Source organism: Agelaius phoeniceus, chromosome 7 (genome assembly GCF_051311805.1).
Source record: "Agelaius phoeniceus isolate bAgePho1 chromosome 7, bAgePho1.hap1, whole genome shotgun sequence".
NCBI classification, from domain to species: Eukaryota; Metazoa; Chordata; class Aves; order Passeriformes; family Icteridae; genus Agelaius; species Agelaius phoeniceus.
The window spans coordinates 15,384,518-15,454,846 of record NC_135271.1 but is presented as its reverse complement, the minus strand read 5'-3'; the positions used below and the strand labels follow the sequence as shown (position 1 = coordinate 15,454,846).

The 70,329-nt window shown below is 46.3% G+C and overlaps 2 protein-coding genes across 7 annotated transcripts in view; one reads left to right on the top strand and one right to left on the bottom strand.

Annotated features, from left to right (window-relative positions):
- The window catches only part of ATIC (5-aminoimidazole-4-carboxamide ribonucleotide formyltransferase/IMP cyclohydrolase), a 20,578-nt gene extending 13,085 nt beyond the window's left edge, over nt 1-7,493 (top strand). Inside the window, exons 13-16 of the mRNA XM_054636393.2 lie at nt 300-392; nt 4,922-5,104; nt 6,541-6,696; nt 7,205-7,493. Coding sequence (XP_054492368.1) covers nt 300-392; nt 4,922-5,104; nt 6,541-6,696; nt 7,205-7,324 — 552 coding nt within the window. The 3' untranslated portion in view covers nt 7,325-7,493. The remainder of the gene's footprint in view (nt 1-299; nt 393-4,921; nt 5,105-6,540; nt 6,697-7,204) is intronic.
- Nucleotides 7,494-10,323: 2,830 nt separating this feature from the next.
- On the bottom strand, nt 10,324-62,928 carry FN1 (fibronectin 1). 6 transcript variants are annotated; one of them, XM_077181040.1, is made up of 47 exons: nt 62,724-62,928; nt 62,371-62,499; nt 60,774-60,911; nt 58,797-58,928; nt 58,541-58,678; nt 56,003-56,161; nt 54,384-54,584; nt 53,576-53,755; nt 51,953-52,129; nt 50,977-51,129; nt 49,043-49,171; nt 47,374-47,517; nt 45,463-45,584; nt 44,075-44,252; nt 43,772-43,948; nt 42,074-42,202; nt 41,868-41,957; nt 41,148-41,342; nt 39,550-39,822; nt 36,430-36,696; nt 34,765-34,859; nt 34,275-34,443; nt 33,925-34,011; nt 32,966-33,157; nt 30,407-30,679; nt 29,177-29,359; nt 27,824-27,913; nt 27,422-27,691; nt 26,933-27,049; nt 26,415-26,579; nt 25,620-25,775; nt 24,768-24,881; nt 22,841-23,110; nt 20,895-21,082; nt 19,747-19,834; nt 19,404-19,580; nt 19,088-19,177; nt 18,713-18,892; nt 18,084-18,173; nt 17,240-17,339; nt 16,891-17,104; nt 15,625-15,763; nt 14,749-14,913; nt 13,568-13,693; nt 12,889-12,995; nt 12,278-12,388; nt 11,072-11,952 (listed from the first exon to the last, which is right to left on the bottom strand). In XM_077181040.1, exons 1-47 carry the CDS (start codon nt 62,878-62,880, stop codon nt 11,878-11,880), a joined length of 7,299 nt encoding a protein of 2,432 aa, XP_077037155.1. In that variant the 5' UTR covers nt 62,881-62,928; the 3' UTR covers nt 11,072-11,877. The 6 variants fall into 6 exon arrangements, with proteins under 6 accessions (XP_077037154.1, XP_077037155.1, XP_077037153.1 ...); XM_077181039.1 differs by lacking the exon at nt 11,072-11,952 and adding an exon at nt 10,324-11,034 and having other exon boundaries at nt 16,891-17,339; XM_077181038.1 differs by having other exon boundaries at nt 16,891-17,339.
- Nucleotides 62,929-70,329: the final 7,401 nt, after the last annotated feature.

Below are 70,329 nucleotides of genomic sequence, written 5' to 3'. Positions count from 1 at the left end.
CAGTTCTCTAAATCACATTCCAAAGCAGCAAAACATGGAGAAGCTGAAGCTTCTCAGCTTCTCAAGAGAAAAGATCTTAATGAAAAGATTTTTCATAAAATATGTCCGTGAAAGTGATGGAACCCACTGAGATTGAGTCTTGCCCTGAGAATTGGAAGACCAATCACTGATGGGTTTTAATCCAAACAAAATTAGCTGGTAATTGACCAAATCAGGGTGTTCCTAGCTGCCTTGTTTTCCCTGGGTGTGGTTCAGTGGCTGTGCTGTCAGGGCTTGCTGACAGGGGTGCTCTGTTCCAGCTGCCCGAGGCCGCTGTGCGGGATCTGATCGTGGCCAGCATCGCTGTCAAGTACACCCAGTCCAACTCGGTCTGCTACGCCAAGGATGGCCAGGTAGGAGCTGCAGCAGGGCTTCCCCACCCCCTGCCCACAGGAAAACCCTCCTGCACCTGGGGAGCTGCTGAGCAGGGCCAGAGCAGCTGCCCTGTGCAGAACAGTTGCTTCTCAAGAAGCTGCTTCAAAACCTTGCTGCTGTTTTTTCATGGTCATGGCAGGGCTGGCTCTTCTGTTGGTGGGGTTGGAAAAGCTCTTAAGGGCTTCTACACTATGGCCTTGAGTGATTTCTTTCTGGCTACTCTGTTCTTTCACATCATTTTTCTCAGGGAGTGTTGTAGTCTATGTAGGTTTCTCAGTAGGTTTCTCAGCTGGGTTCTGACTGCCCAAATGCTTCTTTCTTTTCACTATTTCCTTAGAAAGATGGTATGTGCTTTCTTGTTTTCACCCCTCTGGTGTAATAAAAGTCTTCTGTTCTCCCTGATTGTATTTTTTTAAAAAGCTGATGATGGATGTTGGAATTAATAGGGGCATTATCAAATGTGTAATTGAGATTATGAATCATATGGTCACACAGTGGTTTTGGGCTAGAAAGGACCTTAAAGCTCATACCATTCCACCCCCTGCCACAGCATGGACACCTTCCACTGTCCCAGGTTGCTCCAAGCCCCATCCAGCCTGGCCTGGAACAATTCCAGGGATGGGGCAGCCACAGCTTCTCTGGTCAGCCTGTGCCAGAGCCTCCCCACCCTCACAGTGAAGAATTTCTTTCTAATACCTAACCTAAACTTCTCCTCTTTCAGTTTGAATCTTGAATTTTAAAAAAAGTCAGTTCTTTCCAAGTCATCACCAGGTGTTCAGCCTAAATAATTTCTCTAAAAATTGGTGTAAAGGTATTGAAAGTTGTATTGTTACCCAGCAGATCATTCTTGTAATGGTGCTGTTTAGCTGCCTCTTTGCTCTCCATGGAAGTTTTTCAGTAGGCCTGGATTAGTATAGAAGAAAAATACACAGAATCTTTTTGAGCTTTGGTACATCATAAATCAGCAAAATGGATCAGAGTGAAGCCTACAGGTAGAGACTGAGACTGAGCTGCAGTGCTCTCCCTGCACTGGCACTGATGTGTGTTTGTCAGGCTGTTGGTACAGCCTGAAAAGGCTGCAGTGCTGGTTCACAGGACTTCCTGGGGTCCTGTGCTCTGCGATTCCTCAGAAGATGTCTCTGGAGATCCAGCATTTGTCTTTTATTCTGCTTTATGCTGGGTTTCTTCTTTTTCACTTTCAAATGATTCTCTGCACTCAGCAGTGTTAGATCTCATAGCCCCAGAACAAAGGTGTCCCTGTCTTTGCTCATTTCCCCTCATCACAGCAGCAATTTCCAATTTCCCCAGTGCTTTTGCAAGTCTGGTGCTGCAGCTGTTTGCAGAGGATGTGTGGTAATGGATGTACCATATGGAAGGGAGCAGGGACAGGGAACCCCTGGGCAGGCAGGTTCAGCTGGCTGGGCTGCAGAGGGGGCTTGCAGATTTTGATGTGGAAAGCACCTTCCACATTGCTGCTCTTCATCTGCTCCTCCAGGGCCTGGTTTGGGCTACATGAGCCAAGCCTGGCAGGTCCAGCTTGCTTTCAGTCCCATTGCTTTTGGTTTTCCAGGAGTTATTTCAGCCTCACAGCATCCCTAAGAAATGGGGATGCCTTGGAAAACTCTGGTCTATGAGACATCAGCCCCTCCAGCAAGGTAGCTGTGTTAGTACATTGCAGCCACGTGTGGAGTGGGAAGCATTTCTGGACATGAGTGTCACTTCATTTGCAGGAAGCCAGCTGCCACTAATTGCAATAAACACTTGCACTTGTTCTGGCTGCCCTTCAGCTTGTACCACGTTGATTTACACTTGCTTTGATGACACCATCATGTTTTAAATTAGCAATTTAAAGTTATTCTTCCTTTATTCTCTGTACACTAGCATTAAACAAACCTGGTAATTTACCTTATGCTTTCCCAATGACTTCCCTGTTTTGTTCGTCTTCCCAATGGTCAAGTCCTTTATTAGATTTTTATATTTCCAAGTGTCTTTAGGGTTTTTGTTTTCATTCATTATCCAGGGTAAGTCTGAGTAAACCCAGACCAGCCTGGATCATTTTGCAAGAATCCTTTGGGCATTATCCATCTCATCCACTCTGTGCTGTTGCACAGCATTCCAGCTATGGAGTGTGTTTGACTCTCCTGTGAACCAAAGTGTTTCTAGTCAAGTAATTCTTAATTTTCACCCAATCTTTTTTCTATTAAGTGATAGATTTATTTTTTTTTCTACTCATCCTGTGCTGCTGTCTCCTTTCACTGCTCACACTTAATAGGCTCTGCTTAAGCACTTTTGGATTCCCAGGAGATTAGGCTCTGAAAGAAACATAATTAATTTTTGTGTAGGAAAAGGGGGGAATGGCTCCTTAGTGGAGGGTTTTGAGGTTTTGGCTGTGCTTTTGTGAGGGGGAAGGGCACCATGTGGGGCAGGGAGTGATGAGGTGTAGGAAGAAGGATTTTATAAAGTGAAAAAGGCAGGGAATAGGTACAGGCCAGTGTGAGGGGAGATGCAGGTACAAGTATAGAGGTTGTGTTATTAAGCAGAAAAGCTAAAACCTACTGATTTCTCTTCTTTAGACCAGAAATTCCTGGCTGGAATTGAGGAAATCTTCCCCAGCAGTTTTCCATCAAAACCTGTGCTTTTAAAAAAGGCAAAACAATGGCTTGAACCAGTGTTACAGATAAACCTCTGCAGATGTGGGGATGCTTGTGAGGAATTTACAGGCTGCATCCCTTTGATCAACTGAAGTACAAAGTCCCTGCCATTTTGGAGTTGTTGAATACAAGCCAAAATTTAGTTACTGATCTCTTGATAAAATTTAGGTCACAAAAAAAGTGAAATGCTTTGAGTGGTTCACAGAGGAAAGGAAAATGCTCTTTTAGAAAGGTTCTGGGATGCTGACAGGTAGCAGGAGTTATTCCTGCTCATTCTATCACAGGAGTGCCAGGCACAGCTCACAAGGACCTGCTGAAGACTGAGACACAATTCTGGCTGGGAAAGGACACAGGACATCCCAAGCATTAGAAACCTGGGGATGTTTCATGGTATTTTGGCCCCTGCTAGCAGCAGTCAGTCTGGGCTACTCTCCAGCATCTGCAGCCCCAACTAAAAACACCTGCCTTAGGCTGGCCTTGCTGGTCCCACTCTGCAGGGCTGAGGAGCAGTTCCTGGTGGGCTGTGGGACAGGGCCAGCTCTCTCCTTGGGGCAGGGAGGGAGGATGAACCTCTGTGGAAGTGATAACACACCCGTGTGCAGCTGCTCTCGAGCTCCTTTGGCTCCTGGGTCCCTTGGAAGTGGAAGTGGGTGGGTTGAGAGCAGAGGTTGGACATCAGCAGCGTTTGTCAGGGGCAAGGTGCCACTGAACTGTAAGAAACTTTGTGTCTGTTCAGTGTTTGTGGTACCACCAATGTCCCTGTGGGTTTATTACACACTGGTGACTTCAGTTATGGCTGAGCAGATATATCTGATAGCAGCCCAAGCCTCCCAAGCCTTTCATTTGCTCCTTGGGGGAACAGGATCCAGCAGAATGTTTTATGGTTCTGGTAAGAGGTGAAGTCACTGTGTCTTGATGAATGGGAAGACAAATGAGTCATTCCTTTGAGGGCAGCCTGCAGCTTATGGCTTTACCATCTGTCCCAGGCTGAGCTGGGAACTCTGAGGCACTGGCCAGCACCTCAAGCCTCAGCACTGTCCCTGGAGAACAGTCTGGGGAACAGCTCAGCTGTGGCTGAGCAGGAAATGATGGGAGAGACTTGTTTCCTGTCAGATCTCCAGAGTGGAATGGCAGGAGTTCTCCATAGGAAGCAGGACCCACAGGATGGACAGAAGGTCTGACGTCCCTGGTGGGGATGTCTGGCTGCAGGAGTTGAGCCAGTGCTGTATTTTCATAGCAGCTTCCTTGAGATAAAACCACTGTGTAGATTTTGCTTATCTGTCAGAGATCAAGCACATGTGCTGTTAAATAGGGTTAGCAGCAGCCATTTCAAAAAGCCTGGATTCTGGCAGATGGCAGCACAGGAGATGTGTGGTACCTCCAGGGCCTTGAGAATCCGTGGATGTAACAGTGCCACTGACCAGCATTCCTGAGTGAGCAGTGGGTTTACTTCCTTAGCAGCCTTGCCACACAAACTGCACCTCTCAGCTGATGTGGTTAAGCTGTGTGTGCCTAACTCAGCAGAGAGATGATGGTGTTTGTGTGACCTGGGCTCAGGCATTAACACTGACCAGAAGAGGCAGGAAGCCATAATTGTGTCACTCTCCTGAGGTTAAAGCTTTGACTCTGATGGCTGGGGCTGTGTTATTTAGAAGGGTGAAAGCACATCAGTGTTTGTGATGAACGTGAGTGTGACTGTCAGCTCCAAAGAGCTGGAGAAGTTAGCGGTGCCGACAGCTGGCCCTGTAACCAGTTCACAGGATCAGAAATGCAGGCATTCCCCCACTCATCACCTACACCTTCCCTGCTCGGGGCAGCTGCAGCTGTGGCTCTGACCTGTGCGTGCTGTGCTGCAGGTGATCGGGATCGGCGCGGGGCAGCAGTCCCGCATCCACTGCACGCGCCTGGCCGGGGACAAGGCCAACAACTGGTGGCTGCGGCACCACCCGCGCGTGCTGGCCATGAGGTTCAAGGCCGGCGTCAAGAGGGCCGAGATCTCCAACGCCATCGACCAGTACGTCACCGACACCATCGGAGAGGTGAGGGCAGCACAGCTCCTGCCACGCCAGCCCCTTGTGCGGGTTGTACCTGCTGTGGGTTGGAATGGGTGACTCCAGGGCTGGGGCATCCTGGGCCCAGGGTGGTGATCCATCCTCCAAGGTCAGTTACTGCATCCTGGGCCCAGGGTGGTGATCCATCCCCCAAGATCAGTTACTGCATCCTGGATCCAGGATGGTGATCCATCCCCCAAGATCAGTTACTGCATCCTGGATCCAGGGTTGTGATCCATCCCCCAAGGTCATTTACTGCATCCTGGGCCCAGTGTGGTGATCTATACCCCAAGGTCATTTACTGCATCCCAGGCACAGGGTGGTGATCCATCCCCCAAGGTCATTTACTGCATCCTGGGCCCAGGGTGGTGATCTATACCCCAAGGTCATTTAATGCATCCTGGGCCCAGGGTGGTGATCCATGCCCCAAGGTCATTTACTGCATCCTGGGCCCAGTGTGGTGATCTATACCCCAAGGTCATTTACTGCATCCTGGGCCCAGGGTGGTGATCCATCCCCCAAGGTCAGTTACTGCATCCTGGGCCCAGAGTGGTGATCCATCCCCCAAGGTCAGTTACTGCATCCTGGGCCCAGTGTGGTGATCTATACCCCAAGGTCATTTACTGCATCCTGGGCCCAGGGTGGTGATCCATCCCCCAAGGTCATTAACTGCATCCTGGGCCCAGGGTGGTGATCCATCCCCCAAGGTCATTTACTGCATCCTGGGCCCAGGGTGGTGATCCATCCCCCAAGGTCAGTTACTGCACCCACAGCCTGCCCTGTGCCTCACTGAGCACCTTGGCTTCACCTCCTGCTTCTTCCCAGCAGTGAGGATGGGTTATAGCTCCAGCTGATGTTCCAGTTCTCCCTGGCCTGTCAGTGGCTCCTCCTCACACAGAGCTGTTTGTTTGTGTGGCACTTTGGATTCTCAGAATCCAGATTCTGACCTTCCCGTTACGGGCCATAGTGATACAACAAAATAGTATGTCCTTTTTAAGTATCAAAAGCCAAGAGCTGGATTAGGGACCTTGTGAATCACCTTGTGAGCAGTTGCTTGTTTAAAGGGGTAAGAACTGGATCAGTTGCTGTTTCAGAAGGTGAATCATAAACTGAGCTGCTGTTAAGTCATCTACCAGATGCCTGCTGGCATTCATGGAGCAGCACACTGCAGGCAGAGCATCTTGGAATTCAGGTGGGAAAGAAGGAATCCCTCAGGTCCTGTGGTGAGGAGAGGGAAGGAGTTAAAAGGATGCAGAAATAACTGATGGTGGTGATGTGTTTAAACCCTCTGGTATGAAGTTCCCAGCAGCAGAGTCATGGAGCAGAAATCCTGGGATCAGAGGGAGGCCATCACTCATCCCCCTGGCAGGGAACAGGGGGGGAGCTGTGTGCTCTGGGGCTGAGCTGGCTTCTCGTGCCTGCAGGATGAGGACCTGGTGAAGTGGCAGGCCCTGTTTGAAGAGGTGCCCAAGCAGCTGACAGAAGCAGAGAAGAAGCAGTGGATTGCCAAGCTCTCTGCTGTGTCCCTCAGCTCTGATGCCTTCTTCCCTTTTAGGGATAACGTCGACAGAGCCAAGCGGGTAAGGCTGTACCAGGGCCAGGGGGCTGGGGTTGGCTCCAGGGGGCTGGGGTTGGCTCCAGGAGGCTGGGGTTGGCTCCAGGAGGCTGTGGTTGGCTCCAGGGGAATGGCTGTGCAGCCTGAGCTTGTCCTTTTCATTCTGTGTGCACTGCTGAGCAAAATCCCTGCACTAGGATAGCAGATCCTGGGAAGGATGTTCCTGGTGGTCACAGCTGTCACATGGACAGTAATTATCCAGTCATTCCTCAGTTTGTTGATTGGGATGAATAGAGGATTAAAGTTTATTAAACTGTTTAGGAATATCAAGCCAAGGCCTGTTGCTTCCAGAGGAACCATTTTAGGTTCTCTCGGAGCAGCAGAGAGAACTTCCTGCTCCCTTTAGGAGCATCTTTGGGACTGGAAGGCTTTGTGCAGTGGGATGTGGATGAAGGATTGGGACTGCCAGCTCCTCCTGAGGGGGATTTTGTGTTTCCACCCTCTGATCTTTGCCCTGCTCCCTGTGTGTGCAGAGTGGAGTGCAGTTCATCGCCGCCCCGTCGGGCTCGGCTGCCGACGACGTTGTGATCGAGGCCTGCAACGAGCTGGGGATCACCCTCATCCACACCAACCTCCGTCTGTTCCACCACTGAGCCCTCTGGGCACAGCCTCACCAGCAGCCATGTGGCACTGCTGTCACTGGAGGCTCCTGCAGCCTGGGAAGAAGCCTTTCCCCGTGTTCAGGGACAAGGAAGAGGTACAAGTTGGCTTCCAGTGTAGAAAATCAGTGTCTTTTGCAAATAAACATACAGTTGTTAGCTACCTGCTGTCTGTGTGGTCCCTGTCACCCAAGTTCTGTGTCCTCAGGAAAAAGGTTTATTTTTGAGGTAGGTTTTATGGTCCAGACTCTACAAATTCAACAGATGGCCTGGGGAATGGTGTGAAAGCCTGGCTTCTGCTCAGCTTCTCATGGAACTGATCAAGATCTACATTGTCCTGACCTAAGTTGGGTTGGTGGGGTTTTTTTGGGTCAGCAGGTACTTCTAATCCATTATCCTCTTCCCTGGGAGGAGAGGGAGCAGCTCCTTTGCACGAGGCACTCTGGGATTTGGTGCTCTGAATCCTGCCCTGCACTCTGTGCTGTGGCAGTGCTTTCTCCAAGGCAGACCCATTGACAGGCCTGTCCCCATACTGGAAGCAGAGTTCACAGGCTGGAAGCAGTGAAGTGTCTGGAGCCACTTCCTTTCTCTGCTGCCTGCAGTTTGCATTAAGCAGATTTGAACTTAACTCTGGGAAAAAGCAGAGTGAAAATGTGGAGCACAGTGAGAGAAATGCAGGATGAGCCCAGACACATTTTTGCTGGCAATCACTGCACCTGTTCCAAAGGGATTTTCTCTTTTTGGTTCCATTCCATAAAATCTGTTCAGTTTTCCCCAGGAGCAGCCCAGAGATTTTCAATGAACACTTCTGTGGGCTCAGCTCTCAGCTGGTGCAGAGCAGGGAGTGTGCACGTGTGCCCTTGGCTCAAGCAGGGCTGTCCAAGTGGGAGATGGACCTGGGAGAGGGGAAATCTGGGGATGTGCTGCTCACTGGCTGTGACTGTGATCATGGCTTTTGTTTTACCTGATTGTCTGAACCAGACTGGTTCAAATGGAGCAAAGCAGAGACACTTCCCAGGTGAGTTATTTAAGGTACCATAATCTACACACTGTTTAACACTGTTACTCCATCTGCCCTTGTTCCAGCCTGAAAGGGAGCAGAGTCCTCTCTTTTCTGATCTCTGCAATGGATCATTTTGTCATTTCTGATCTCTACAATGGATCATTGCCAAGTGACTGGATGAGACAGGACAGGGTAGAGAGCATTCTATTTTTTTGGCACGGATTAAGACTGCAATCCAAATTAAAAAATGTCCATTTCTTCCTGGCTGGCCCTTTTGCTGTGCTAACCCCAACCCTAGCCTCTGACTGTTTTCTGTGCTGTTGCTTCCTGTAAATTATCATTGCTTGGAGTTTTACTATAAAAGTTGGGGTTGGGGACTCTTCCACAGAGGTGAGTCCACAATGTTCCTTACATGTCTTCTGTGTCCTGCTGTTGTGGCTGCAGCTGGCACAGACCCTGCTGTGAGGTTCTCCAGGGAATCCCTCTATCCACTCTTTACCTGCATCTTCTGCAGCATTGGCTGAAACAGAGGCTGGCAGTGAGAACCTGGCAGCTCCTGTTCTGTGGATTCCCCTGATCCTTGTTTGCTGTCCTTGGGGCACTGTTTGTTTTACTGAGGGCAGTTAATAGGTACTGATCTTCAGCTGAGATCTGCAGGAGATAGGAAATGTCTGCCTCAGCTGATAGCTGTGTAGGACCTGCCTGCTGCCTTACTTGTGCTGCATGACTTGTACACAACATCTCAGCACCTGCAGAGGGATGGTTTGGCTCCTGCTGCGCCTGTGGTAAGGTTAAAGGACAGGCAGGAGTTGTCAGAGGGGGGAAACTGGATTGTTTAATGTCCCAAACCAGAGCTCTTGATGATCCTGCCTCAGGTGAGTGGATACAGGTAGATAAAAATCTCTGGTCTGGTTCCAGGTGTGAGGTGACTTCACAGGAATGTTTCTGGGGATGGCTGGTCCCCTGGGCTGCAGTGACAGCTCCAACCAGCCTGGCACCTTCCCCCTGAAGGAAGCTTCCCCTGAAGCTGTGGGAGTGGTTGTAGGAAAGGGCTGTGGTGGTCTCAAGGTGTCCCTCCTGAAGCCTCCTGATCTGCTTCTGCCTTGGATGTTGGCAGGGATTAACAGCACACTGTGAGCTCTGCTTGGTGTCATTTCCCAGAGGGAAGGGAATGTAGGGAATGTCCCTTCAGCTGCTGTGTCCTGAGGAGCAGCTGCTGCCAGGCTGGGATTTGCACTGTCACCTGTGGCACATTGCCCCTGGCAGGACAAGGTGCCACAGGTGACAGTGGCTCCCAAAATGTGGATGTGAGCAGAGAGGAATCATTCTGGGCCTTGGCAGCCAGTAACAGGGGTTTTATTTTCTTCTGCAGCCACCAAGGCACTTTGCCCTGGAGTAGAGAGCCCTGACTCTGGTTGTTCCTGGGCTCTACCTACCCAAAGCTGAGCAGACAAGCCCTGTGGAGATGTGCCTCCTGTTTTGGAAATGAACTGCCAAGAGCTTAAATTCTGCAGGGCCTGGCATAGCTGTGAGCACCATGTGCTTTAAGGCACAGACAAACCTCTACAGGGAGCTTGGGGGAAAGTGCTGTTTAAATGATTTTATCTTGAAATGCTCCCTGTGGGCAGGGGAGGTGTTTGCTGCTGCTACAAGAGATGTGGCAGAGGAGAGGAGGTGGGCTCTGACTCCCTTCAGTGTGTTGGTGAATTATTTGGTGACAAAGTGAAAGGATCATTGCAGAGTTGTTCTCTGGTCCAAAAGCTGTAGCCCTCCCTTGGGAAAACCGATCTGGTTTAATAGGAAATGACTCCTCTGTGTCTCTGTCTAGGCCAGTTTTAGTTCTCAGGATTTTTAGGGACGTGTTTGGCTTTGGAGCACTGGTGGGGTAGAACTGACTGCTGCTGCAATCATCCTGCTCTTTACAGAGGTTTGGGGAGCTCTGTAGGTAGCAATCGCTGCTGGCAGCTGCCACATGCCAAGAAGCCAAATGGAGTTTTCATGTGATGCTTTATTGGGTGCAGAGAATGCCAGTGCCTGGAGCAGTACAGTGCGTGTGCAGCCCAGGGGAGGGGGCTCAGCAATCCTGACAGGACCTGGCCTGGCATTTGCAAAGGCTGGACAGGTCCTGGCAGAGCAAGCAAAGGGACTCACTGCTGGCTTGGCTCACTCTCATCCAAAGGGTTGTGAGGAGCATTTTGTTACCTCCCTCCCCGCCATGAGGTAGAAGCACAGGAGACAAGAAAGGGGCCTGTGCCTGTAACAGCCAGGCTTCGACCCACAGCTGGTGCCTGGCTCCTGCTGGGTTTTGAAGCTTTGGACACATTGAAATTCACAGGTTTGGACCGTCTGACTAATTCTACCACCTCAGCCACTGGAAGCTTATTGAATGCTAGCTATGGAACCAGCTCTAGCTCAGTTCATGTGCAAAGCAGGGGCTGTTTGCCTTTCCCTCCCTTCCCCTGTTGCCCCAAAGCAAGCCTGTGCCTCCTGCCCATGCCATACCTACCACTGTCTGTGCTCTACGGGGGCAGGGATGCAGCTGGAAGCCTTTCTTTAACAAACTGCTCTAGCAATATTCTCTCCAGGTTTACTCCACTCTTCTTGGGGATGTTTGCTCCATCTCGTGTTACTCCAGCTCTGAATCATCCCGCTCAGAATTATCCACCTCAGAATAATCCAGCAGAGAATAATCATCTTCATCCTAAATTCCATGGCAGCAAAGAGAATCACTTAAACTATTTGTCTGGTTTGTAAATCTTTTTATTAAAAGAGTTGGATTTTTTTTTCCTCTTCCACAGTAGTAAAGCTTTGGCACTTACAGTATAAAAATAATCACTGATCATAATTACACCAAATTCCTCTTTTGTCAACTGCATACTAAGTGTCTTCCATACATTTTATTCCCATATAAAAACACTTGGAAGGTCAGGGGAACAAAACTGATAAATAACAGTATGAGATACAAAGATACAGCTAGAAAAATACTAGGATCATCAAGAAAGAATTAGGACTGTGCATATTTTAAATATCACAGTGATTGGATTTGCTGTTCCTATCTTATTGCTGGCTGCACGCTTATGTGAAAGCAGAAGTGTTTGGTGGACTTTCCTATCCCTAAACCTCAGTATTGCTGTACTCAAATGTTCTTGCATAGCACGGGAACCTTGAATTTCTACACCCACCCTCCCCATCAGTATTTTGATCCCCCACCAAATTTGTGATTTAGAACCTCTCCCCCTCCTCCCCTGCTTTTTTTTTTCCCTTGCCCTCTTTAAATTTGAAAATATTAACTGGAATTCAACCCTTTGAGCAAAACCAAGACAATCGCTACCAATCATGAGAAAAGTCTGAAACACTCCAAGAGTGGCGCTTGGAGAAGCTGTGAGTTGAGCTTAAGCTGGGAAAATGGCTCCAGAGCAGGGAGCCATTGTCACTAGATGCACTTTTTTGCTAGCATCACTCCAGTTTGGATGGTACTCGTGGCACATAGGGGTTTACACTTTGGTTTGTCTGTTGCCATGGCCGCAAGCAGTCTCGCTGGATGTTACTTTCCCCGTGGATGTTGTGTGTCTGCCTGTACATCTAGGGGCATGAAACACTCAATGGGGCAGTTGACGTTCTGTCAGGAGGGAAGGAAATCAGTTAGAGCTCTGTCCTGGGTGTGCTTTGTGCTGGGAGCTGCTGGGGCCATTCCCCAGCACAAAGCACACAGCTGGAAACCACTCCATGCACTACTGCCTCAGAGCATGCATCGAGGCCCTGTGGGACTGTGGCACTGCCCATGTGTGTGTGGGGATGAGCTCAAGCAGGTGTGTGTGTCCTGGGGGCTGCCATGCACTACCAAGGGAGCACCAACCCGCAGCTGCTGCAGCCCTGCAGCCACCCCGCCACCTGTGCCAGCCTCACAGCAGCATGAAGGGGCAGAGAAGGAAAGCTGTACTCACAGTGTTGGTGGCCTGGTGGTACCTCTGTGTGAACTGGGTGTAGGTGTGGCCAGCAGAGCCCTCGGGAGCCACCTCCACGCTGGGCCTGCGGCAGTTGTCACAGCGCCAGCCCTGTGGGGACACAACGAGACTGTCAGTGGCCTGGCCAAGGAGCTGCCACGGCTCAGAATCCAGTCCCTAAAGCTCATCCCATTCCACTCCCCTGCTGAGAGCAGGGACACCTTCCACTAGCCCAGGTTGCTCCAAGCCCCATCCAACCTGGTCCTGGACACTTCCAGGGATTCAGGGGCAGCCACAGCTTCTCTGGGCACCCTGTGCCAGGGCCCCAGCACCCCCAGAGGGAAGAATTTCTTCCTGACATCCAATCTACATCTACTCTCCTTCAGCTTAAAGCCATTAATCCATGATCATTCATACATGAGGCTAGAGCCAGCAGCACCAGTGAGGCTGCTCCTGTGTTACACCAGACAGGCACCAGTGCAAGTACTGCAGCTCTCCTAATTACTTTTCTCCTTGTTTGGGCCCTTTCATGACCTGAAACCCAGCAGTCTGGTAAGTGCAGCCCAGCACAGCCTCCCCTGTGTCCAACATCACACCTCTCTGCTGCTTACCTGCTGTCCTCCATAGCAAGTGCAGGAGCAGATGGCCCCAAAGTATTCCTTCTGCCACTGCTCCCCAACGTGGTACATCTTCCCATCGTCATAGCACGTGGTCTCATCTGTGAGGGCACAGGCAGAGCTCAGCTGCAGGGCCTGGGCTGGGCTTTAAGCATTCCCAAAGCAGCCTGGTGATCAGCAGGGAGCCCCTGGGGAAGTGTGCTCCCCTTGTCTGAGTAGAGGCTCCCTACCTGGCAGGGGAACATCAGACATGTTCACAGCTCTCCAGACACTTAACCTACAGCAGGGGGTATTCTCCTGACATGAGCAATGCAGTTTGAGTGACAGTGTGAAGGCCAGAGGAGCTTGAAGCAGCAGGCCCAGCAGGAATGTCCAGCTGGGGCAATCCACCCCTCTGAGACAGTGACATGTCCCTGGTGTGCAGCTCCAGGGCCAGAGGCACACATGTGCTCAGTGTGCTGTGACCTGAGCTAACTAAAGGTTTTCTTCTTTTCAAGCTCAGGAATGTGAGATTCATGCCTCCATCTCCTGTGGGAACAGACTGAAGCTGTCACCAGTTCAGCCTGAACCAGACACTGACAGTCTGCTTGTCCCCCTGGCAGGGGGGGATGCAGAGCTGGGATGCTGAGACCTGCTGAAGGAGAGCTCAGACTAACAGCACAAAGACACTTACGAGGTTCACACTTGAATTCTCCTTTTCCATTCCCAAGGCAGGTGCAGCTCATCATCTGGCCATTCTCCCCTTGCCTGTCCCACTTCTCCCCAATCTTGTAGTTAACTCCATTGTCATGGCACCACTCTGGAGAAGGCAGGGGAACAAGAATCAGGAGTTATCCCACAGGCAGCAGGAGGAAAAGAGCGTGGCATTGTCTCAGGAAAGGCAGGAGAAAGAATCTTCTCAGCTCATCTAAGTCCCAAGGAGGAAATGGGTTCAGCTCCTGCAGTTTTTAACTGCTGAAGGCTGTTTCAGCTCTGGAAAATGTGTAGAGGCTCTTGGGGAAAAAGTAGGATGTGACAAAGAGTGGAGAGAGGAGGTTTGGTTCACAGGAGATGAAAAGAAATGAAAAGGAATTTAATAGATGTGGGGTAGGAAAGGAGAGAAAAATATTTAAATGCTCTTTTTTGTGCAAATACCCAGCATAAAATTTACCACAATCTTACAAGACAGCATGGATAAGCCATGTGTATCAAATACTGAAATATAAATATTAATCCGGTAAAATAAGCATCTTTTCCTGTAAAATTAAGTGTCTCTACATAGATTCCTCTGAATCTATGCAAATTGCAGAAATACTCTCTCTGCTGAGCTTATTCCACAATTTAAAAGCCTAATTTCAATTAGCTGGGTATGTGTTGTGTTAAACTGCTCAATGACAGACTTTTGTTCCATTCCCTTGTGTCAAGATGGATTTTTTTTTTCCATGTAAACCACACAGTTCTGCAAAGAATAAAACTTAATGCCCTGGGCAGAAGTGTTAGAAAAATTAGTTAGAAAACTGGTTTTGCAAGCTGCTTTGCAAAGGCTGCCTGCAACGCAAACCAGATTTATTGTAATACCAGCACTGGCTATAATACCCACTGAAATCTACACTTTCCCATATTAGCTAGACATGTCTGGCAAGGTAAAACATCTCTTATCAATACAATACTGATTGTTGCTGATGGCAATTCTAGATTAGCTGCAAAGCTCAGAGGTAACCAAAGTTTTCCATCACTTCTCACGATGCAAAACATCGCTTTGGTTTAAGATCCTGCCTTCATCTGCATCATGTTTGGACCAGGCTGAGTCTGTCAAACATGGCACTGCTGCTGGGGGAGAGTGGGGATGGGGATGGTTAACAGCAAGCTACTCACTAGAAGAGTCACATCTGAAATGGCCACTGCCAAAGCCCAAACACTGGCACCAGAGCTTAAAGCCAGTTTCAGATAAGCGCTCCCATTCCTCGCCAATGGAATAGAAGGAGCCAGTGTAAGTATCAAAGCAGGTGTCCTCAGCTGGCTGGTTTAATCCTTCAGACACTGCAACAGAAAGAGGAGAAACAGGCATCACACACAGCAATGGGAGCTGCTGACAGACAGACTGATTTTCAGTGAACACACACGTTTTTCTTCTTGTAATATCCTGGCAGTAATGGAGTTACCCCATGGACATATACTTGATGGTTGTCAGCAGCCCAGCTCCCTGTGATTTATTTTCCATTTGCATGTGTCAGAGCAGTTGAATGATAAAAAACCTGACATGAAGGCTATTTTCATTTTGATTTGCCAAGTTTCAAGCAAGTGTGAGTTTCTGCATTTGCTGCTGGTGAGGAACAACTTGATTCTTGCCTGTCTTCAGGAGAAAATGTGCTGTAAGATGCTGAGGAACAGCAGGGGGTTGGTAGCTGCATGTGCACCTTTTTGGGGTGCTGCAGATTCTGTGTCATGGCAGGGGATGGGAGAAGAAGAGGAGACCCTGTGGCTGGGCAGAGTGATTGGTCACCTTAGGAGTGTGCCTTGGCTGGTGGGTGCTTTACAGCCACCAGTTCAGGGGGTGATGATCAGGGTCAGGAGCTGATGGTCCAGAACCTCACAAATCACTTGTCCCAGTGTCCTGCTATGAACTGTCCTTGTCAGAAGTTTCCTTTCTGAACTGTTGTCAAGCTTGGGCACCAGGCAGGTGACCTTGCGTAAGGGGAATGAGGCAGGGGCTGCACAGGTCCAGCCAGGCTCCCTAAGGCTGTTCCTTACCAGTATTGCCAACTGTGACCATCTCCTCCAGCACCTTCTGTCTCCGGTGGTCCTTCAGAGCTTCCACTATGATGTTGTAGGTGGCCCCTCTTGTGAGACCCTTGAGCGTGGCACTAGAGGAAGTGCCAGGAACCCTGAACTGCAACAAGAGACAATGCCAGGTCACCAGAAAGATGGTAACACCCTGTAGGTGTTACCTCTCTCACAGGAAAGGCAGGGTGTTTAGGATGACCCCTATGCTCTGTACCATGATGGAGCCAGACCACTCCCCTTAGATACTCTGAGAACTTCAGATAACATCAAGTTAGGCAGGGCTACTCTGGACTATGGATCATGAGGGGTTAAGTTTGCCATTTCAAGGAAACCAAGGGAGACTTCTAGGAAAAGTGCTGTAGCTTGGAGAAACAGCACCTCAATCTCTGAAACTCCCACTCAGCTTGTTGCCCCCTTCCCTGGTGAAACATCACTGCTGTCAGCATTTCCAAGTTTTCTGGTTTTGCAGTTTTATCCTGTAGCCTTTTCTATAAAGGAGATGAGGAGGCTTTCATCCACTCTGGTCTCAGCTACATGTTAGACAGATTCTTTAGGCTAATTCCTACCACTCCCTTTCTCAGAATCTCTGCTGGTCAGAGTGACTCTGAGATCCATACAAGCCTCTTTTCCCAGCCTGGCAGTCGAAGGAGGAGTCAGAATTCTTCTGTTCTCCTTCTCAAGGTTGTTTATTGTTTCTTATCTATAAAATTCTTTTCTCCAGGTCTGTCTGGCAGGTCAGGTTGAGGCACACTGGAGTTATCTTTTTATACTAAAAACTACGTGTACATTATTTACCATAACTTCCCAATACGTATCACCTATGTCAGACAGTGAGCTTCTGCCTTAAACCAATCCAAAAGTGCCACCATCACAGCAGAAGATGGAGGCCAAGAAGAAGGAGAAGGAGGAATCTGGGCATGTCCAGTCTATCTTGCCTCCTGAACCCTCATTCTAAAAACCCCAAAAAAATCTATTTTTCACCCTGTGATAAATTCACTATCATTCTACTTAAACTTTCTTGGCTTGTAAATCCTCATATAAGGTCAGTAATTTTTTGGGTCAAGATCAAAGGCACAGGGGTCTTGGGCCAAGGTCTCCTGGCAGGGTCTTGAGTCCTCCAGGGCAGTCAGAGGAATTGTTTGGGTTCTGACACCCCTTAGCACAGCAAAGGCACTGTTGCCCCAAGAGCCCCAAGTGAAGTGTCACCACCTCTGCTCTGAGACAGCCCGTTACCTGCAGTGTGTCCTCATCCTGGCTGACGGGCTGGCAGGAGATGATGTACTCGGAGCTCTCCAGCAGGGGCCTCCAGGAGATGGTGGTGTGGGACAGGGCCTCCTGGCTGTCGTTGCGCCGGGGCCCGTGCGGGTACGAGGGCTCCACCACGATGGGCACCTGGTAGCCGGGCACCTCGATGGCCTCATCCACGCTGGGCAGCCTGGAGCCCGGCCTGAGGGGAGTGGCTGTGGTGGGCCCGGGCCGCCGGTAGCCGTGCTCCTCAAAGAAGATTTGCTGGCCCTGGTGTCCCACCGTCTGAGGGTGCCCAGAGGAGCCTGGAAGCTGGATCCCATTGCCATTGTCGTACCTGTTGTTGGTGAGGTAAGGGGTCCCCTCGTCAATGGAAGGCACGTCCAGGATGTCGGGCTGGTTGGGGTGTGGTCTGCTGATCAGCGTGGGGAGCTCATCTGGCAAAGAAAGGTTGGAGACCATCAAGCAAAGCAACAAAAAAGCTGCATTACACCACTCCAAGCATCAAATATTAGCCATTACACTTTTTATGACCCTGCCCTGATAATAAAGGTAATTTCCCTCTCTGCATCTTTCACACCTAAGTGTGTTGGTGTGAAATTTTCATACAGCTGAGCAACACTTCTGAACACTGCAACCCACCACCACTGCTCAACCTGAGAAGGAATGATTGCAAGAGATAGTTCCAGGTTATCATTTTAAGAGGAATCACTGGTGAGCAGGAAGAAACTGCCTCCTTGATCGTACTTGGATGTCCAGCCGGTATTTTGCTTGCTATAGGTCAATCTTGTACTGTGAAAGTTGCAAAGTAAGAGGAATGCAACAAGGAACAAATTGAGTGGATTCTGCATTTGATGCAATCAAGTGTTAGACAGTCATGTTAACCCTGATTTAATTATCCATTAGGTACCCAAGCAAGAATTCAGCATCAAGCACACTGTTCTGTTGCTAGTGTTCAAACACAGGTAAGTGTTATTAATATAAATTTAGAAGTGTACCTCCTGTATCCTTAGAAAAGAAAACCTCCTTACAAAGCCTATGTGATTCAAAGAAAAGGTGTGTGTGAACAGGATGTTTTTAAAAACATTATTATTTCAGTCCTCCACAAGTGTCCTTCAATGTCTTTCACACTGTGAAAGCTCTCTCCTGTTGGCACACAACAATCCAGAGCTTTGTTTTACCTGTCCTTTTTCTGCCAACCAGTGGTTCACTCTTCTGACTGTTCTTCACAGCAATGATGTAGATGATGTATTCAGTGCCAGGTTCCAAACCTAGGGAGGAAGGAAGGACAATTTTAGACTTCTGAGTTGCTTTTCTTTATGATTATGTGTGAGAACTAAGGCAGGATGGGAGGTGGGTATGGCTACAGTATTGGGTATGTGCATTTCACTCCTGAGGTTTTCAGGACAGTGCAGAGTTCAGCCTCCTGTTCCTCAGAGCAAGTTTGCAGTCTGACCACGTCAGCTGGGATCATGGACCCAAACAGAAGGAATCTTTAGCACATGTGACTAGTGGGTGCCAGAATCAGGGGCTTTTCTTCCTTGGAAGGACAACAATTGTGCTGACAGTGGAAACAAGCATCAGACTGTTCAAATGTGAGGTTGTTCTGATCAGTGAGGTGCAATGTGTTTGTAGGACAGGTGTGCTTACAGGACCACTCTCTAGTACTGGAAACCACAATAAAGGAACACAATTTTCTACCTATTAGCTAATCACCAATCATAACTGCATTTTATAATTAGGCCTTCCCCCTCCCTCTCTCAAAATTCAAGTGTTTCAGGTGAAGAGCTCCCAGACAGAACAGAGTTACCAGTAATGGTTGCCTCGGTGGTGCCGGGCCGGGGCTGAGGCAGCACCTCCTTGACAGGTGAGCCAGGTTTCTCATATTTGATGATGTAGCCCGTGATCTTGGCTCGGGGGGGCTGCCAGGTGGCCAGCAGGGAGGTGCTCGTGGTTGTGAGGAAGCGCAGGTTAGAAGGAGCATCGATAGCTGGGTGGAAACAAAAGGGTTTAAATCATCAAGTACAGAAAAGACCAGCATATTCTTCACCTGAGCTGCTTGACACCCTTCTCAAACCCACTGCCAGGGAATATTAAATGTTATTTTAGATAAGATCAGATACAGACAACTCCTAATTGGCCATATGTGATTGCTGTGTGTTAAGATGAGCAGAAAGGTCATTACCAGTGGAGGCATCCAGTACCACCGGGGAGCTGCGTGCGTTCTCGTTCAGAGTGTACAGGTAGATCTTGTAGTCAGTGCCAGGCTGCAAGCCTAAAATGAAGATAAAACACAAATGTTAGCTAAGGAGAGGAAGCCACCTAAGATGGCCATCAGAAGGTCTTTCAATAACCTCTTCTTGGAGCCTAGTCTTGATGGTTCAGGTACTTTTTCCTACCTTTTGTTCCTGTAGTATTTCTCACCAAGGATATTCAATTCCAAAACAAGAACCCAGTGTACTTGCTGATACTAGCCAGGAGCTGCAGAAGCCCTCACTTACCAGTGATGGTGTAACTCCTGAGCTCAGGGCTGATGGTCCTCTGAATGGGGTTCTGGCCACCTGCAGGGACAGCTTCCACCAGGAAGCCAGTGATGGTCTCGGTCTTGGTCCTCCAGGTAATGGTGATGGTGGTCTCGGTGACATCTGTCACCCGGGGCCTGCGAGGGGGACTCACATCTGCACACAAGGCAAGGGTCCTGTCAGTACAGGGGGGACTGGCAATCTTACCAGGCAAGGGTTGGTAGAGCCTGGAATGGAACTTTGGACAGAGCCCCAGCTTTGGGCACAGCTCCTCTGCACCCACACAGCACTAAGTGGTCATCTGGGGAGGGTCACCACTTACTTTCAAGGGTTGTGACCACCCCCTGGGCTGGTCTGCTGGTCAGGGAGTCCTTCAGGGCATACACACTCACTTCATACTTGGTTGCTACCTAGAATGGACAGAGTTGTGCCATGTTAAGAGAAGGACCCAGCACAGGGGGGAAATGTTCCAGCCCTCAGTCAGTGTTTGGTGGAGCCACATTTCACAGTCACTACTCACTGAAATATGAAACCTTAAAATAAATTGGGGAAGGACTGATGGGATAATTCTAATTATTCCCAGCTGGAATAAAAGAGTAGGCATGGACCCTGACACACTGTGCACATGTGCACACTCAGGAGCACAAGAAATCCTGCAAGAAGCTTATTTATCACCCCTCATTTTAGAATCTGTGCTTTAAAGCTGATTCTTCAGAGGAACTCTAATTTCCCTCCTATTTTTCCCAGGGTTAATGGATGCCATTTGCTATGATAAAGAATAAAATAATGTGAATAAAAGATAACTGTGAATGTAACAGCATGGGGGGGTTTTGTCCTTGGGTGCATCAGACTATGGGTCCACTTAGATTAGAATGTTTTTTAAGGCTCATTTTTGAAAATGATTCATAAAACTCCTTAAAAACAGATCAGTAGCTTTTTAAGATCACAGGAACCATAAAAGCAGTTATTTTCAGCCTTCTCCAGTTCAGGAACTCCTGAAATGCTTCCAGTGGAGAAGATGGCTATAAAGCAAATTTAAGCCTAAGTCACAAAAGACTTGTATTTTTAATGTATATTTTGCAGATGTCTTAAAAATAGGCAATAGACTGCCAGAGCTCCTATATCACAGCTTGAAATCTCTGCATCAGATCACTTTCTGACCTCTTTTGTGAAAGATGAGTAAAAGCACTTTGCTGGGTTACTTTTGATTGTGAACCTGGTAATTTGCATTTGATTAGGCATCCAGTCTCTCTGTGCTAGATGAGGAAGGGGGTAGAATGCAGCTTCAGCAAGCCAATTAATTGCCTTTTAAAAAAACTACAGTGCCGAGTAGCTGCAGGCTGACTCGCCATGAGCTCCAGAGCCAGACCCTCAGGAGCTGAAATGATCTACTCCAACTGAAGCTCCTGACACAGGAATCTGAAATTTCTTCAAAAAATCTCCTTCCCACAACACAAAGAAAAAAGTTACCATCAAGCCAGACACGACTGCAGATGTGCTGTCTGGAGAAAGGTTGATTTCTTTCATAGGACCAGTCTTTTCTTTGGGGGTCACTCTGACTCTGTAGCCAGTGAGGCGAACGTTGGGCGCATTCCAGTTGATGGTGAGACTGGTGGGAGTTACCTGAGTAAACCTCAGGTTTGTTGGAGGTGGAATTGCTGCAAAAATCCAGACAGGCACGTGGTTACTTTAAAAAAAGACAGTTGGGTAAGACAGTATTGTCTCCTGAACATGAGCCAGGTTTAGGCCAGAAAAGTGGAGAGCCTTGTGCAAACACAGGCAATAAAACACCGTGGGAGAGGATGTGTTGTTCAAATCTACAGAAACACTTTTCAGCAGAAATAAGGAGATATCAATGCTTCAATCCTGAAGTTAAGTGAGCAATGACACTTGCTGTGATGTAAGGTAAAGGCTTGGGAAGGTGATTAAATCTCTAGCAGGCCAGCCTGTTTTAATTATTCTACCAGTCTCTGCTTTTCATCACACAGCTCACGGTTTCGTCCTGCTCCACTTGCCCCAGTCTGTTCATTTCCAAAATACCATGGATGATTTACAAAAGTAAGTAGGAAGCAAGCTCAGGAATTGCAGAGAAGATATAAAAATACTGCAAATGGAGAGGGGAAGCATTTTACAGCCACTAACACAGCGAGCAAGGCAATGGAAAAGCAGAGCTGTGGTGGCCATGAGGCTCATCACACAAGAGCCTTTTCAGGAGCTAACACATCCACTATCCTTACAAACAAATTGCCTAAAAAAAGGAATGTCCATTGAAACAGTCTCTTGCCTTACTGTTGGTAAGCCTGGGGCTGTAAACAGAGCAAAGATACACCTTAGCATAGTGCCCACTATGGCACATTGCTATCAATGCTTTCCAGTTTTACAAAGTGGAAATACAGGATAATTCTTCCTTCTGGCTTAGCTCAGAGCTCAATCTAAACACCATGAGAGTCAATGGAAAGTCTTGAATGACTTCAGATCCACTTTTGAACAGCTCTCAAAAGGTAAACCACGGAGGGTGGGTTTGAAAAAGTATTATATTTGCATTTCTGGCAGGTAGTCAGCCAGCTGTCCCATCATTACATCACTTTGCCTCAGTTTAGCACAGCAAATCCATACACTAGGACCCACAGAATTCATTCCACCCGTGGAATTAAAGTGCCAACTTTTCAGCCACAAATGAATGTGGGACCTTTATTACACAGGTGCTACCTGTCTTTGTAATAAAGTCACATCTGGTAGTGCTGGAAGCTTGCAATGGATTCCATATTGCTGGAAGCAACGTTAAGCTAATTCCTTGCAGTAATTTTCCTTTCCCATCAAGGAATTTTCAATGCATGGAACTGCAGCTGGATCAGCCTGGCACAGAAGGGACTCTCCTGTGGAGGTGATGAGGTGCAGGGTGTGGGCATGCAGTGGGCTGTGGTTCCTAGGGCAGTGCCAGTGAGGGATCTGCAGGCTCTATGACACCTGAGGGTTCAGCAATCTGCCAGCCCTTCCTGCTGATCTTTGGCTCCAACAGCAAGGTCCCTGGGCCATGAAAGCTGCCCTCATCTCTCTTGTTGGTCACTACCTGTGCTTTGAGGTGTCACATACCTTGAAGGCAAGACAAGAGCATTGTGAAAGCACTCACCATGGATCAGGCTCTGTGACCAGGGACACAAAACCACTTGACACCCCTCCCTCCTTTCTCTAGGGTCTGCTTGTGCAATCCTGCTCTCTTGCCTGCCTTCCCTGATGTGTATGCAGGCTGACTGTGCTCCAGTCAGCTCTCTGGCCCCAGCTAAGCCATCCCTCAGGAGCGATCCCATCCCCTGGGCTGCCCCACTTGGAGCACCAGTTGCACATGGAAGCACACTTTACCCCTCGGGGCAGAACCCACTGCTGCCATGGCCTGCTGGGGGTGGTGGGAGCTGTACCTGTGGACTGGGTCCCAGTGAGGGGCAGGCTCTCCATGTCATCGTAAATGGCAACGATATTGATAGTGTACTCAGAACCTGGCCTGAGGCCATGCAGCTCAGCAGTGTCTTCTTCGCCCCCTGGGGCCGGCAATAGCTCATGGATTCCATCCTCAGGGCTTGAGTAGGTCACCCTGTACCTGGTGACTTGCCCCTGAGGGCTTTCCCAAGCAATTTTGATGGAATCAACATCCACCTCAGTGAATGTTAGTCCTTTAGGGCGGTCAATGTCTGTTAGGCAAATTAACGGTAAGAGGTTAAGTGATAAAAAGCAGGTTGTGGGTGAGGAAAATAAAAAGCATTTCGATTACATGCAAAGCGGTTTTCAGTCTGGTGTGGCAAGGGGGGCACTGGATTCTCCTCTGTGCTGCACCTTGCACACATGCTTACACCCCTAAGCCCAAGTTTGCAGGTGCCAGGCAGCAGGAAAGCGATCTTGGCTTTGCTGAAACCAAAAGGACCTGCATTGCCACCTTCAAAGCAGCCAGGACACCAATTCTCACCTATTTTTGAATCCCCTTGGCACCAAAACCCCTCTCACACAACTCCAGTAGCATTAAGCTACCTTAAAAGGGGACAAGGGAAAAAAAGAAATGGGAGTGCTAAGACCCATTTCTGCCATGTAAATGGTTGCTGGTGCCAAAGGCAGCCAGAGAACCCACCTGGCTCTGTAAGTTTGGGTTCATGCTGCACTTGCTGTTCACTACTGGGAGCTGCTGTGCTAAGTGCCAGTCCAAGGAGAATCCATCCCACTATTTTCTTTCATAAATTAATATCCAATTAACGTACTCATCAAGAAAGCAAAATTACTCAGCATATTATATTGTAGAATCAGTTAGAAACAAACTTTTCAGCTTTGTATTGAGTGCACAGGGAATGTCCACAGGTGGATGGTGGATGATATGCACACCTCCCAATTAAACCAATTCACAGGATTTCCTGGCAAGGTGGGAGCTCAGAGCAGGGGAAGTGAGCCTTGCTCCTCCTGGAGTGGCTATCACAGAAATACACCCATCTGCTACACAAAATGGGAGGATCTAGCATGTGATTTTTATATTGGATCAAACCCATGCTTTTCTAGAAAGCTCCATCTTTTTAATTTGCCATGTTGTATTAGTCCTCATTTTTCTGCATTTTCTAGTTGGCAAAGGTGATTTTTGTCCAGGATTTTGTTGGTTTGAATGTGGATTCTTCACTCATCTCTGCAAAGCTCTGGAGAAGCTCCTGCTGTCTGCAGTGTTTGGGGCTGAGTCATGGTTTTGAATACAAGTTTGAGGAGGGAAGTAAGAATCACACAAATCCCTACCCCAGAGGGATAGGGAGCACTTTAGCTCAAACATAGCCCTGAGTTACAAGGTCTTCTGTCCCCCCTGTGACCTGAGCAGGACTGCTGCTTTCTACACAGCACCTCAGTCCTGGAATTTTATTTTTTTTGCAGTGTTTCATCCCAAGTATAACCCATGTGGTTTCCCTTACTCCCTTACACAGGGCAAGTGCTCCCAAGCCAAGTCCAATCCCTTAACAGCAATCACCTTTGCCACCTAGCTCCACACAAAGGAGATCTTGGCACATTTTATCCACTGATTGGTTGATGGTAAACCCAATTGGTTGATGGAAACCCCAAAAGGCTTTTGTAGCTTTAGTGAAAGAAAATAAGAAGCGCAGCACTTTGAGGGGGTGGGAAATTGCATTTTGGCAGTGTTTGAGGCAGAGGGACTGCATTTTTGCCAGCATCTGCAGCTTAGGTGCATGGTACTTCTCACAGGGCAGACCACCTCACTCTCTCCTGGAGACCAGGCCCCTGGCTTTTGTTTCCCCTGGGAATGTGGTGGTAGGTTCAGAGATGAATAGAAAACACGTGTTTGTTGCCATGAAGTGAAATACGTACTGGTGACAGCTGTCTGAACCAAGGGCTGGCTCTCCCCGTTCTGATTCTGAGCATAGACACTGACCAAGTACTCCACTGTGGGCTGCAGACCTTCAATAGTGACTTGAGTTTGATCTGGCAGGAAAGAACACCATCAGTCAGAAAGAACAGCACAAAGCTGGCCTCAAAGTAGCCTTGAATGAATGGCCTGTCTAAGCCATACCATTAATAAATGTTATTAAAACAAGGTGGGACTGACAAATTAAATTTGCCTTTAAATTGCATCATGCTTCTCTGGCAGAGCACAACTGCCATTTGTACCTGCTCCAAGGCTCCACAGCTGAAAGGACAGGTTAGCACAGTGGGTAGAAGGTACAGGGAGACCAGCTTTCATCATTTTTTAGGATAAGACTGACCACCAGCTCAGCTGCATCACAACATCCCCAAGTGCTCTGCTGATCCCACAACATGCAGTTTTCCTGAGAGCTGACATGGCAGGTTCCATGTGTACTACACTACAAACCTGTAGTGTACGTGACTGAACCCGTGCTGTGGCCAAGGGTCACGTTATGTGACTTCCAGAAGGATTTCAGAGCAAGTTTTGCTGGATGCTAGAAAATCCAATGGTATTTCTTTGAAATGCAGGTGCTTTTTATGCACACTGCCAAGAAAAAACTTCTGCAGTACAATGGTGTCAAAGAAATATGAAGCTTTTGGGACAAAAACCTGCCTGAGGTCATCTGTCCTGGATGAGACAGAGCTGAAAATCAGCACGATGGAAAAAAAAAAAGCAAAGGTACAACCAGCAGCAGGATTTTAGTGGTCACATCTTGCACTCTTTACAGATCCAGTGAAGGATGACATGACTCTTACCTGCAGGGACATTTTTTGTTTTTGAGGGCCCATGTCCATTCTTGGGATTAGCAGTCACCCGATACCCTGTGACTGGGGATGTTGAAGGGAGCCATCTGACGCTGATACTGTTGTCCTGCACATCAGTGACTTGCATCTGGGATGGTGTGTCTATTTCTGGGAAACAAAAATAATTTTTCTCAGTATGTTGGTAGAGTAGACCCTCCCTCCACTTTTGTGTCCTGGCTGAATTTTATTCTGCACTGCTTGGAAGAGAAAACACATGTTGCTATTTATTTGTCTCTCATGCTAGCCCAGAGCAAGAAAGCCTGAACCATGATGTGTGGGTGAGTATATTTCATATCAATGTTAGCTGAGGATTTTTGTTGTTTTAAAGGCTACTTAATGCCTTTATCTGCAGCTACAGCAGGAGTAGGATTCAGCTATATCCAAATCAGGAGTGAGACAACAGTCTTGGCATTAGAAAAAAATGGCAAGACTCCTCAGGATCACAATCTGACAGTGAAGCACTGGAGTTAAGCCAGCAGTGACCCCACATTATGAGAGCACAACAGGATTTCCACTCTGCAGTGAGCAGCTGAGCACTGCTTTTATCCCCCTCTGGACTTCATAGGGTTATCCTTCTCCAGGGCCACAGACCCCTTCTGTACCACCAAGCTAAACAGCTCCACAAACTGATGGCCCTACAGCTCATGGCTTCTAAAAAATCCCCAGGAATCAGCAATACACATTTATGGGGAAAAGCCAACACAAAGCTGTGGGTTTTTTGCCTTGTTTGGTTTAATCAGGTCTCACCTGTCCTGTAGGTGACAGTGACTGGCTTGCTGCTGGCAGGGCTGTCTCCACGGCCAGTCACAGCATACACAGTGATGGTGTATTCAACACCAGGCTTGATGCCAGTGATGGTGGCAGTGGACACTGTGCCAGGCACTGTGAACTCCTGTACTGGGCTGCTTCCACCTAGCAAGAGTAGGTTAAGAAATGTGATGAACCTGTAAAGCATACATTTAAAATCTCTACAAAAACCAGGACAGTCCTACATGCATCAAGCTGAAGACAGGACCCTGTTGATTTCAGTGGCTGCTGGATCAGAATTGTTTTGAGGAAAAGAATGAAACACGTACATAGAACCACTTCTAAAATTACTGGAATACTCTAGATACTCTTTCTTTTAGGCAGACAAAATATGATTTGGTTTTTTTTAAAAAGGCACCTATGTGTCTGCTACAGCCCAAGGTGCCTTTGCTGTTTGCTTTCTAATGGCCTCAGAACAGAGTTTCTGGGCTGTGACCAGCTGTAGCAGTCACCCTCACCTGTTTCACCATAAGTGATCCTGTAGTATCTGACTGTCACTGCAGGAGCATCCCAGGAGATCTTGAGGCTGGTTGGGCTGGTAGGGGTGACTTCCAGGTCCCTTGGAACATCAGACACTAGAAAAACAGGGAATTGAGAAGGAATTTAAAGAGAAGGAATTTAAACACAGTTGTACATCAGCTACATACTCTACTTATACCGTGCTCCTCTGCTACTCAGCTGTCTGTCCTTTGGCTCAGGGCACACTCCTTTCCAAAGAGATGTATCTGGTTAAAACCATATGGCACTGGACTGGATTTAATGAAAACAATTCTGCTGGCCCTAGAAACATCTGAAAGCAGCATGGGTCGTCCCATCTTGTCCTAAATCAAGCCCTACCCCAGAACACAGGCATTTCCTCATGAGTGAAGCTGGCAGGGGAGATGTGGATGAACAGCAATGACTTTACTAGAGGACACCCCAAATCCAGCACTCCCTGCAGGCCTCACCTGTTGTCTGCTGGCCAACCAAGGGCAGGCTCTCCTCCCTGCCGTTGACAGCGATGATGCTGACCACGTACTCGGTGCCTGGCAGCAGGTTGGTGAGGGTGATGGAGTTCCTGGAGGGGGGCACCCTCTCCTCCTTGGGCCGGCCCCCGCCCTGCTCGGGCTGGTAGCGGATCCTGTAGCCCGTGATGGTGGCACGGGGAGCGATCCAGTGCACCGTGAAGGAGTTCGCCGTTATATCCGAGAAGTCCAGGCCAGTGGGGGAATCCAGGCCTGGGTGTTTCAAGAGACACAAGGGTGAGCTCAACCAAACTGCTTGGCATCATCACAGGAAAAAAAAAATGTAATTAAGTCCCACCAATGAATTCTTAAAGGCTGGCATTAACCACATGTGCATCCAAGTACCTGTTTTCTGGACGCCGTACAAAGGTGCGCTCTCATGCTGCTCAGAAACGCTGTAGACTCTCACCAGATATTCAGTGCCAGGGAGCAGGTCTGTGGAGTTGAAGAACAGGAATTTGGGCTAATGTTTCTTTGCTAACATCAAGAAGTTAATCAACCTACAATACACAATTTTAACTGTGTTTCTTAGGAGACAATCAAGTTTTGCTTGATGGAAAATCTGGGCCTCCAGGACAATCAAAAGTTTAAATCAGTTATTTTTGTGGCATCATGGTTCCTTGCAGTGCTTTAGCCTCAACGAACATGATATCCTATCTCATTGCTTCATCAGTTTGTGGAGATTGACTAGAAGCAATTACCTTTTTACAGGGTCCATTCTAGTCATCTACTAGTTTATCTATGCACCAGGCCAAAGCTTTAGCTGATATAAGCTGAAATAGGGCCAAAGATTTCCAACACAGCTGCTCTAACTCAGACAAGCTCTAGATTTAGTTTTTTATTCTGAAAACAGGTCTTGTCTCTCAACCAACTGGATTCTTAGATTAAAAAAAACCCCACAACCCCAACTATAAATATAACACAGCTTTTGCCCCAAAAATTAACGTCAGCTTTTGGAAAATGCCCAAATTTTGCTGCCATGTCCTGTAAAGTTCCAAAACAGGATGTGCTTTCTGGTCTGAGCATACAAAGTGTCAAAGGAGCAATGGCCTTTTTGCATATTCTGATCCTCTCCTGAACCTCTGCACTGCAAGTCCTTGACATTACTGGCAAACCAGGCGAACAACACGTATTTACTGTTAATACCTAACCAGGCTGCAAATCAATGCAATTGCCTCACAGCCTGATTCATCACTGTCCTTGGATTGATAGGAAAAAACTTGCCTGTGGTTTGGCTTTAACTTGGGTAAAGCTAGAGGCCAAATCCCATTTGGTGTGAGCTTCTATGAGGCTGCTTGCAACATCACTTTACATCAGCTGAGAATTTGGCCAGCCACACTCAAACATTTTTTTTGTCTCATCTTGTGCTACGTGGACCTTCTCAACCTCTACAACCTGTAGCAAGGTGGGGGTCAGTCTTTTCTCCCAGATAACAAGAAAAAACAAGACCTCAAGCTGCACTAGGGGAGACTGAAGTTGGATGTCAGGAAAAATTTCTTCACTGAAATGTTGGTCAGGAGTGGAGTCACCATCTCTGGAAGTGGTTCAGGTGGTGTGTGTGGATTGGCACTTGGTGATGAACATGGTGGTGCAAGGTTGATGACTCAAAGACCTTGGAGGTCTTTTCTCTTAGTAATCTTATGATTTTATGAGGAGGGCTTCTCATGTTTGTTTGATTTATGCAGGTAACCCACTTACTTGTTAGGATGACCATGTTGTCTGAGGGTGAGACTGTCACCTCTGCAACATCTTCCTCCTTCTTGGCAGGGGAGTAGCGCACCAGGAATCCGCTCAGCACGATGGAGGTTGGGGCAGTCCAAGTCACCCTCATGGTGTCAGGCCCCACGTTAGTGAAGCGCAGGTCAGTGGGAGGAGGCACAGCTACACAGCAAAGAACAAATCCACCTCAGCTCTCAGACTCATATTGATCAAGGGGTCTGTTCAGGGAATCAACCACCAGAGAAAGTATCTCATGCACAACTGACTACGGCATCAGACTCATGCAAACAGACTTCTAAACTACATTTGGTTCTACTACAGTTAAGAGAAAAATGTGTCTGCACTGCTGTCAGGCTGCTTTAACCTCTTGGCAATTCCTGATATGTTAAATGTACCCCGTGGGGCTAATTTAAAAACAAGGTAGCAAGTTTCACCAATGTGCTTTTAGCAGCTGGATTTTGTATTACAGATGTGGTGCCAAGAGAGGTTTAAAGTTGCCATACAGCAGCTACAGATGGAAAAGTAATCTCATCTAGAATCCATACATGCACACACAGGAAAGGAGAGGGTATATCACTAATTTCCTATGACTCTACTTCTACTCATGTCGAAGGATTTACAGCCTCAGGACTTTCAAACCCAACAGGATTTCATGCAAGAACCAGTTTCCAGCTCTCCTTCAGCTCATGCACTATAGAAACCCTTGACGGTGTGGCATGGCTGTCACTGGCATGTACTCAGGGAGTGGTGTCCATCTGCATCCTTTGGGGCATTGTGGAAAGAGTGGGGCCACCATGGAAATGGGCTGCTGGAAGCTCAAACAGCTGTCAAGGCTGGAGGGTGTCTACTGATCTGCTCCACCCTCCAGCACTCCTATTTTGAGGAATCACAGTTTTAAAGTCTGGCAAACACACAGCTCATGTTTCAGGCTCTTGATTCCAACTGGATCCTGGAAATCTGAACAGCAGAAGGTGAATGAGCCTGGCAAGTCTGCAGTCATTCATGGTATTAAAATGCCTCCAATTCAAAAAGGAGCAGCACCATATCCATCCCCAGCTGCCACATGGGGAAAGGAGCCAGCTGGGTCTGCCTGGCTTCCCTGCAGCAAGGGGCTCAATTCCTCTTTGGACAAAGCCCCAGCACCCCGACAGCCAGTGACAGCCGGTGACACCGTCCACGTCACAAAACACAGAAGTTTTCAAAATTCACCCGTTTGCTGTGTCAGAGTGGTAGGGGCGCTCTCTCCGCCATTAATGAGTGTGATTACACTGATGTCGTAATCAATGCCCGGCTCCAAGCCTGTCACTGTGTAGTATCCTACTGAGGAGTCCACAAAATCTTCAAAAATAGGGACACTTTCTCCTGCTGCAACTACTGTGATGCGGTACCCAATAATGGCGGAGGCATTTAACGGGGTCCACCTCAGGCCGATGCTCGAGTCAGTTATGTCAACAAAGCTTAGGTCAGTGAGCTGGGGCACCTCTAATGAGGTAAAGAGCAAATGGGAGAGGCAGAGACACACGGAGGCAAAAGAAAGACAAGGGAGAAAAAAGCAGTGTTCATCACTATTAACATCGACAGAACTTGAAGCAATTGCGGTGATATGCACAATTTCTGTTGGGGTTCGGGGGAAAAGGATGGATTTTGGTGGGGTGGTTTCTGTTGTGTTTTTGCTATTGTTGTTTTCCATTTGTTTTCTTAGATTTACCCTTCAGTGCAGTCTCCAGCTGCTTCCCTGGGCAGACAGAAGCTGAAACCCCAATTCCCTCAGAAGCTGAAACCCCAGTTCTCTTTAGACATAAAATTTTCAAAGAGCTCAGCAAGAGGCACTTAACTTGCAACAAATTTACTTTGAGCAATGATGAGCCACAAAGACCCATCATTTTCTGACAAAAACAGAAGCAGAAAAAACACAGCCCTTTTTTCTTTCTACAGGTAAATGACAAGAGAGCAAAGTTTAAATAAAACAACAACTCTGTTGATTGACCCTCTACAACTCTTGCTTTGCTCAAATGGTGGATCTTTTATCACTGGGATCATAAAAATATCAACTCACTTGAAGAGGTTAAATCAGACCCTCAAGCTGCTGAGAACCTCCACAAAGTTCCAGGGTAGATCATCCACTGTCTGAACTACTTACACTGCACTTGGAAAAAAGCCTCAAATCTCTGCAATGGCTTGAGGACCTGGCCCAGAATTCCTCAAGTTCTACTTACCAACTAACTGCTGCAATATATGTGCTAAAAACAGATGATGTGAAACAGCAAGTAACAGAACACTCCCTTGGAAACATGGAAATGGTTAAAAATGACCTTTAGATGGTACTAATTTTGTCAGAGTGACAACATCCCCGAATCCAGAGGTTATGCCCAGCATATGATGTGCCCAAGAGCCTGACATACGTGGCTAAAATTGTTCAAAATCTCAAGTTTTAGCCCCTGCATGAGAATGCCCTTTAATGACCTTTAAGATGCTGCCTAAATTTTCGTAGGGAAAATAAGCCCAGCTGTGACTGTTTTCCCTACTGATATTATTCCATTAGCAAAGGAGCTCATTTCCTGCATGTTAGGACCAGCAGAATTGGGCAGGGAATGGGGAACTTTAGATGCATGTTTAATTGACAGTGGCCAAACCTTCCGTTGTTCAAGTCAATAAACTGGTATTGACTTAAGCCACAAGATTTGGCTGTGTAACTTTATCAGGGTGATCCTGAAACCAGTGGGAACTAATGGATGCTCTTCCTCACTCAGGATCAGACATCAGTGAGTCAAAGATTCAGGACTCTGTCCATTCTGTTCATTACAAGTTAGTTTGAAAAGAAATTAAGGGACAGAGATATTGTTTTAATAATAGTGGTTTTGTTCTATTTTGATATCCTTCTTGGAAGACACTTATTTTACAGAATAGGTGCCAAAAAAGGGGCTAGTTTTCTGTAAAATAATTGTTTACCCACATGGAATGCATGTACCATATCACCTTTAAAGAGTTGTAAAAGCCAGACACATACATTCTCAGCTTTCCCTCACCAGAAGATGGTGAAGGGCTAAAGCTATTCCTGCATGACTATGCAGCATCACAGTATTAGTTCACCCCAGGGAGCACACAGCACTTCAGTGAAGCACAGAAATTTTAAAGCAGTGTTACAAGAGCAAGCAAACACAGTAGCTGGCATCATCTCAGAGCAGAAACAAAAACAAACAAAGCCTTCACAAAGGAAAACTAAATGCAACCATTTGGGGAAATGCATATTAATTTTGCTACTGTGGCTACAAAGGCAGTTTCTGCAGTCCCCACAGATGTCATGTGAGGTGGCACACTCCACACTGTGCCTCAAGTGCTACAGTGATGGACCATTCCATCTTGGCTTTCCTCTCCATTGTGCTCAAGCGATCTTCTGCCACCTGTGCTGCCAGAATTTCTCCTGTGCTTGCTTTCCACTCATACCTCTGTTCACCTACTTCCTGTTGCCACCAGCACTTCAGGGCTAAATTAAATCCCTGCTGCTGCTGATGCCCAGCTCAGTACTGACACAGCAGATCCATGTGCTGACCACCAGCCTGTGAAGCACAACACAGGCTCCCCATGCAGAGAAGTACATGGGTGTAAGAAGCTCTGTCACAGGCTGGAACATGGCTGTTCTGCTTCTTGAGACTAAATGTGAAGTCTAAGCCCTCTACTAGCAGACTTATACAAGTTCTGCACTATAGAGCTCTCAGGCTCAGCCATTTGAGCTTGGGCAGCTGAAATTGCTGCTCATGCTTTGGTTACCTGGTGTGATGGTTTCTGAGATGGGCACACTCTCCTGGTCATCCTTGACAGAGTAGACACTGACGTTGTACTCCACACCAGGGTTGAGGTTCTCAAAGGTGCAGGTGGTCTGATCTGCACCCACCACCTCCTCCAGGGTAGAGCCCTGCTGCCCATCTGTGGGAGCAGTGGTCACACGGTACCCAGTGATGCCTGAAATACAAAGACCAGTGTCAGGAGTCTCCTCATGGATCCTGGACTGCTTACATCAGTCCTCAGTGTGACAGCTGAAGCAAACATGTGACATTTCATAAGTGATTTTGCCACCCTGGGCCCAGCAGGAAAGAAAGAAGCTGCTTTGTCAAGCACCCCTAATTGAGCTTCCCAGGAGCTAGCCATGCCACCCTCATGGCATTTCTGTTCCCTTTGAGACCTCACCAAACTCTTGAAAATCTCAGGAGTTTTGAGAGGAACTTCTCTCAGGACTCTGTCAGGAAAAGATTCAGCTACCAATACAGGTTTTTGTAAACTTTCAGTCCACTTTTTAAGGGAGTCAATTGTGCAGCTCCCATCAGCTATTGTGGGAGAAGAGTTCATCCTGAACGTGGTCAGAACTTTCACTTTCCGTTTGTCATTTCCACAAATCTTCGGGGCCCATTCTGCTTTCCTTCCCTCAGGCCATTTTTCAACCACTGGAGATTACTTAAAGAAACCCTTCAAATCCTTAAAACAGCTGAAATATTCTAACACATTCATGCTCTAAAACAGCATTTTATACAGAATGTAAATCATTAAGAGTCCTACGGCAATAATTCACAGCTGTGAATTATATCTTTAAATGTATCTAGAAACGTGTACATTTTCCTTTAAATTAATCAACAGCTAATTTCCCACCAAACTGCAAGGCACCACAGAAGAAGTGTTAGTTAGCATTCTGCTCCAAGGGGAGGTTTGAGCACAGAGGGAGGTCGCATGGTTACCTGGAGATGTGCTTCTCTCCCAAGAGACTACCAGGATGCCAGTGTCGGGATTGGATCTCAGGCGCAGTCTGGTCGGTGGGGCCAGTGCTGCAAGTGTTCAGACAAATGGGTCACTGATGGCACTGAGAATCATGCTGGCTGCCTCAGCACCCCTCTCCCCACAATATCCTCAACCTTTGAATTAGCCAGAAATATTCCCCTAAAGCTGTGACCCTGCATTGCATGAGCCAGTGCTGCTGTCACCTATGCACCAAAAAGAAAAACCAGCTCACGATAGGGAGGAAAAGACCAGAACTGCCTCCCAGAAAGGAGTGGAAGAAGGAATGATGGAGGAAGAGCAGGTGCCATACGTGTAGTGACTCTCCTGATGATGGGGGTCTCTCTCTCCTGGCCATCCATCAGCACTGTCAGGCTGTAGGTGTACTCCACGCCGGGGGTGAGCCCGGAGATGACGATGCTGCCGGAGTCGGAGATCACCTCGCGGGGAGCCTCCCCGCCCTGGCTCGGGCGCACTCCCAGCTGCAGGGCACAGGGGTTTGCTTTTCAGTCACAAGCTGTCAGTACCCTGACTGACCATCCAACAGCAGCACTAGGGGCCCTCATGCTGAACTCCAGCTGTTACTCCTGTAACTTGTGGTCTAGATGTCCCACTTGACACGAAACCCCATGTCTGCACTGACCTCTGTCACCTAAGCCTGCTCCCTGTGAGCAACAGGCCCTTTGCACCTCTCCCCTTTGTGCTGCCATCTTCACCACAGTCCATAGGAAATGGCTTCCATCTGCCCTCCCCACCACAGTGAAGCAAGAAGAAAAACCAACACAGGACTTTGCTCCTCCTACCTTGAAACCAATCCTTGGGGCAGGTGTCCAGGTGATGACAATAGAGGTCTCAGTCACTTCTGTGTTAAAAGGAGGAACAGAGCCAGCAGGCTGATCTGTGGAGTGAATTGACCAGAGTTCAAGTCTACCTGCTGTGCTGGCTCCAAAGAGTTTGAAAACCTGACCTACAGCAGCACAAATAGCCAAAGGTATGAAATGAGTGCTAAACTAGATCACTTCTAAAAATCCAGTTATTTGGGAGGGATCTGACAGATGATTTTTGTCTGCTGCTGGGCTTGACAGACACAGTATACAAGTGGTCTAATCACAGCCAGAGCTTTTATTCCTGAGGCAAACAAAAATACTCAAGTGGATGCATGATCCTCTATGCATCCACCTCCAAGAATCTGGGGAATCCTGTTTTTTTGCATGATATCTAAAGTGTTCCTCAAAACTCAGCTGTTTTTTTTTAATTCACCCACCATATGCCTTCCAACCAGCAGAATACCACACCCCTGTCTGTCATCCAGCTGTCCCAGCAAGGATCATCTCATCCCTCACCAAGATCTTGTGAAGTCAGCAGAAAGGAGCCAACATCAGTCTGAGGCATCTGTGGTCTCACTGACATCTGTCAGAAGCATCACACAGAAGCCAAAGCCTTTGTGCATGCCAGAATCAGCCTAAATAACAACACTGAGTTTAATCTGAAATGGCCTTGTTAGTAATGTCATTAATGAAGAGGCTTGGTTAATCAAATCTACAGTCTCAAACTGGACTGGTTACATTCAGACAAGCCAGAACTTGAAGGCAATATTAAATCTAAGATATCAAATCACATTCTACTTGAGGAATATTTATAGATAAGGCTGTCAGCAAAAAGCACCTTGCCAATGTCAACAATGGTACTCTGATTGAAAGTTTGAGCTCTTATTTTAGTTTCACATTGTTCTAAAAGAAACCACATTCTCTTCTGAAAAGAGGATGTGGTTCTGGGCTTGGGTGGCTTTGACTTTTGCTAGTTTATATGATGGCATCATCATTATTTAAATACTGGATCTATTTGCTCTTTTTAGAAGTGTGTGGGGGTTGTTACAGAACTCCCTTTCCTTCCAAAATCTGCTTAGTATTTCTTCCAAACCAGCATCACAAAGAGAGATGACTGAAATGTAAAAAAAAAAACCCACAGAATACAATGTTTGTGTCAGTTTGGGTAACTGCAGTTGAGCTGCCTTAGACGGTATGGCTGAGATTGAGAAATGACTGCTTTCAGCTTTATGTAAGTACCAGACTAATTATTCCTTGCCCATTTTAAAGGGGTTTGTATTCTTTCCTTCATTTGTCATGCCAAAACCAAGCAATTAGGAAGATCAAGTAAAATTTAATTTCTCTGACATCCAGCTAAGCAAAAAGTGAGGTAGCAGTAGTAAAGTTCTCCCTCTTGTTTTTAATCATCAGGAAAAGCTGAAATATATTTTACTAAAAGCTTTTTGATGCAAATAGCTCTTTTTCCTGCCAATGAGTTCAGAAAGAACAACAAGGAGCATTTTTCCCAAGCTGTTCTGCTGGAATGCTACTTCAAAAGGCTGCCCCTGTAAATCAACTCACAATAGGCACTTTCAGCACAAGTTTTGAAGAAGGGCAGGGTACAAGAGGAGTATGTGACACGTGTGTGTGTGTCTCACTCACAAGTGGTGAAGACGCCGGTCTCTCTGTTGCTCTGCTGGTCGCCTTTCACGGCCACCAGGTACACGGTGTACTCGGTGCCAGGCTGCAGGTTCCTCAGGAGGTACTTGGTGGCAGAGGGTCCCACGTTGTAGGTGCGGGGCTGCCCTCCCCTGGTGGGCCCTGCAGTCAGCCTGTAGCCCGTGATGATGGCGCGGGGCCGCGTCCACAGCACCAGCACCGAGTGCTCCGTGGTGTTGACGAACCGCAGGTTGGTGGGGGCATCGAGCTCTGGGGAGGTAAAGCAGAACACCCATCAGCTTCCCAGCTGAATCTCCACCTCACCCCCACTTCCAAACCATGGCCTGTATTCCTGATCTATTGTGGGAGGGCAAGAGAAGGGAGGACAGAAGGTGGGAAGTTATTTCACTTCTGCATCCACGCCCCAGCGCCATCCATTAATACACCGAGACAGGCAGACCTGAGCGCTCCAGGCTGCACTGATTTGGGTCGCTGCCATCTCTGCATCCCACGGGGAAGGCAGCCTAAAGGTTGACCCCAACACACTCAGGAATTTCAACAGTTTCTCATGAGCACTGAGCATTTTTTAAAAACCAGCTTGGTTTAGACTTGTCAGTGTAAGCACGGAAACCTAATTTTAGCCCTTTTCCATGAAAAAGATTTATTCTTTTAAATCCTTGCCCAGTCCTCTCAAAGTCCCTTCCCAAAATAAACCACCCCTACTTTGTCATTTGAATGTCAAAATAAGTAGTAGTCAGCGACTTTCTGCAGAAAACCAGTTCCTAGATCTACTTAAAAATATTCACACCATGGAGCTGACCATCCAACAATTCCAAGCATGCTCATCTCTCCCCTGGGACTCAGGGAACAGCTCTTACCAGGCTTCCTCCCCTTTTTATCAGTGCCCCTGGGAATCTGCTGAAGCTGATAACCCAGATAACTCCATAAACAAGAGGCTGAGGCAGCACAGCTCCTTCACTGGAGCCACAGTGACTGGTAGAGATGTCACTGCCTTGAGCTGAGGCAAGGTGAGGCTCTGCAGGGGAATTTGCCCCCAGAGCAGGCAGGGTAGCACTGGCTGCAGCAAGGAGTTCACAGGGTTCACATGGCAAGTCTCCCCACTTTTTCTATTTTCTAACCATATATTGAACTTAAGAGCAGTGAGGTTTCATCAATGCTCTTTTCTGCTGGCAAATGTTTTTTTCTCCTCCTGGAAAAGTAGTATTTTGGCAAAAAAATTTAATGTTTTCATCACTCTCCCAGTGATTCAGCAGGAAGATGCTTTTCGCCTTTTTGTTTTCTCCCCAGTTGTTTTCTCCATTTTTGAGGAGGGAGGAAAAAGGAAGTGAGGTCTTCCTTCTTCCACCACTGGAAACAACTGGGGAGAACTCAAAAAGGATGGGTGTAACCTGGCTTAAGCCCATCTCCAACCCACAGGCTGAAAGTCAACTTTATCCCTTGCTGCTACTTAGATCTGGGCCAAGTCTCATCTGATAAAGACTCTATCTTCCTAAAATGTGTAGCCTAAAGTCAGTTCCTTTCTGCACAATTTAATTTGCCAGCTCTATTAGGCCTCTATCACTTCCTCTCCCCATAGCAGAGGAAAATGGAAAGATTAAAAAGCCACACACACACTCAGAGTTTATTTGTAGACTGCTTTTTAACGGAAGGCCAAAAAGAGAATCACATTTACACCGTGGGAAGAGACTTTTGCTGCAGGGTTTTCCTTGGGAACCCTGAATGATTTCTGTTTCCCAGGACTTTCGATTACAGGATGCAATTTATGTGAATAGTTTCTGCAATGTGGTTTAGGCCAAGCAGTTAAGCAGATGATCACAGCCTATGGAAAACGATTCCAGACATTTGTGACTGTGCTGTCTGAATTAAATGTCTATACTCCTATGTACACCTCTCTGTGCAGTTTCAGAGGAACCCTACACCTAGCCTAGGCTCCTCAAAACAACCACAGAAAATTACAGATCTGGCTGGGAACTGAGCCCTTCTTGTTCTAAATGCTTCCAAGAGGGCTCAGATTCCTAAGTCGCATCCTTGCTTTTGAAAGCCTCACTTGAAAGAGGAGGGAGGGTGCTCACACCATCAGTGCTGGGCTCAAATTAGACACCTATAGCAAAGGATGGACATAAGGATCCCATTCTCCCTGCACAGTCAAGGGACAGGCACTATTCATTGCTCATAACTTTATGGATGGAAGTAAGGATACTCCTCAAAGAGCATGATTATTTTCACAGATTATCCCATTTCCTTTCCTTCCCTCTCATATTACTAAGAGTCAGGCTGGGTTCTCAGAAATTGCTCTTATTTACTGAAAAGTATTAGAAGAGCAGCAGATGCACACAAATACCCACTCACCCTTCTATTGCCCAATAAACAGGACCTGATCAAACCAACTATATCCCATGTTCTGTCTGATCTCCTCCTCTTGGGTCAAAAACAGAGATAACCACCCAGATAAAACTCTTACTCTTCCATCTGAAAACCTCCATCTTGCCCAGCCACTGCTCCTCTCTCTTCTCTGCACTGCTGCAAAGCAAAAAAAGTGCCTGACAGTGCATTTCCCCTCACACTGGTGAGGTGCTGCACTGCCACTAGATCATTAGCAATCAGGTTCTGAGGGATTCTGCATGAGCAGGCACAACTGCTACTGCTGCCAGGGGAGCCAGGTAGGTATGGAGCTGTCGGAAGGGAGATGGGGATTTTCAGAGGAACCTCAGCAAGTCTTCTAAGTCATACTGAAATCTGCCCTAAGGTACCAGCAAAAGAAAAAAAAAATTATAAAAGTCACAGGCTGTGATCTGTGCTGTAAAAGAACTGCAGGGTCCATCAATTCTCAGTCAGTAATAAAAAAGTTGAATTCCAGCCATACAAAATTGTTTTAAAGTGCCATGAGACTTGAACTCCCATTGGAAAGCCCTGGAGGAGGATAAATCTGCTGAAGAGATCATTGTTAGAATGAATGAATTCCCAGCCCTGTCATCCTACTGATGGGATACCTCCTGGGCTAGAACTGTTGCACTTCAAGTGCTCTGTTTATACATTTCTCCAAGTGACAGAAAAATCCACGCTTCAAAAGGCTGAAAAAGAGCACAGAGAAAAGACACTTACTGGTGGTTTGCTCTCCAGTCAAAGGTTTGCTCTCCCTGCCCTGGTTTACAGCAAAGATCTTGAAGAGATAGGTTGTTCCTGGGATCAGGTCAATGACTTCAGCAAAGGAGCTCCTGGTGATGGGCAGCCTCTGGCCGTGCTGGCCGGGCCGGTTGACAGGGATCACCTCCACCCGATAGCCGGACACTTGGCTCTGGGGAGGGGTCCACATGATGGTGATCTTGATGTCAGAAACCTCCACAAACTGCAGGTCTCTGGGGGAAGGCACTTCATCTGAAAGTACAGGGGTACAATAGCTGTCAGAGGGAGTCTTTAGCAGGAGGAGAAGTTATTGGTTTACATGGAAGGAAAATAAAAGTGAATTTTCCTTGAACGATGAATATTACCTAGCCCAAGAATATTTACCAAATTAAAAAGTCAGGGTAACCTCACTGTAAACATGCCTACACACATTCCCAGACAATATTCAAGCAGACTACAATTCTTAACATCATTATCTACATTAAAGTATACTATGTCTTCAGAAGGTACCTTGCTGTGACAGAAAGAACTGAAAGACCAGATGCAATATGCTACAGAACTTCAAGTATATGCAGAACCAAAGCCTGAGGGGAAACAAAGTACTCCGGGGGTTGGAAACAGTAACCTCCTTCTAAAATTAAAAGGAGGGTTTACAAAACCCACAGCATGTTCTGAATGTCTGTGATTAACTTGAAATCCATCTTTTATAATTAAACAAGTACAGGGGCTGATCTGGCCTTACTGCAGTCAAATGCAAAATGCAGTTCCCTCAGTGCTGGGCCACAGTACTGCACCCTTGAATTCCTGTGTTTAAATTAAGTTTCTTGAGACTAGGACTGATACTGTCCTAAGGTTAACCAGTGCACATTTTTGGAAGATGAAGAAGCCAAACCATAAAGTCATTGAGCTGAGTTCATTCCTGGTAAATTCCCATTTGCAAACACATGCTTGCAACTTGCAGGACCGTGAAATTCCACTGCTTACCACATCAAAACCCAATTCTTTCACTATCCCTTCTTTTGATTTGGTTGTTCAGTCCAACTGGATACAAAGAACCCCAAAACCAGAAGTTTTTTAAATACTGAGTGCCTCAAATTTAGATCTTATGGTGTTTTGGCACATCAGTCAATGCTGAGCAATCTCCCATTCCCACTGATTGCAAAGGAAAATAATGGGTAGGACTGGAAGGCAGAGGGAAAAGTCAGGTGAACAGTTTGAACATTGTGTTGTGGTGTCTGATACATAACCCTGAACATCACAAGCCAAGTGCTCGGTCAAAATGATACACCAGGCACTTCAGAGGATTTCTTAGCAGAATCCCCCTAAGATAACTTGGGAAACTGAGGTCTCTTCTGCAGACAATGCAAGACCTGCCTGCAGCCCCATCTCTGGGAATTACAACCCTGTTAATGCACAGTGGTGTTTTGACTGTGTCAGTAAGTATGATTTTACTACAGAACTTCAATACCAGTGAAACTTACAATTCGAGCCCACAAAACCATAATGGAGTTAATTTAAGCACTCCCTTAGCTAGCAGCAGAAACCTCAGTGACTGAACCCCAGAAGATGAGCATTACCTGTGCGTGGGACCCCAGTGGTTTCCTGCTGGATGAAGACAGGAGTGCTCTCCTGGTTTTCTTCCACAGCATAGATGCTGATGTTGTACTGAACCCCTGGCATCAGGTCACTGAGTGTCACAGAGGTGGCAGTGTCAGGCAGGTTGAGCTCTGTGCTGCTGCCTTCCACAGAGGGAACGTAGACAATCCTGTAGCCTGAAGCAAAAGAAATATGTAATCCTCAGCACAAGCAGTAAGCACAAAGAATGCTAGAAATGAGGGCTGAACTGATCTCCCTCCTAAGCTTTGATAAAAATAGTCCTGAACTTCAGCAGGACCTGTGGCCTGTGCTCACGTCTCACCTACAGACCACACACTCACACCACCTTCCAAAGCACAGTCTGACCTGGGTTAGGACCTCTCTGAGGTCTGACATGTGGATTTAGGCCTGAACTGTTCTCATGCTCACTATGGATGGGTCTGGATGGCAGATACAAATATAAGGGCTTGTTTTTATTTAACACAAATCCAGAAGGAATTGTTTTACATCCAGCCTTCTGCATTGCTTGGTTCAGCCACTGAAGCCAAGGAAATGCTGAACTACCCATGTGCTTTCCAGCTGGTCTCTCTCTGACCAGGCAGAATCTTCCACTACCTTTGTCCCAGAGTTATATTTTCCTTTTCACCTACATTTTAGGTTCTACCAATAATGCAGAATAAGGGCACTCCAACAGGACAAACCTGTGATTGGAGCCTGTGGTCTGCTCCAGCTGATGACAATGGATGTGTCATCCACACTTTCCACTGTGTGGTCAGGTGGTGCATCAGGAGCTGTTTAAGACAATAAACACAGGAGGACAGCAAGTGTGAGGGTCAGAGGTAACAAAAAATCTTGAGCAAACAGTAACAACAGCTTTCAAAGTGCAGCAACAGCCAACCACACATACCTGTAGTCTGTGAAGTAGACAGGATGAGATTCTGCTCTCCCTCTTCAGAGATCTGGTAGACATTAACAATGTACTTGCGACCAGGAAGCAAGTCAGGGATGTTGACAGAAGTGGCTGTGCTTGGAAGATCTGAGGAAGGCAGGAGAGAAGAGTTTGGTTTAGCAATTCCATCTTCTTGCTTTCTCTCCAAATTCAATAATTGAGAAGCCTGTTCTAATCTGGGCTGAAGCACAGTCTTCCAGCAATAAAACAGCAGTTTCTCTGCACTGTGTTTGGTTCACCTCAGAAGAGTTGTGTGGAGAGTTGGGACCAGCAACCAAGGGATATTGCAAGGCACCTTGAGCAGCAGCCCCCTGCACAACCATCTCAGCTGAACACTCATTTCATACCCTGACTGTTGAACTTTCAGTATAGAAATATATGGAAAAACTTTCACATGAGTAGGTTATGTGGAAACACTGACTCATGAGTGAGAAGAATGACATTATGAGGGCTGGTGAACTTCTTTCCCTTCTCCCAGATGTCCACCTACGTGCCAGATGTAGAAAACTCCCCAAGAAGCAGCTCCTTGCTGACCAGACTGAAGCCAAGCATCTTAGGGGAAACTAAGAATTGCCTTTCAATCTGCCTGTAAACCTCTTGTCTGACAGACAAGCTCAGGAGCTGCTTCACAGCTCAGCTCAGCTGTCTGGGCAGAAAGAAAGGTGGTGACAGTCCTGGCAGTCCCCACAAGAGCCACTTCTGCTCAGCGTCCAAGCCTGTGAGTTCAGGGGAGCAACAGCCCAGGGAGAATTATTAGGTCAGGAGATTGCTGTTCTTTTTGTCATGTTCTTCTACCATACTCATGTCCCAATAACTATTATAACTTCAAATGCTTGAGGTGAGGTATTGCTATTACCACTGTTCAGACAGGAAAAAGAAATTAAAATGAAATTACATGTAGTGGTGCCATGGGCTCTACAGTAAATGTTAGAAAACCAGTTTCAATTCCTGTGTCTGAGTCCAGTGCCTTTAACCAGCTTCCCAGCTCAGCTAAATTGCCACATTATCAAAGATGAGGAAGATCTGATCCAAACAAAATAACTGACAGAGCAGACTGGAACATGAGATATCCATGAGGTAACAAGCAGCCAAGAGAGGGCATTTGGGAAGGAATTCTCTCTGTCCATTCTGATTGAAGGACAAAGGTATGCCAAAGGAAATTAGCTAGGAGGCAGGTTCAAAAAAATGGATTTGGTTCTCTTCTCATCTGAACTGCTGCTCATTTTAGGATGCTGTGGAAGCCAGTAACTTTACATGATTGCAAAATGAAAAAAAAAAAACAAAAACCAAAAACTGAGCAAAAGAAATGGAGCAAAGATTCATGGGGATGAAAAGAATAATTATATCTGCTCAGAGTTATTACTCATCCACCACTCCTGGCTCAGGCAGTTTTCCTCTGCAGAATTCTGGGACAGTATTCTGAGGGGATATTGCTATTTGCTTGCCTTGTTCTCTGACAGCTATTAATGGAGAAAAGACAAGGAACTGAGTTTTTAATCCAAGCTGCTCTTGCCACTCTCACATCCTAACTGAATCCTACTGAAAGACAGGGAGGTGCTCACTGTGATGTTCACACCAGCTCTACTGAGTGCCACAGAGCAGTGGTGCCCTGACTGTGAGCAGTGCTTTGCCCTGGCACACACAGCATTGTCTCACCAAGGTACTGGGGCTCGTCACCCTCCTCGCTCAGCTCGTACTCAACACGGAATCCAGAAACGGTGTCAGAAGCAGAAACCCAGGAGACAACAAAGCTGTTGGATGTGATTTCAGTGACAGATTCTGAAGTAGCAACCACGGGAGGAAGAAGAGTTGTCTCTCCTGAAACAGTGTTGCCTACCAGAGAGAGGAGAGAGAGGCTGCATTAAACATCACTACACTTTTGTGTTAAGTGGGATGCACAAAGCAAAGATGTGGGTGAAGGAGATCAGGTTTTCCTGGATGCCCCCCTGCTCAGCTCACTTGTCACTGCTGTGGTGCTAGTTGTGGTGAAATCAAAGCGGGTGACTTCTTTGTGGCCATACTGCTGGACACTGATGAGCTGTCCCTCATAAATCACACCAGGCTTCAGGCCTGAGATGGTGTACGAGTTCCTGTGGCCAGGGATGGTGGCTTCCTTCCACTGCCTGCCTGAGTTTTTCTGCAAGAAAAAGGACACAAAAGGACACTCAGATAGTGAGAGACTCCCTAGGCTGCAGGCAGGGCAATCTACTGTCCTAACCTGCTGTGTGGTTACTACTCACTGTGATATTCAAACACAGGTGTGACTTGAATGGCTTTAGTGCACAGACAGAATCAAGTCAAAGGAGATGAGAAAAGTATGCCAAGAAGCAGGACCAATGGCAATGAGTTATTAGGTTTTACAGGGGTAAACTAAAAACAACCTAGCTGTGAACTTTACCCTTTAAAAGGAGCATTACTTGTTATAAATTCAACTCATTCCTTCACCAAAAGCACAGCAAAGCATGAAGTAGTGGCTGGAAAAGATACTTTTGAAGCCTGTTCATAATAACACTCTAAGCCATCATCTGAAAACAATATACAGAGAGGTTCTTTCCTTCTACCCTGTGTTTGAACTCTATGGGAAGCTTTAAAATAATGCTCCATCCTCTGAGGTTTGTACTCCAGTGCTTTAAAGTCCATTTCATTCAGGCCTTCATCCAAGATACACTGAAATCAGTAAAAAGACTTGAGTGCCTTTGGATCAGGGCCTTTATTGTTCTCTTAATAACAGGCAGCATTGAGGTACTAATGCTCTTAATCATTAAGTGGTCTTTTGTGAAGCTGTACTCAGGGGAGCTGGAAGACAGCTCATCTGCATTGGTTAAACCAAATCATTCCTCACAGAAGAACCAGCCAATGAGCTGTGGTTAACCAGTTTTGGTTTAGATGTTGGAGAAGATGGGAGTGACTGTTTATTTAATCCTACACAAGCTGTTTATGACTTCATATCCTAGTCATTTTTACCTCCACATTAACAGAGTAAAATGTATCCCGGTAGTCTCTGGATATGCACATATTACTAAAACAGCATTTCTTTGGATGAAGAAGCTTCCACAAGGATTTACATTCCTAAGGATATAAACTTGTCTGCTTGCTGTACTAGTACTTTGTTTAATAAAATACTTTATAAACACAGCAACCAGTGAAATTTGGGCAAGAAAACATTAAGTGTTTATATAGCATTGGCTCTCCTTGATGCTCAAGAGTAGCTGTTGACCTCAAGAGGCCAAAGACACTGAATAAGCAACTCAAGTTTGCTGAAGTTGTGTCAGCCACTTCTTTCAGACACCAGAAAAAGCCAAATAAAGTTCTCTTGAGGAACAAATTATGACAGATGTGGCACTCACAGGTCTCCAGCGCAGGATGTACTGGGTGATGTGAGATCGTTCAGGAGCATTCCACTGGATGGGGTGGGAGTTTGGCTGATTGGTACTCTCTGTGATGATCACCTGAACAGGTCCAGTTGAGCCTGAAAAAAAAAAAAAGAGTTGCTGGTTTTAACTTGCTGAGGACGTTATGGAGTCATCAAAAAGCAAGAAAGCTGCATGGCTCACATGGTATTTCTATACATGGGAAATCAGTTCTATTGTCTTTCTATCCTTCACTGCTACCTAGAAAACCAGTGAGTAAGAATAAATTCTGTGGGGAAGCTAATGTGCACTCCTCTAGGTCCATTTCCTGTAAGCTACCAATCAAATGGAAAATGGGAGAGGTCTAGTACAGAAAAAGTCTGCAAAGCAAAGCCTTGCTGTTCAAAGAGACAGGGGGAACTTCTCAGCAAATAACTGTTTTCTTCACTAATATCTTCTGAAATGGAGCAGGGAAGCTGATAAAAACCATCTGCCAAATCCAGGTCTAATCACGCAGCATGGTGAGGGAAAATTTCTGGTCTGCCACTGAATATACCATGAAAATAGACACTAATCTTCTACTATTTTACTAAATTTCTCAATCAGTTCATATGAAACAGTGAATTTTCCTGACTCTACAGAGGACTCCACAGATAAGTGAGACATTTCTTCTGCACACAAACCCCACCAGAAGGGTAGGTGGAAGTCCTGAGACAAAAGAGGCCCATGAACCAATGAAAATACAAGTTCTGCAGTGCTCTAATGCTTAGGACTATTGAATGCATGCAGCTAGGTCAGCTCAGGCCTATTTCCTCCAACAAGCTCTCCAATTGAGGAGGACAGGTTTTATGATCCTATGGTTGTCTTTTCAGAGAACCTGGGCTCACTGGGGAGGTGTCACTGAACACTCAGCAGCACTGTCCTCATGTTAGTTCTCAGAAAATCTCAGCAAAGAGATTCCTGGAATTTGCAGAAAAGTGTTTAAGCCATTAAATAGCTGCACCCTCACCCCATTCCCAACATTTCTAATAATAATTTATTTGGACAACCATGTAACATATATACCTGTTCCCCATTTAACAGGATTTCTAGAAAAACAAACTTGTGCCCACAGGCAGAAAATTTCAAAGCTCACCTAACCCCAAACCTACATTCAGAAACATTAGATTTGGTTTATTTACACATTTTCAGTCACTCTTGTGTCTAAAGCAGCCCCAAGCCTGGTCTCCAGGCTGGAGGCATGCATATTTCACATAGCTCAGGGAGATGTTTGTTCAAGCAGTCCAACAGGAGTAAATGAAGCTCAGCAAGCCTTAATACTTCATCTTATTCATATTAAGACAGTGGCAGTTGCAACCTTGAACAGGAAAGTACAGAAGTTCCCCTCATGTTCTGTTCAGGGAACTGAAGCTGAACAACCAACAAACAGGCATTGCCCATTCCTATAGAGTTCCTGGAATTGCCTGGACAAACAAGAGTTCAAATATTTAATGTCTTTGGGGCACTGAACGGGAAAAACATTTTGTTCCATGATGGATTTTGCTTCTGCAATGAGTGGAAAAGGAAGAATCACACACGTGAGTTTCAGGAAATATAAGCTGAAGATCACATGTGTGATATCACTAAATACCAGGAGGCAATATAAACCCAAGCTGTTGTGTGCACTGAGGGTCATTCTCTGAACTAACCCTCGCCTTAGGAATAGCTGCAAACAGCCTGAGCCCCTCTTTATCAACCCCTGATGACTGCTTGTGTCTGCCAAGGGACAGGGAGAACCTGTTCTGCTTTAGGACACCAAAAGGAAACCAAAATACATTCGGTACAGAAACTGAACAGGTGAGGGGTGGGAAGCTGCTCTTCCTCAGGTCTCACTCAGCAGGTGAGATCATTCTCTGTTGTGTTTCTTACCTGGGTAGGTCTGCAGAGGTTGGCAATGCCACTCTCCAATCCCACGCCCATAGCAGTAGCACTGGTATCTGACCCCATGCACATACTTCTCCCAGGAGTCTCCAATCTGGTAGAATGTGCGGGTTTCTGAGTCCTGGCACTGGTCTGGAGACACAAGAGGGACAGTTCACACTGGGTGTTACTGAAACCACAGTGGGTTATCTACAAAATAGTCCCAAAAGCAAAGAAAGTCCCCCCTTTTTGCACAAAGAAATGCAGCACTGAAAATATAGGCACATAAAGTGGCAATAGAATTAGAGTCTCAAATCAAGGTTCTTAATATAGCACTGCATGTCTTAAGTTGGGTATTAGGGGGCTAATTCAGCTGTGATGCATTTCAGTGGGGTGTTCCTTCTAGAAAGAATTTCATCCACTCTGGAGCTCAATTCTGCCCTGGCCAATTGACTTCATCTCTCATCCAAAGCTAAACCATGCTGCTCTCAAGGAGATCAAAGCCAAAAATTCCTCCTGCCTTCAGAATTCATTTACGCTTTACTAGTCCCCAGAATGTTTTTATTTTCAGTAGAATCTTTCCAGATTTACCATTGTATAAACCAAAGGGGAACAGATCAGATCCTGAAATCAGCTGAATTAGTGTAAATACAGCACAGTACAGCACTTCAGCAGACTTTCTACCCTGACAACTGCATGTGTGCCTGGCTCCACAGAAATTTTCAGTGAGAACCAGCACTATGTTTGCTTGGATAAATAAGAGCTTTGTTTAGAGAGAGCCAACAAAATTAAAACTTTAATTGCACTTATACAGATAGCTGAAATCATCCCCCCCACCCCCTTCTTCAAACTAGTAATTTTCAGGAGCTTTACAATCTATGTTCCTTGAGTAAACACGTACAGATACTACTCTTAATAAAGCAGAGCTTCACAACTAGCAATTGTCCATAGATTTTCTTGGCAATAGTTTGAAGCTCTCTTGGACTTAGCAACTGCAAATCAAACAGCCAGGTCTTATCTTCCAATCAAGGTTTGCTAGAGAAGGGGAGGGAGGAAGATGACATGAAATCTCCTTCCTGCAGAGAACCATGATGGTTTTAGGTAACCTCCAGAGCACTATTAACACGTGTTCTCATCCTGAGCTTTCTCTCTTTGCTAGAACAAAGGGCAGCCAAAAAATCAATTCAGTCCAAGGTAAGTTAATATATATCTGGTGCCCCTTCCTCAGTTCAGGGAGAAAACTTTGAAAGATTTTAGGATAGAGAAAGGCAAGAAAACTGATCCTAGCATCAGGGCCCAGCTGCATGTTTTATCAGTGTTCAGGCTGAGAGCCCTGCTAAGCTGACAGCTGAGGTACCAGAATCCAGCCAAATGACCACAGCCTGAGGCTAACTGCCCTGCTACCACCAGCTGCTACATTTTACACCATATGCTTGCCACAGTCGTGGCTCTCCTGTGGCAGGTGTGATAACCCAAGCATATGTCCTTAAATTAACCAATGTCCTCTCACTTACCCTCCAGCAAATGCAGTGTAGCTTCTAGTTTTGCTTTTGTACAATTCAGGACAGAAAGTGGACAAAGACTGGGCCCAAACTCCCACACCAGTTTGTCCACACCACAGCCAGTTTGTACAGAGGCACAAAGTGTGTCTGGCAAGGGGGGACAGCCAGTGACTCACCAACAGGATCACACTTCCATCTGCCCCGGCCCTGGCCAAAGCAGGTGCAGTTCAGCATGTGCCCCTCATCATGGCGCTTGTGGAAGGTCTGGTTCACGTCGTAGGTGATGCCATCCACAATGCACTGGTCTGGGGGAGAGAGTAGAGATCATCAGCAATGGGTCTAAGCATTGAGACAGAACCCTTCTGCCTGGAACATCATTCCCTTGCTGGATCAGCACACAGACTGACCATGACCAGCTCCATCCAAGGCAGAGAGGAGCCCTCCTTTCTGTACTCTGTGACCCTCACAGTGCTGCACACACAGCCCTGCTCCCAAGTTCATCTGTCAGCACTGTACAAATAAGAAACAGTTGCAGAAAAGAGGTCTGTAGGACACAATCCAGCTACAGAACTGCCTCTTTGTTCATTTAAACATATTCCACGTGTGAACAAAACTCTAAACCACCACACTCCGACCATCTCCTCTGAGGAACATCTCAGCTGAAACTCCTCAGCCCCAAACCACTGCAACTACACAAGGAGAAAAGGGCTGTTCCAAATGTATGAAGATACAATGAAGAAGTACAGCCATCCTCATGGTGATATTCTGCTGGGTATCTCTGCTACCCTCTGTAGTAATTTGAAGGTAGAGGCTGATCTTTTACACACAGAAGATGCTGCTGGTGCCTACTCTTCCCTCATAAGACAGTAACCAGACCCCATGCTGTAGTACAATGGTATCACTGTTAGGTCCAATGTCCATCTGGGATCTGGCCCAGAATTCCTAAAGCCAGTCTAATCACAGCAAGGAGCAGAAAGACAAAACAAACATGAAAACAAGCCCAGAAGCAAGTTGTTTTGTTAAGTGGGACCCAAGAGACCCAAGTTCAGGTCTGGAGTCAATCCTGGACCAGCTGTCCTTGGGGAAGTGAGTCCATGATTCCCATGATTTTATTCTCCATATTTTCCCACACCATGGGCACAGCATCTGGATAAACCAAGGAGTGCTCAGACTCTCCTGCAGGCACCAAAGTCTGGCTGCTGTGTTTAAACAGCTCTACTCAGATAACCTTTGCCTTTTGAAAAAGCAAAGTATCTCTACCCTCTCCTCAGCAAGAAAGACCACTTCAACTCCAGAACAGAACTGCAGAGAACTAGCTGTGTAAGTGGAAACAGGACATGCACAGCCCAGAATTTTGAGCAGTGCCTTTCAGGCTGAAGGGAACACGTTTAAAAAACCCCTTCCAAGGCCCTTGAGCAAGCCTTTCCCTATAAATTATATCCCACTTCAGCAGTGGTGTTAAAAGAGTCCTTTCTTGGCCTCTTGACAGCAACCCCCCTGCCTTTTCCAGACATGAAGCCAATGCTGTGAGCTAGCTGTAGGATGATCAAATGTCTGTCCTTTTAAGTCTTCTTTTTTTGGTATTGCTTAAGTACTTCTCCACTTGGACCACTCACACAAATGAGTAAATAAATAAGAGTAATCTCCATGCTTTCCTGCCAGCCTTTCATATAGATTAGCCAGCAAAAGGCTAATCCAGCACAAAGGAATTGAAAATTTCACTGCAGAACAATAAAACACAACAGCTCTGCTTTCAAACTTTAGAGTAGTCTGGAGTTTTGTCTGTTCTTGAGGTGGGGGGGTGCCTATACTGAGCTCCATGTAAAATCACAGTGCTGCCAACTCCTAAAACTAGACAAAAGGAGGGAGGGATACCACAATCAAGACAATCAAGGTTTGCTTCTGCTTCATAGCCTGTAAAGGCTGGAATATACTTTTCCAGCACATAAACAAGACAAGAACTTCACAGCTCCTCTAATCCCCTTACCACTCCAAGGAGTAAACAACAGTTCTTGAGTGTGGGCTTGAGCCCACAATGACAGAAAAGAATACCAAGTTCTCCCACCTCCCACTTTGACTGAGGTGGTGATGCCAACATGAAATTCAGTACCTCTGAGCTGTGAATAGGCAATGCAGGTCCATTCTCCACGGCCATTTCCTACACAAGTACATCTCATCATGTGGCCCATGTCATGCTGCTTATCCCACTGGTCCCCAACACGGTACATGACACCATCGTTGGTTGTGCAGATTTCTTCATGGGCTGGGTGAGAAGAAAGCAAGAGGATATTCATGAGGCCAGAATTTACAAGATTTTGAGGACTGAGACCATTTGCAATGCCCCTTCATACCAGGTAGTGGTTTCTGCATCTTAACAAGGAAATTTTAGGCACACACTCAAATTTAGGTTCTCCAGCAGATCTACACCAGCAGATCTGATGGTATAAAATTCTGAAGTTTTCAGCTGTAGAAGTACCTACTGTTGCAAAATCCTGTGCAAAATTAGTTGGATTAGTTTATGAACTGGTTCTATTCTTAACTTTGTAGAAGGACTCAAAATCAGAATTACAAGGAGTATCAGAGAAACTTATAGGAAAAACTCCAAGCACCCAACATTATCTGAAGAAGTGGATGAAAGACAAGAAAAAAATTAACAGTAAACTCCAGCAAGTCTCACAACAAAAAAGTAAGTTAAATTCACCAAAAGATTTGACAAAAATAACCTCTACTGACAACTATTACTTGTGACAGAGTATGGAGGAGTAAAGAAATAGTTTAATTTAAAAAAAGAAAAATAAACTAACTAGTATCATGGAGTATCAGGGACTCACACCAGCTGAAGAGCATGCCTACCACTGGCTTGTAGCAAAGAAGTAATGAAAATTGACTTCTCCTGGCAATGCTAAATCTCTGCTAGAGGTGGTCAGTGGGGAAAAAAAGGACAAAAGAAAACTTCAGAAATGCCTTAAAGGGCTTTGGGCTGAGACTCATTAGAAGTCATCAATATCGGACCAACAACAGAGATCTTCACTTTCCAGCTCAAAGAACCAGGTGCTCCATGAGCCCTTTATGGCTCTCAGCCTTACCAGCCATGGGGCAGAAGCCAAACTTCTGGTCAGCATCGTAGTTCTCTGTGGTTCCACACCACTTCATGTTGTCCCTCCGTCCCTCGGAAGTGCAGTCGGTGTAGTTGCGGTTGTTGTACAGGAAGGGGAAGTGGCACAGAGCACCATTGGAATTGCCACCCCGTGTCTGGACCAAAACTGTACAAAAAATGAAGGGAACAGATGCAAGTTCAGCCTGCACTCTCTCTTAGCATGCATGGAAGAGCTTGGAAAACAAAGCACTCGCACTACTTTTTCCCATGTGTGCCCTGTATATAGTCCACAGGCCTCTTTTCTTGGCTTTAATTAATTCAGATGTGGAAACATAAGCTTTGCATGAGGTCAGCTCAGTTCAAGCTTTGCTCTGGAATGAGCTGCAGAGCCAGCCATGGGAATTCCCAGGAAACAGGGAAAACCAAAGCTTACTGTGCTTGGGAAGTAGCTTTGCAAATGCCTTCTCCCAAGGCCTAGGGAATGAAATAAACTCACAGCTCTCAGCATACCTGCATTATCTCTGAAGCCATTTCCTCAGCTCTAAGGAAGCCTTCACCCTCAGGAAAGGGTTACAGCTCAGTTATGTACAACAGGACAAGTCAAAACCTCTCTGCAGGCTGGAAGCTTCATGTTTTGCAAGCAGCAGTGGAAAGGGGGCTGTAATAATCTACCTGAACTAATCACCTCTTGAGCAACTCTGCTTTACAAATATTAGAGAACAACAAGACATCTACTGAGATTTTTCTATATCACATTTCTCTTTTCCACAGTGTACCACAAGAAGCCTCTCTAAAACATGAACATGTACATGAACAGGGACAGTGTTTGGGTGGTTTTTTTGGGTGTTAGTTTCTTTTTGTAAAAATAAAGTATCATAAGTGCTGCAGAAAAAGGTTTGACTTTTATCAGGAAAAAACAACCAAAGTAGAACAGAATTTTAAAGAAAGTGTCTATGCAGTGTAAGAAGCAGTATTTTCATGTGGGAACATGAAATATTCTTTCCAAGGTCAGATCCCAAGAAGCTGCCTGGACACTGCTCCATGGATGTCTGACAGGCACTCCAGGAAGTGCAATGACACAGGTAGACAGATCTGAGCTGTGAACACTCACCATCCACAGACAAGAGGCAATGCTGCTGCCTTAGTCATGCCCCAGCTCCTGATCAGTGACCACAAATCACATGAAGAGCACTGCTATATATGGCAGCCTGGCTAGACAGCCAGGATGGAGGGAGTGACAGGACTGCACAAACTGTACTCCATGGACATCCTCCTCTCTGCAGCCTAATATGGACATTTCTTGAAGCAATTCACCCAAGCAAAGCCAAAGATAAGCATCCTTTGGGCCAAAGCTCCATGACCAGGTACTCCCATTCTAAGGTCAGCTCAGAGAACAGGACTCCAAGGGGCATCTGCAGCACCCTCCAAAAACACCAAGAGCATACAAGCACTCTGTCAGTGGGCAACCCTCCATTCACAGCACTGCCTTGCTGCCTTGAGTCCTTCCAGACTGCTGGAATTGGTCAGGCAGCCTGTTCCTGTGTCCTCTGCTCCCTCCTCCATCCCTCCACCAGGGTGACATGCATGTGCAGGCCCTGTGATTGGAGCTCACCGTTCTGCTCGGTACAGAAGGAGTATCTCCTGTCCTGCTCGAAGTTGGAAGTGGTGCTGCACCAGAAGTGCCCGTCCGTGCGCCCTTCGGTGGTGCAGGAATAGAAGGTCCTTCCATCGTAGGTGAAGGGCAGCACACAGGGCTCTCCATCAGAATTGCCACCGTACGTTTGGGTCACGGCTTCAGAAAGACAATCACAGCATTAGACTGCAGTGTAAAGCAATTCACAAATTTCAGGGCTCTAAAACAGCAACAGTCCCTCCAGGCCAAGCTGTTGGCTGCTGGGAACCCACACTGACTGCCAAGGAGCCGAGCCAATACACACCAAGAGACAGCTCCATAGCTGTGGCATTGCTCCACATTCTTTTCCAAACATATATTATTGCAGCTCCATTTGAATGAAGTTATTAATGCTGCTCCCCAAGGGCGCTGTTTCCCCGCACCAAGTTATAAATAGCTCACTGGGAAACATTCCTGCCCTAAACAACAAGGCTTCAAATAACCAAAACATTTCGTCCCCACCTTGCACCTTTCTGCAGTATGTTTTCTTGAGAGGATATTTCTGACACACACATGAACAATGCTGCTCCCCAAGGGCTCTGTTTTCCCCTCAGAAGGTTATATACAGCTCACTGGGAAACATTCCTGCCCTAAACAACCAGGCTTCAAACAACCAAACAATTTCTTTGCCACCTTGCACCTTTCTCCAGTACATCTTTGTCAGAGGATACTTCTGACATGCACACCAAGGGTTCTACTTGGAAATTAAGCCACAGGACAGTCTTAGAGACCTCACATCAGCTCATACCTATCTCCTGGCAGCTGACTCCATTGCCCAGGCAGGTGCACAGCATCTGCTGGCTGCCCTGTGTCTTGAGCCACTGCATGCCCACGGAGTAGACGACGCCGTTGTCGGTGATGCACTGCCCGTAGGGCTGGGGCTGGGGCTGCTGCGGCTGGGGCTGGTACAGCGCCGTCTGCACGTTCGTGATGCTGGGGGAGCCAGAGCCTGCAGCACAACGGGGCACAGAAGGGACATGTGGCACTCAAAGCTCAGCAACAGAAGGCTGCCATTAAGTGCTGAGATAATAAAACCTCAGGCACTCCAGCAGATGGAAGGCACGACACTCTTAAGCTTCCCGAGACACGGCTTAATTATTCCACTTTGCAAATTTCAAAATTAGAAGAACGACTCCCCCTCTCTGCTAATGACAGCCTCTGGCTGCCAACCCTGTAGAGTGGCTTTAGAAAGCATTTAGAAAGTCTTTTTTCATACAATTGTTTAGAAAACAATTTTTTTAGGGAAAAAAAATTAGTTGAAGGAAATGTAGAATAGAAAAATCAAGATCAGTGACAAGAGAATAAAAATTACCAAGGGAGTAGGGAGATAAGGCAAAAAAAGATTAATTTTGAATTTTTCATTGAGAAACAAGAAGAATAAATTTAAAATGTATTCTTTTACTCAGCAATTTTTAAGCTTTGAATCAAAGTTTTTAGCACATTACCATTTGAAATAATACTGAGAGACAAAGAGGCTTGTTTTTGTCTACATCATATGAATTTTTCCTAATGATTCCCACAGGAACCCCCAAAAATTCAGCTCTGCTGAAATAGGGGAAGTAATAATGGAAACCCTTGAAAATACTGTCATCCTTGAAGCATTACTCATTTTGAAGTTTAGACCTTCTGAGAGTTTTAAGTTAACCTGATGGTACCAAACTGTTAAAGGTCATTTACCAAGAAAAATTTAGTGCAGGCACTGCAGGAAAACAGAAGTTCTACATTGCACTCACTGATAAGAAACCTAGATCCTTAAAATGACAGAAAAAAGAATTTAGGAGCTGAAGAGGTAAACCTTGGGCAGAAAAAATATGCTACCCGTAAACTAGGCAATATTTCATACCAAAATTACAAGCTATCTCATGTACAGATACTAAACAGCATTGTATACATTCCTTGACATTTTTGGGTTTTTAAAGCTCAGCCATTAGTAGGTGTATTTATCATGTCAAAGAAACCAGATGGTCTCAGTGAGGTTTAAATAAAGGACATTTCAAGAAAGTTACCCTGAGGGGAATACATAAAGTTCAAACATTAACTTGGAGTGCCATGCTCCCAAGACAAAGATAGTTCCTGTGGATGCAGGGCCCTGGATGTGATTTACTGCCCTGTGATTGTGCAGGCAATCCCATCTGTATGTGCCAGCCCCACTTCTGCATGGAAACAAGGTACCAATTAATCTTATCTCCACACGCACTAACAAGGAGCATCTTCTGAACTCTGGCCCTCTTTGCTGCTGATCTTTCCCAGACAAGACTCCAAAATACTTGAATGAGGATGGAACAACTCAACACCAAGCCCTGACATGTCAAAACAAGCCATTCCTCTTCCCCTTCCCTATGCTCCATGACATGATGTGCCACTTACCAGTGCTGGTGGTGTGCAGGGCCGTGTGCCTCTCACACTTCCATTCTCCCCTGCCATTCCCAGTGCAGACACATTGCAGCAAGTTGCCACGGTTGTCCTTCTTGCTCCAGGTGTCTCCAATTCTGTAGGAAGTCTTGGTGTCGTGGTCATTGCAGCGATCTGTGTGAGGAACAGGACCCTCAGCTGGGCCTGCACTGGGCAGCTTCCAGCACTCCACCAGCAACTCTACCAAACAAGCTCATCCACTAAAGCCTGAATTAAAGGTCCACATCACTTTCTAGAGCCCACTACTGCAATTCCTACATGCACTAAACTGCACAGGCTGAGAGCATCCCAAAATCCTGAAAGATTTCCATTCACTTCCAGAACTGTGCTTTCACATTGCAGCCATTGTCAAAATGAGCTACTTTTTAAAGCCATTCTAAACCCATCCTGTCCAGCACACACCTTTAAAGCTTATCTTGTTTTAATGACACTTTTTTGTCTTTTTAGAAAAAAACAGGAGTCTTTACAGCTTGGTCATTTCATACTATACACAGGGCACATTTCAAGTTCAGGGTTCTCTCTCATCTGGAAGGGACTAAAACCTGTTTGAGGTCAACATGTAAAATCCCATTTCTTGCAAAAGAAGCCTGCGTGAAGCTGCAGAGGAGTTAATACAAGCTGCTCAAGTAATACCAGGAGTACCAGACTTTCTAAATCTCTTTAATAACCCACAGCCCCCAGTGAATTGAGCAAATGGGTTCAAAGGACAGCACAACAAACTACTTTTGTCTGGATGCCAGATCCACATGGATTAACTAGTTCTTCTTCCATTACAACATTTTACCTTCCTATTCAAGGGAAACTTGATACAGTGGCTCAAATATAATCACGGATCAATGAACATGGATTTATGAAGAACTGTGGAAGGACAGACGCATTAAGCCAGATTGCCACTGAGAGAGCACATGGGACAGAATGTGAATGTAGAAAACACTGTGAATGTAGATTCACACTGCTAGAATGACCAGAAATTGGGCATTTGCCAGAAGTATGGTAAATTGGTGAGGTATTCTTCATGCAATTTTGCAAATGTGAAAAAAATGTGTCTAATGGACACACTTCTCAATGAAAAGCTGAAATGTCATGGAAGCAACCAGCTGTGATTCTGGAAAATGCTGGCCATAAAAGATATATAACAGCAGCACACACTTGAAGAGTAATGTCATTTTGTGGGCTAGAGGTATCATTTTATAGACATAAATTTGAATTTCTCTATTCAAATGTAATTGGAAAACAAAATGAAAAATGAACAGCTCCTTATACTGCAATTTCCCCCATCATACAACTGCACAGACCTGAGTGATGGAAAGAAAGTTACTGCCAAATGCATTTTATTAGTAGTAATAAGTCCTCCAAAATTCACAAACAACACATTCTGTTTTATTCATTCCCATTTGACAGCTAATGATTTTTCCCCACATGTCTTTAACAGACTTAATATTGTCAAGGCTGGGTTGATTTTTATAGCTTATTTCTTGACCAGCTCTCTCCAGATCTTCCATTTTCATCTCAACCCTCCTTAATGTCTTATTCTTTACTGCTGCTTATATCATCAAGGCTGCTGTTTATATCAGCAAAAATCCATTATTTGTGTGCCCTAAGGCAACTGAATATGAGGCAATTGAAAGGCTACAGAAGAGCTTCTCAAACCTTGCATAACCAAGGTGTAAGGTACAAAGTTAAATTTTCTTGAAGCAACTGGTGTAAACCCGAGACAGAAGTAATGTCTTTGGTAGAGCTAACAGGACTGGAACAGAAGGTCAATAAACAAGCAAGATTTTGGGTTTTAAAAGTCCTGTTTGCTCTGCAAACACAAATAAAATAGAGTCTTTACGGTAATCTCCCATAATGATGCAAAAACTTTTTCTAAAAAAATCACCTGTGCTGCTGGAGCAGGAAATGGGGTGGGAAAAGTGATAGGTGAGATGATAGAGAAGGCAAAACAAATCCTGGTTTAGCTAACAAATAAATTAAATAGTAATAGAGAGAAAGAAGTAAGAAAATATTTTAATCTTGCAGATCCTGCTGTTGGAAAGGGTATTTAACTTAAAAACCACTCGATTGTCCCTCAGAAGGCTCCTTGAAAACAGAAGTGGACAGAAGTGGACATCCTGGGCTAAATGCTCTGCCATTTTGCAGGCCAAGCCATTTCCCTGATTTCCTGGGAGATGCCTGGCTGTGGCTCAGCTGACATAAAGATTCCTTACACCTTTCTCTCTCCATGAGATTAAATCCCCAAATAATGCAGGCACCCTTGTCCCAGCACCGATGACCAGCTCTGCGGAGTGGTCCCAGACTGCAAATGGTGACCAAGGCACCACCACAGGCCTCTCTCCCCTCATCTACTTCCCGCCATTCCTCAGGGGACACCCGTCCCTCTCCAACTACTGGTACTTACACAGGGCAGGCAAAGGAATAACTTTCTTTTCCCAGGAAAATAAGCAGGAAAATAAAAAAATAAGTAAGTTAAATAAAGTGTAGGCTGGCACTTACTTCTGGAGGTGCAGGTGATGCGGCCGCTGCCCTCACCGAGGCAGGTGCAGTCCACCATCATCCAGCCCTGGTAAGGCTTCTCCCAGGTCTCTCCCACCACATAGGATGTCCCGGCTGTGTTGTCGTAGCATCGCTCGGCTGTGAGGGGAAAGCGGATCAGAGCCTGCCCAGGCCATTCCCACACGGGGACACCTCAGGGAGGATGAGGAGAAAGGGCCCACACGCCCTGAGGGAGAAGGAAGGAGCAGCCACTCACCCACAGGCTTGCAGGTCCACTCGCCCTTGCCATTGCCCAGGCACACACACTCCAGCATGTAGCCGCCCGTTTCGTGGGGCCGGCGCCATGTATCGCCGATCTTGTAGGACTGGCCGCCCTCATGGCAGCGATCTGTGGTGGCACACGGGGAAGATGAGGTGAGGGACACGCCAGGGACAGCATGGTGGTGACAAGGTAAGGGCCATCTGGCCAGGGGCAAAGGGGGTCAGCTGGGGTAAGGGGCAGCAAAAAGGAGGAGGGACCCGGAGGAGAATGAGGGGGAACCTCGGCCTGTAAAATGGCGCTCCACATTTCCCGCCATTTTCTGAGGGAGCCCACTATTTTCTGCACTTCCCATGCCCTGTCCTCTTCCCTCAAGTAACTTCTCCATGTTCCAAACCCCAGCCAAAGCCTGGCTGGTGAAAAGGGAATGCCAGGGAGTGATGAGGCCCTGTTTCTCCCTCAGGCCCTGTTTCTCCCTCAGGCTGAGGGCTGGCGAGAGAGGGTTTGCCTCCATCTTATTTGAGGCAGCGCCACTTGGGCTTCTCCGTGGCCATTCATGAGGGACATGGTGGCCAGGACAGCATGTGGTGCTTGGTGTGACAGCCCAGTGGGAAATCAGACCTCTTTTGTGACAGCCTAGTGGGAAATCAAACCCCTTTTGAGGTTTGGAAAGCCTGCCCTGGAAAGGCAGATTCCCGCCCAGCAGTGCCCCACAGCTCTGAGGCAGCCCAGGCTGAGGGAAGGCAGCACGGTGCAGGGCAGTTTGCAAACACTGGGTTTGTTTCTTTGGAAGAATCCAAGAAAAAAGAAAAAAAAAAGAAAAAAAACACCCACATCCCATCATTTATTAAGAGCCAGTAAAATGTTTTGTGGGCTCATTTGTGAAAGCAGGGAATCTCAGAGCTCTGAAGATTGATTCAAAGCCAGTTGCAGTCAGTGAGACTCTCCAGTGAGCTCTAAACCAGGCTGATGATGAGGAAACAAGGCTGCTCTTACACTCGCAATTTCCTTACTGACTCTTTTTCTTACAACACTTATCATCCCTGCCCAATAAAGTGCCATTAAATTCAGAAGGGTTCCAGCTTTACTTGTTAGATTTAATGCATTATTTTTTTCCCATGCTACAATGATGGCTGGTTTCCGAGTCCTCTGTGGCAACACTACTAGGGTCTGCATGTTTGTCTTAAACAAGAAACTGGATACTTTTAACAGCAAGAGTTTTCTCAAAAGGTACCTCAGAGACTTTGAAATCTCAGTCTAAAAATCCTGACACACAGCAATCTTCCTCTGGGCTCACAGCAAGTCCAATTATGAACTAAGGGGAAATTGTGAACAATTCAGTGACTCAATAAGGAAAGGATTTCCAGACAGAGATGTGAAACAGGAGCTGGGGAGAAAGGACCAAGGGAAGAGAGGGAAGAGCAAGAGGAAAGTATGGGTCAGGCTAGTGAAAAAGGAGTTGCAGAAACATGTTAAGCTGCTGTCTGGATATCAAATCCCAGTTCCCTTAGAGACAAGTGTTGATGACATTTTTGGAGGATGAAGGACTGGCTCTCAGGTAGCATTCATTTATTATCATTTATTCTGAGTAGTCCAATTAATGCTGACTGTGTTATTTTGACCCACCAGCTGCCAAGCAGACTTTTTCTCCAGTCAAAAAACTACTTTTATACTTGCACCTCTGAAGATGTAACACACTCTAGTACATAATAAGTTACTAGCCTGTATGGCTGGACACTAACAGTAATTTTTGGCCGATGCTTTCTCACATAGCACTTGACCTCTTAAATAAAAGAGGAGTTTGGTTGTGCAAATGTACACGGGACAAGGACTTTTAATTTTAAAGCTTTAGTGGGCTTTGGATTAAACCCCATGCAACTGTAGCTAACAGGCACTGGGAATAGTGTGTAAATTGCTCTGGAAAATATGACTCTAAGGAACAATAGCTCTAGGAAGAGACTCTTAGTTACATACTGGCAATGGTGCAGCTGATTCTCCCACGTCCAGCTCCAATGCAAGTACAGTCCCAGATCATGGAGTCCTTGGGGCGCTCATAGGTCTCCCCAACCCGGTAAGTGGATCCAGTGTATTTGTCAAAGCAGGTCTCTTCAGCTATGAGGGAGAAAAAAATATAATAAAATATTCAGCTTCATGTAACCACACCAGTAACATGCACAGTCAACAGAAACACATTCCTTGCCTCCTCACACGGATACTCCTTTTATCCTGGGGAAGAATGCCTATCAGTCTCCTCTTTCCTCATGGGATGAAAGAGCAGAGCGGAAGTTGGGTGAAATTTGCCCCCTCAAGGCCCCCATGATGCTCAACAACCTCAATAACCTCTTTTTCCCTCCCTCAGGGAACCAAAAGTTGCACATGGCAGGCATGCCTGAAAGCATCAATCCCAGCTGTTTGAAGCCAACAGGAGGGAGCAAACAACCCCTGGAAACTGTGTGCTTTGTCATGCTAATCCTCCTCGATCTGACTTAGCAAAAATTAATCCCAAATTCTGCAGCAGTCCCACCAAAATCAACAGCAAAGTTCACTCATTTTGTATTGCTCACACTGATGCACAGGTGAGTGATTACAGAACATCAGTGCTAATACCAGACTCAAGATGTGAAGCAGAACAACTTTCTACACTGCTGGGCAGATAAAGTTCATTGTGGCATAAGGAAAACTTCCTACTGGACTTCAAAACTTAAAACTTGGGAATCTCTGCAGGGGAAGAAAAAGTAGATTGAAGCCTCTTTTATGGAGTAAGGGGACAGAGTACCCCTTAAAATACTCCAGTCGTGAGGCAGACAGCACACAAACCATGCAGAACAGATGGCTGAGATGCTCACATCTGTCTTACATGAACACTATCAGCCAGGAACCAGCTTTTCATCTCTCCTATCTCCAGAGCAACATAAAGGAATTATGGCTAACCAGTGGCTTCAGACCAATAAATACAGATAGATTGCATCTGATAAACTGAACTACACTGAATCCTGGAGAGACTCATCCTCCAGCAGACCTCACATTTAAACTTCTTTCTGTTCCCTAAACTTTTTCTGCACAGACTAAACAATCTCATTTTACACTCAATTATAGAAAGCTCACAGCACGGCCGGGAGGCTGTGGAAAGTTGTAAGTTGAAATATTTTTAAACAAGCTGACGACACTGCACAGCTATGAAAAGTTGGGGTGAAGCAATCAAACAGAGCAGAGCCAGAGCTGCAAAGTGACTCCAGATTTGAACTTCCCAATGCGAGTCCAGGAGTCAGTTCAGTTCATTATAAAGAAGAGGTTGGCTCCAAAATTAATGTTTAGATCCAATCCTCCAGAGAGATGAGTGATGTTTGGCTCAGGGTTCTGGTGGCAGGCCCATCGCTAATGAAAAGCATTTCTTAAAAATCCCAAGCCAGATCTTCAGTGTAATTGAGTGTAGATCCCATTACTGACCCTAAGTACCAAACTTCAGTGGAAAGCCTGGGCTGCCAGCCCTAACTCGTACAAGGCTTGGCTTACTCGGCACCAAAAGCCGCGCTGGGGTCTCGACGCAGACAAAAGGGGCCACCAAACTTACGTTCGGGCTTGCTCTCGCAGTTGAACCCTCGGCTCCCACCGTAGCAGGTACAGACCAGAGTGTTCCCCAGGTAAGTGCGCTCCCACTGCTGGTTTATCTGATAGTACCGTCCATTGTCATAGCAGGTCTCTGGGGGGAGAGGAGGAGGAACGGGGACGCAGAGGGGGTAGAGAAAGCAAAGTTCGGCGTTACCGAGGGCAGCAGCCGGGAGGGAAAGGGCGCGGGGCGTACACGTGTGCGGGTCCGCCGAGCCGAGGGGCGGCTACGGGCGAGCTCAGGGGATCAGACAAAGCGCCCCGGGGCCACCGGCGCTGCAGTGCCCTGCCCCTGCCCTGCCCGCGGGCGGTACTCACGCTTTCCCTGCGCGGCGGTGCCCTGCGGCAGCGAGGTGGTTTGGGTCTGCGCCTGCCGCCGGCTCTTGCCGCCGGCCCCGCGGCGATGTCCCCCCGCCGCCGCGGCCCCCAGGCAGAGGGCGAGCAGCGCCAGCCGCCACACGGTGCGGCCCGGCATCCTGGCACGGCTGGGTTCGGCACGGCTCGGCACGGACAGCCCGACGGACGGCACGGCGCCGCTGCCGGGCGCTATATAGGGCGGGCTGGGCGGGAGGAGGCGGCCGCCGCCGCCCCAGCGCCCATTGGCCTCGGCGCCGCCGGGGGCCGGGCGGGGGCCGCCACCGCCCCGCCGAGCCCCGCCGGGGTGGGAGGCCCGGCCCCCCTCAAGCACAGCGGCCGTGCCATTTTGTAGAACATCTGGCTGAACAAAATGGCTTTTTTTGAAGGGAGAGGCAAACTTTTCTTTTTTTTTCCCGTGGAGCAGCGCTGCCTGTAAGCGGATACTGCTCCGTTCAGGAGGAGTAATGTTCTGCACAGGGGAGAAGGTGAGGTGTAACATACGGGTTGGAAATAGCAACTCTGAGTGATGTTTTATCTACTGCTGGGAACTCAAGGTTAAAAGCTTTCACACCTCGCTTGGAAAAATCGGTGTCATTGCATGCCATTCAAAATAAATTTAACACCCTCTTTGTCTGACTTTATTTCTTGCTGTCGAAAATCAACTCTGAGAAAAAAAAAAGAAAAAAAGAAAGAAATACTAGGTGTTGAGCCTTTATTAAATAGAAGAGTTCTTCAATGTGATGTCCTAATGTAACCTTGATGTACATGAATTTTGTCAACCTCTTCCATCTGTCTTCTTCCCATGGGCATCTCTGCTGCTCTGGGGAGGGGTTCTTTTCCCTGGTTTGAAGGAACACTGCAAAGCAGAGAGTGTGTACAGTAAGTGTGGCTCTCAGGCTGCCAGTGAACAAAACACAGTGCATGCCCCATTCTGGTACAGTGCCTGGACCAGCACCCAAGCTCAGACCATACAGGAAGGTTGTGTTTCATGCTTCTCACACTTATTTTGTCTTGGCAAAGGGATTGTTAATCTAAAAAGTCTGCTGCAGTTCCCAATGTATAAAAGCAACTCTTCAGACAAAGCTGAGTGTGAAGAAGCCTACAGTGTTTCCAGACATCTTTAAGGTGCACATCCACAGTTTTCCATAAGAGTTCTTCAGCATGTTGAGCCCCACGCTCTGGTTCCACTTCCTGCAAGCCCACTGTGTTCTCTTTACTTGACGTGCCAGCAGTAACATCACTGCTGGGATGAAGGCTATGGCAGCAGGCAGAGTACTGATCCAGTGCATGCCCCCTTCCAGGAAAACACGTACTTGTGATGTCAGGTATCTGTTTTCAAGGAAATTTCCTTTCCCCTGTGTGAGGATTGCCCACAGATACCTTTACACAAGCTACTCTGCTGAAAACTTACTGGAAATTGAAATCTGACCTGGCAATTGAGGTGAGCTGTGGTGAGCTAATTCCCACCTTTCCTAATTTTTATTTTTAGATCCACTGCACTGCCTTTTTAAAATTTATCTATTTTTTTGAGTCACCAGACACACATTATCCCACATAATATTCACAGAACTAAGGTGGCTACAGCAAGGGAGAGTATTAGCTTTTGAAGCGGGACACAGCATGATAAACCAGCAAATATCCAGTTTCTTGAAATGAGAACCTCCTCTCAGAAAGTGTTCCTGCTTTTCTGAGACCTAAGATATGATGTGTCATCCTCAAATTCCATCTCACATTCCGCCTTATATCTGGAATTCTCTGATCAAAGCCAGGTGAAAAGCACATAGTCAGAAATTGCTGCTGTTTGAGCGTTGGATGTACTTTACCTAGCTTGCTCCAAAGGAAGAATTACTGAGTGGAAATCAGTGGAAAAGAGGAGTTTCCATCCATACATGCAATAAGGAGGCAATTTGAGATCATTTTTCCAGTTACTGAGTATAGAGCCAATGAATGTGTGAACAGACCCTGCTGCTATACAAGCTGCTAATTGAGCTCAATTGGCTTGGAAAAGGAAAGGGTTATGAGAAGCCTTCAAGGACAGCAGGGTTATGATATATAAAATTTGCTCAGGGAAATCTGCTAAATGTAAGAGCTAAGTACCTAAGGAACAGGATGTAGTGCAATAAGCAAACATGAGGAAGAAATATCTGCTTTTAGCAATTTGCAAGTGGCAATAAAAGGTTCATGTATCAGGTATAGTTCCCATGAAGGTTGAATTATTGACATTGATCTCATTTCTGTCTACTTTAAGTCCAGTTCATGTAAATTTGCACTGCACTTAGGTCTTCAAGGGCAGTATAAGTACTTACACAAACTGAAAATTGTTTGTCTGAAATTTGAATGAGAAAAGACAGTGTCAGCAAGCGTGTGACTGTGCTAATGCTTTCCACAGAATTAGTTACACAAATACAGGGACAAATGTAAGATCCTTGTGTGAGAAAACATTACTGGAAGCACATAAAACAAAATTATAATTTCCAGTGATGCTCAAATTAGTTTCTTGCATAGCCATCATTTACAAGCCAGCAGAAATAGTCTTACAAGTAGTATTTCAAAATTACTTGGAACAGCCTGGTTTCTTTTTTAAAGGAATCTCTGACAGTAATTACAATACAAGCATGTACTAATTATTATACTGCATGCTGTTAAACTTTGTGAGATGTCTCTTATTTATTTCAGGAAAGGGATGTAGCTCCTTTGTCTGTCCCTCTGTCAGTTTGTCCCTCAAGCTAACAGGAAATGAAAGGAAAATTCACCTGAAGTCTTCCTTCAGATGACATCAGTTTGAATTTATAAACCAACCGTTCATGGGTTCTGCATCCAAATAAGGATTAGGAATGTCCCAAACCTCTGCTTTAGCCATTGGTATTCTGATTCATGTTCTTGGTCTATGCAAATTTTTTTTCCCTACTGAAATCCTACCTTTTTGACTCTTGGCTAGGAAAGGCACATACCCTTATAAGGTTCTCCTGACTTTTGTTGCTCCATTGTATTGCTCTGCAGATAAACCTCTCCACTTGATTTCCTTTACTGCACACACTTGTGGGGAGCCACACGTGTGACTGGGAGCATGGTCTGTCCCTGTAGCCATTCTTCAGCACATTCCAACAGCAAAGAGAGGATGAATCAGTACATAAAGGACCAATCCAAGTCATTTGTTATTGTATAAGCAACCTTAGAAAAAAAGGCCACTTGGGCTTAATTATATCCTTCTAAAATTATTGCTTATAAGGAACAGGAACCATGAAGAGAAAAGGTCAGGATTCCTCTCCTTGACACAGGGAGACCATTAAATGCTTCCTGCAGTTCCCAAATATTTTGCAAGAACCCCTGTTGCGAGCTGAAAATTTCTGAATCATCACAATTTCAAGTCTGTGGTTTTTGTTAGGTCACAGCAAAATTCACTTCAAGGCTGCTGAGGCTGTGCTGCACAGTGCTTCATTCACTGCTGAGTGTCTCGTCCAGGAATCCGGAACAGGGCTCTTGAAATGAAATCCATTCCTTCTGCCCGTTAGCTGCAGCTTCAGGGACTCAGCGCAGGAATGAATTTCATCGCGTATAAATGCTCTCTGACAGGACATTAACTGCATCTCTGGCACTATCAATGGAAATTCCTTCTCTTCTCCCTCCTCCCTAGTCCTTCCCAATGAATTGTTTGGTGTCATCAACACAGAAAAATGCATTTCCTTTCTCTAGCTGTCCGTGGATTAGGAGATTTAGCTTGGTCTACCCAAATTGTTGTAGTTTGCCAGTGATGAGAAGTTTGCAGCCACAGCTCTTGTTTTGCATTAGAGTCTGCAGCACTGTCAGCCCCAGAATTTTAACCCTTGTAAGCCACTCCCTGCAAAATCAGGGGAGCAGCTTTGGAGGGCAAGGGGGAAGAGATTTCCATTCTTTCCCTGGTGGAGTTCTCCTGGGGCTTTCAGGTTTGTTTGTTTTCCCCACTTTCAATGAGTTGTTTACATCACATACTAGAGATTTAAGAACAGAATCTGAGATCCTGACATGCTTCCTGTTGCCAAAACATCAACAAAAATCAGAACTCTGTTAGACCCACGACAATGGGAATTTGCAGGCAAGTGGCATGGGACAGTCCCTCATTCCCTGGTGAAGTTTCCAGATGGGCAGCACCAGCTTCAAAAAGCTGAAAACCTGTTCTTCATCACATTTGAAATGTTTGGCAGAGACTTTCTCAGATGCCTGAATCCTACCTGTGCTGCCCTAAATACTTTGGATACCCCATCCTGATGCCCCTACAGGGAGTTCTGCAGCAGCTCTGGGAACTCTTAGGACAGCTCTGGAACTCTGAGCTGCTGTTTCAGGAGCTCTGCAGCACCTCTGGGAACTCTCAGAACAGCTCTGGAACTCTGAGTTGCTGTTTCAGGAGTTCTGCAGCACCTTTGGGAACCCTCAGGACAGCTCTGGAACTCTGAGTTGCTGTTTCAGGAGCTCTGCAGCAGCTCTGGGAACTCTCAGGACAGCTCTGGAACTCTGAGTTGCTGTTTCAGGAGCTCTGCAGCAGCTCTGGGAACTCTCAGGACAGCTCTGGAACTCTGAGTTGCTGTTTCAGGATGCGTCACGAGCATCGCTGATTGGGACTGTGGGACCTGGCTTGGTGTCCCACACCAAGCACAGTGGGGCCAGCTCTTTAAAAATGTTATTTTAGGCAGAGTTGGAACTATTTTGTCTCAGGGGCTGTTCCATCTCCCTGATGTCTGCCCTGCTCACATTCTGTTGGCTGTTTTTATTTAGTCATTACGGGTTTCTAACAATAATTTGACTTTTGACTAATAAAAGGTTTTTTCTTTTAATGAAAGGGCAACAGTCAGTTATGTCCATTTTGTTAGGATCACTTGCATCTCCCTCAAAGCTGAAACAGAGCTGAAACCCTCCCTTTTTCCACAGCACTTTTAAAAATACTAAAGCAAAGTGAAATAACGGTGATATCACCACCAGCAGCATGAGGTGAACTTGGCCACAAACCCTGGTGTTTGAGTGCAATTCCTTTTATTCTCTCCCAGTGAATATGGCAAACCACACTGAGTCTTGTTTGGTTTTAGGCAGGCCTGGTTAAAATCCAGAAATAAATGCTAGTGCTGGGTTGAGCTTGGCTTGCTGTGAGGAAGTTGAATACACTGAGCAAGCAAACAGCCACATATTATGATGATGATAGGGGAGTGCATAAGGGGTTGAAATTGAGAGTCACAAAGGGCTGAACCAAGCCAGGAGCATGCAGAAGGGAAATGTTTTGGCTCCAAGCTGCAGTTTGTCTCCTGTCTCTTTCTTACCCCTTCCACCCAGCATTATATGGAGCCAAGAGTGTGGATAGTTCTTTGCTGCCAGTTTTGAGGGGTTTTTCTTTAATTTTTTTTGTTTCCTTCTTCTTCTTTTACTGTAAATAATCTGACTTTTGGCTGCATTCTCAGAGATGAGAGAAGCTCTCACTTTCACTTGTTTTTCAGCCCTGCCCAGAAGTTCTCATTGGCCTCCTACTCTATACTTTCCAGCTTCTGGGGTAGAACTTGAGTCTTCTCCCTGTCTTCATTCTCACTTTCTTCTTCTTGCTTTTCCACCCTCTGCCTTCCGGTAGTCCAGGCCAGCAAGATGTTCCTTGGTTTCTGATGTATTTATTTTAACTTGGCTGTTTCTATGGCCCAGCAATAGTGTCACTTCTCCTGTGGGACTTTCACAACTCTTTCTCTTCTGTGGATGGGAATCCAGCCCAGAGAGGCCCAGAGTAAGGCAGAATGGCTGCTTCTGACTTATTCAAACCCTCTGTGGAGGCTGAGCTTCTAGCAAGAAATTGTAATAAAGCAGGCTAGAGTTTCATTCTGTGTCAATCTGTTAACTCACAATTAGTCTGAAGCCAGGGCTTCTTAGAGGTATGATTCTTCTCTGGGGAGCTTTGCCAAGGGACAGTTTTGGTTCTTTATAGACATCAGTATTGAAATGATTTTTTCCTCCCATCACTTCCATTGGAAACCTCTAAATGGGACTCAAGCTGGGAAAAGGAGCTCCCTTAGTCCTAATGTCTCGTTGCCTAACTGCTTCTGGGGTGGCTTCCTGTCACCTTCCAGCTGTGCTTGGATTTATTTTGGTTGAAAGCTGGGCCTCATGGCAAAGGACTTTCTATACTGATTCAGAAAATTTCTGCTCTGTCATTAATCCCTTGACTTCCTTCTTTACTTTCAACTGCTGATTATAGTGAGTTAGACATTTTTTTTCTGGCACTCAATAGTCTGCATATGTTTTTTGATTCTGGCCTGGATTTTTGGTTCTGGTTTTGGGGCTTCTTTGCATCTTGGACTGGCTTGGAGCTCGTATTTTCAGTTTGTAGTGAGCCCCCTATTCATGAAATCATGCAGATTTGGAGCTTTTCAACAGCTGTCACTCACTTCATTTGCCTTTCTGACAGCATTCATAGAGCTTGCAGTGTCCTCACTCTTGAGATGATGAATGACTGTAGTAACAATAAATATACATGGTTTTCATGGGCCATTTTACATGATTCTTTTTGCCATCTACCCTGATACAGCCCCACTAAAGGAGTTTGTGTGGAAATGGAACCTTTATCACTGATAGGATTCAGCCTTGCCTTGTGAGGGATTGGCTCAGCTAGAGATGCTGCAAGAGGTTTTCCACTGGGACATCACAAGTGAAAACAAGTCAGTTTGCCTGGAACAAGGAGCCATGCCCATATTCCAGGAATCTGTTTTACTACTTCCAAACACTTACACACTGATTTAAAGCTTCAAAGTGTTTTGCAGGAAAGCTGGTGATTCAGACACATCTCTTCTCTTGCAGAATTCTCCTCTCAAGCCCAGCCAGCACCTCTGAGTGCTGGGCAGAGGGATGGCTTCATAGTTTGGCCTACACTTTCTTGGCTACGCTTTTCCTGTAATGGCATGGGAATAGTGGCCAGGCAGGTAGTTAGGCATGTAATGGATGGAAAACTAACGCTCTTATCTTATAATAAGGTAGTTGCCAGTCCAGCCCCTTGAACTGAGCAAAAAAATTCACATTTTTCTCAAAAGGTGCAGAATTTCAGCCTGTTAGCAGGATGATCTAAAATAATCATTATCATTTCCATAGGTATGGAAACTGAGGGGGCAAAAATGCTGTTTTAAAGGGGAAGAAAAAAGCCTGAAAAGTTTGACACTGTCTGAAGAGGAAATTTTCTCTTTATGTTGTCCAGGATAGCTTCTGACAAGACCAAAAAAGCTGAACATTATTATTAAGTGAAGTAGGAAGTGTTTCAAAGATGCATCATATCTTGGTCATATGCTAAAAACAAATATCCCAAAGCTCTTGATGATGGATGCATCTGGTGTTTGTACTGATTGAATATGTCCCAGGCCAGCTATATTTATTGGAGGCACATTTTTGCTTAGCCAGGTCATGCAGAAATTGAAGTAAACATTACCTAAATACGTATCATCAGATTGGGGTATTAATCTGGCAGGATTAGTGTAAACCCACTTGCTGTCCATTCCACGTCTGAAAGATTTATAGGGGAAGGTAGAAGCTTTAGAGTCTGGAGATATACATTGCTTCTGCAGCTGATTATAGT

Excerpts from the sequence above, each read along its gene's own strand:
- FN1 (XM_077181039.1), bottom strand. The coding sequence starts at position 62,880 with ATGCCGGGCCGCACCGTGTGGCGGCTGGCGCTGCTCGCCCTCTGCCTG. Across the intron at positions 56,162-58,540 it reads CATCACCTGCACCTCCAGAA|ATCGCTGCAATGACCACGAC; the intron begins GTAAGTGCCAGC and ends TTCCTCACACAG. Across the intron at positions 39,823-41,147 it reads CACTGGGGTCCCACGCACAG|ATGAAGTGCCTTCCCCCAGA; the intron begins GTAATGCTCATC and ends CTGTACTTTCAG.